The 72,089-nt window shown below is 37.4% G+C and overlaps 1 protein-coding gene across 3 annotated transcripts; it reads right to left on the reverse strand.

Annotated features, from left to right (window-relative positions):
* Positions 1 to 27,236: 27,236 nt before the first annotated feature.
* Positions 27,237 to 58,277, reverse strand: LGSN (lengsin, lens protein with glutamine synthetase domain). 3 transcript variants are annotated; one of them, XM_060615837.3, is made up of 6 exons: positions 58,169 to 58,255; positions 54,335 to 54,401; positions 43,580 to 43,709; positions 42,646 to 42,843; positions 34,316 to 34,482; positions 27,237 to 30,760 (listed from the first exon to the last, which is right to left on the reverse strand). In XM_060615837.3, exons 1-6 carry the CDS (start codon positions 58,192 to 58,194, stop codon positions 29,561 to 29,563), a joined length of 1,788 nt encoding a protein of 595 aa, XP_060471820.1. In that variant the 5' UTR covers positions 58,195 to 58,255; the 3' UTR covers positions 27,237 to 29,560. The 3 variants fall into 3 exon arrangements, with proteins under 3 accessions (XP_060471820.1, XP_060471821.1, XP_060471823.1); XM_060615838.3 differs by lacking the exon at positions 54,335 to 54,401 and having other exon boundaries at positions 58,169 to 58,277; XM_060615840.3 differs by lacking the exon at positions 42,646 to 42,843 and having other exon boundaries at positions 58,169 to 58,256.
* Between the last annotated feature and the right edge of the window lie 13,812 nt (positions 58,278 to 72,089).

A 72,089-nucleotide genomic window follows, 5' to 3' on the forward strand; every position in this document is an offset into this window, starting at 1 on the left:
AAAGAAACCTCTTAGTTAATTAAATTATTCATTACCATGATTGTGGTAATAGTTTAACAGGTATATGCATATACAGAAACTTAGTACATTTTTAAAATATGCAGTTTATTGTATGTCAATTTTACCTACACCACACACACACACACACACACACACACACACACTCACACACTCACACAAATTACAGGAAAGGCAGATCAAGAGATCCCCTGTCAGCTGGAATTCCAAGTATTCTGTACTATCCTACCCACAAGGAGACGACAAAATAAGTAATTACATCTAGGAATTGGTACTAGTGATGGGAAGACTTTTTTTTTCATATCAGAAACTTCTGCTTTAGTTGAGTTTTTTTGTCATCTGGAGGTATTTGTCTTATTTCAAAAATCATTTCTGAAGATATTTGTAAATGCTTAGAAAATTTACAGAAAAAAATTCAACAAAAATGTTTACAGTAAATGTCACTGGTGTGAAGAATCATGGGTAACTGTTTTCATTTTTCTGTATTTATACATTTTCTTACAAACTTTAATAATTTTTAAATCATTTTTTAAATACTGATTCTCAAGATATTAAAAGTAGTGGTGGCACACTGTCCAAATAAAACCTTTCAAGATTCCCAATCTTTAAAACAGTTAACAGTTACCTCTTTCAGGCCCTTGTCACTTTTGTGGCCTCAAGTCTCAGTTTCTTGCTTGTAATCTACCCTTGATCCTAATGCCAAAGGATATTTCTAAATGTATCCCCCTACATAAAATCTTATAGTACAGTAGTCCCGAGTTTTATCAAACTCAACGTCCTGTTTTTATAAGTATTCTGAAACTCCTTTTACCTTCTGAAATGAAACTAATGTATATTGCCTGTGTGCACATACATATGTGTGTATGTATTGGGATATAAATGTATAAATATATGATATATATGTTTGATATATGTCTAAAATATATATATATTTCTAAATAAATTTCACAATGATCTTGTCTAATAGTTTGGTGGGGCCACTAAAATATTGGCACCAGAAGCAATGAGTAATTTAAAATGGAAGAAAATATTTTGTCTTTATTATGCTCAAAGCATGGGAATAGTTGGTCAAGCATGGCTTCAGATGCACAACTTCATAATGTCTCTTGGTTTCTCAAACTTTTTTTCTCTCATCCATTTACTGATCAAAGCACAGTCTTTGGATGAAGAAATTTAAAGTCTTGGACTCTAGTGTAATGAAGAGATTGTTATGTCCTAGAGGCAGCTTCCATGACCTTCATAGCATTTTAACAGGGCCTTGAGGAGGAATAGTATTTGAATAGGATATTAACAGAGAAGGGATATGGTTAGGTCAACTTTTATGTCCCTTCTTGAATTACAAGTTAGTAAACCATTAGGATGAGAATAAAATGGGATTGTTTTTTGGCTATTTGCAAATAAGTTAGTTAAACTGATACTGAGAATCCTACACAATCTGTACCTATTTTTCCAACTTAATTTTTGAATGGTTGACAAAAGCCCTACTGTCCAGCTAAACTGATCAATGTCCAGAAATGTCTTTCACATGTTTTGGAAAGAAGTTTGAAAACTGTAATATAAGTTACATATTGGCTCAATCTAAACATGATTCTTATCTGCATTAAATAATCCAGAGTTTAAAGCAACATAAAACCTAGGAGCACCTGGGTGGCACAGTTGATCAAGCATCGTTGATCATGACTTCGGCTCAGAGCATGATCTCATGGTTCATGAGCTCGAGCCTTGCTTTGGGCTCTACCCTCTGTTTTCCTCTCTCTCTGCCCCTCACTCACTTGCACTCTCTCTCTCAAAAAACAATTATAAAAACATTAAAAAAAAACATAAAATCGGATTGGTTTTTCAACCTAGACCTCCTATTGTAGGTAAGATTTCTGAAGGGGAGCAACAGAATCACATTGATACAACAGAAATACAGAACCATAGATGAGAAAGGAATAGGACAGGGGCCTTTTGGTGTTCAGTTGCAATGTACCATTAGTCTAATCAATTGTTACAAAGGTTTCAGTTAATAAGAGTTTCATATCTTTATTCCATGTGTCATGAACATTTTGCTGCAGTAATATTATTTACTCACAATTATTTATTCTCTTGCCAATTTAGCCATGCTGAGTTTAGTTTCCCTGCCTACATATTCGGGACTTGTCACATAATAGGCTTTGGCCATTGAGACATAAATGGAACATAATATTTGTCGTATCTGAGAAGTTCCAAATACAATTGCATTGTTTGGTTTGGCCTTTCTTGCTCCTGTGCCCACTGACAGGAAAAAGACCTGTCTCAGAAGCTGCTCCTTCCAGCTTCCGCTCTTTTCTTTTCTTTTCTTTTCTTTCCTTTTCTTTCCTTGTCTTTTCTTTACTTCCTTTTCTTTTTTTAAATTCAGTAATATTTATTTTAGATAAAATAATTTTAAAAGAATACATTTAAAAACCATCTAGATATTAATTTTACGGCATTACAAGAAACCCAAAGACACAATTGAAGTATTCAAATAAATGGTGAGGAATAGGGGTGAAAGTCTAAGATGAGGGCCATCTTAGATCCAAAATGCATAGGATTTGGGAGAATATCTAAACTTGACAAATAGCCTCACACCTAACCTAATGCAGTACAACCCTACAGCCAAACCCTAAACTTTCATGTAATGTGAACAAGAGAAACAACCATTGTTATTTTAAAGTATAGAAGTATTGGGATTCTATTATTACAGAAGAAGCTGACAGTTAAAATTACATTTTGTATTATTTTTTACTAAAAAAAAAAAACTGGGGATGATGAGTTTGTTTCTAAACACAATAGCAATATAGTTAGATACATGTCACCTTTGTTCATATTGAAAAATATTGAAGCATCACTTGTTTACATTGAACATTAAAATGATTGGCTGAGGGGCACCTGGGTGGCTCAGTTAGTTAAGTGTCTGACTTCAGCTCAGGTCATGATCTCACGGTTCATGAGTTCCAGCCTTGCATAGGGCTCTGTGCTGACAGCTGGGAGCCTGGAGCCTGCTTCAGGTTCTGTGTCTCCCACTCTCTGTCCCTCCCTCACTTGCACTCTGTCTCTGTCTCTCTCACAAATAAATAATTTTTTAAAAAATGATTAGTTGAAATTTTCAGCTTCTTTCAGTTATTTTTATACCATAGCACCAGAATTTCTGTCAGCTGTCAGTTACTATCTTTTGATATATATGTACATCAAAATAATATACATGTAGGTATGTATACACATGTGTGTAAATGTACACATACATACTAGTTTGGAAAATTCTGATGTGCCAAATTAATTTGTAGGAGTCTAAATATTTATTAATTTTTTCTTCATCTATAAATATCTAATCCATGATATCCTAAATGAATTTTTTTATGCTTTGGTTCATTATCCAAAGAACATTAAGTTAATTGCCCTGATTAAGTATGACCTATTGCTTAGCCAAGCAGTTTTAAGTGAGAATAATCTCAAAACTGTGGAACACAGATTTTTATTAATAAATTCCTTATAAATGCAATCAAATGGATCTCAAAATACTAGCTCAATTTAAAAACCTGGATATAAGGGAATCGTTTTTTAATTATTTTAATAGAACATTCACAGTATCAAAAACAAAAGAACATTCACACTATCGTAGGCTTAAAAATAAAAACCTTGACTGAGGTATTTTAAAGCATATTTAGAAAATATAATAAAATGATATTGACCTGCTTAATGAGTAAGTATTTCATTAACCATTATTTAAAATTAAATAGTGTACTTATCAAGAATAATAAAGTATCTGAAATTATTCCCTATTTACAAACCAACAAATTAGCTCACCACAGTTTCATGGATGTTATATATGTTAGAGATAAAGGACTTTATTACAGCTCAGCAAGCCTTCTAGCCTAAGCATACTTGCATTGGTGTTCCTTGCCCACAAGTGCCACAGAGGAAGCACAAATGGGCCCAGATTGATGCTTGCCATAGAGGAGAGGAACTCTGAGTTTAGGGAACCTTAATATTTTATAATGTTCAGTAAGTATGCCTGCCCTTTGCTCTGGAGGGAGACACTACGTCTGTCTTCTAAGGCTGTTTGCTATACAAACATCCTTAAAAAAAACAGTGTGAAGCAAAAGGTAGTTAGTGCCTCTCATGCAACATGTGCAGAATCATAAAAGGTTCACAAAAGATTGTCTCTCAACACACTTTCAAATAAATTCTAAGTGGATTTAATATAAAATAAATCAATAAAACAAATAATTTAAAATCTAAATTTTCAAGCTATAAGAAAATATTAAAGGGGGCACCTGGGTGACTCAGTTGGTTGAGCATCCAACTTTGGCTAAGGTCATGATCTCACAGTTCATGAGTTTGAGCCTCACATCAGGCTCTGTGCTGACAGCTTAGAGCCTGGAGCCTGCTTCAGATTCTGTGTCTTCCTCTCTCTCTGCCCTTCCCCCACTCAAGCTCGCTCTCTTTCTCTCTCTCAAAAAGTGAATAAACATGAAAAAAAGAAAATATAAATGAATATTTATCTAATATTTTGAGGGAAGAACTTTCTAAGATTAAAAATAATAAAAGAAATTATAGCAGAAAAGGTTGATGGATTAAACTACATACAATTTGAACTGCAACACAGGAAAACCACACAGATAGAAATAAAAGGCAAATGAAAGATTGGGAAAATATTTGCAATAAATATGATAGGTCAGTGCTTAGTATCCTTACTATATAAAGAGATCAAAAATAAAAAGGTATTAATCTCCCCTATTGCTAATAATGAACAAATAAATCATAAAAAAGTTCAAACAAGCTACTAAAATAATTAATTCTCAGCAATAATCAAAGATACAATTTTATTAATCAACAGTGGGCCACCATTCTTTTTCTATCAAATTAACAAAGTGTTTTTAAGTACTACTTTGATTTCTTTAGTTGTATAATGAAATAAAAACATTTATACCCTGCTGATGAGAGATTCAAATGTTACAACTTTTCTATAAAGAAAATAAGCATTATGTATCATTTTTAAAATTTTAATAACCTATGATTTATAAATCCCTCCTAAAGAAAAAACTACAAATGTAAATGAAATTTCATTCATCAAGAATTCACTGAAGCATTATTTATAGGAGTGAAAAATATAGGAATAGGAATCAAACTAAATGTCTACACTAAATTATGACAAATCTATTAAGAATGGATATATATTATTTGTATACATCCAAAGTCTTTAATTCAGTGTTTATCAAAATTAAAGTGTGTTCTTTTTACAGAAAATATGAGAGAATGAGAGATTGCTGACATCAGGACTTTTGAGACTATAAAGCAAAATACCACACATCAGTATTCACTGGGGAAAATAAGAAAGAGAAAATATATATCTCTGGGGCACCTGGGTGTTTCAGTCAGTTAAGCCTGTGACTCTTGATTTCAGCTCAGGTTGTGATCTCAGGGTTCATGGGATCTAGACCCTCCTCAGGTTCTGTACTGACAGTGCAGAGTCTGCTTAGGATTCTCTCTCTCCCTCTCTCTCTCACCCCTCCCCTGCTCTCTCTCTCTCTCTCAAAATAATTGAATAAACTTAAATTTAAAAAAAAGAAAATATATACCTCACATATACAACAAAATCTAAAATAAACTCTCCTTACTGTCTATCTCTTCTTAATCTGTTTATTTATTTAGAAGGTCAAAACATGGGGCGCCTGGGTGGCTCAGTCGGCTGGGCGGCCGACTTCGGCTCAGGTCATGATCTCATGGCTTGTGGGTTCGAGCCCTGCGTGGGGCTCTGTGCTGACAGCTCAGAGCCTGGAGTCTGCTTCAGATTCTGTGTCCCTCTCTCACCTTATCCCTTAACCGCTCATGCTCTGTCTCTCTCTCTCTCTCTCTCTCTCTCTCTCTCATAAGAATAAATAAAACATTAAAAAATAATAATAAAAGGTCAAAACATTCTGGGAAGCCTGGGTGGCTCAGTCAGTTAAGCATCTGACTTTGGCTCATGTCATGATCTTGTGGTTCACAAGTTCAAGTCCTGCCTCAGGCTCTGTGCTGATGGCTCAGAGCCTGGAGACTGCTTTGGATTCCCTCTCTCTCTGCCCCTCCCCCATTCATGCTCTCTCTCTCTCTCTCTCTCTCTCTCTCTCTCTCAAAAACAAACATTAAAAAAATGTTTTAAGGTCAAAACATTCTAATATTCTAATATGTTTTAATGTATTCATGAGCTCTTGGCATTTTTCAACACTACAAATGCTAACAAACATTCTACCTGTTAAAATTTTTGTCTGAGAAAATGGTGTTTATTGACTTAAAGTTGTAAACTTTATAATTTATTTTATTTACTGATGTAGTGATCATTAATATGATCACACTAATCTACTTAGGCTTAACCTAACCAATATGAAAGGATTTGCAGATCTTAGAAATAAGAATATATCTAAAGATTTTCCTCTTTATAAAACTAATTAAATGTGAGTCTGAGTTAAGAAAACAATGAAGAATTTTACTTTTTCTTCATAGCAACATACTTGAGAGTTCTCAATGACATGCAAAAAATATTCACGATACAATGCTAAGTGAAAAAAGCACTGAAAATATAAAGAGTAGCATCAGATGTATTAAAATCTATATCTAAAATAATATCAGAATCCACCACTGTTACTAGCAGTTGTTAATATTATTTCTCATTATAGGAATATTCATTTTATATACTTATCTATATTTTAAATTTTTGGCTATATTGAACAAAAACTTATGATTGAAAGTTTTAAAAACTCAAAATATATCAGCATCTGATTTCTATTCTATGCAAAGTATGGTAACACACCATCACATCTTTCAGTGTGAGAACTTCTCTTCATTCCCCAGTCCTACTCAATTTCTCTTCAAGAAAGATGTCATGGTGCTTAAAATTCTCCCATGAGTGTTTTCTTCCCTTGGGTTTCTTCAAAATATATAAATATCTCTGAGGAGTTTAGGACACAGAACAGATGAACACAAGATAAGGGAAGCAAAAATAATATAAAAACAGGGAGGGGGACAAAACATAAGAGACTCTTAAATATGGAGAAAAACAGAGGATTACTGGAGGGGTTGTGGGAGGGGGGATGGGCTAAATGAGTAAGGGGCATTAAGGAATCTACTCTTGAAATTATTGTTGCACTATATGCTAACTAACTTGGATGTAAATTATGTGTGTGTGTGTGTATATATGTATGTATGTGTGTGTATATATATATATATATATATATACATACAAAAGGATAACTATCTCTGATTATATTCAACAAATTAAACTGGACAATAATAATGCAGTATAAACTTAGCAGATGTTTTACTTTTGATGAGTGTAACAGAACACAGAAGGCAGAATCAGATGGAGGAAGCTACGCAAATGATAAAAGACTCTGGAAGGGTATAATAACAGACACCAATGATGAGTTTTCCTTCTTCCTAGTTGTAACTACAACTGTCTCTGACATCTCGTGCAAGCAAGTTAACCTCCAGGATAAGTTAATAGACTGCTTAACTCTTGGCTATCCCTACAGTTGTGTAGTCAAAAAAGTTTTTGGAATAGTCCTCTACTTCTGCATCTATGTTAATTACATGAAAACAGTAGTGGATGGTATTTCTTGCTCTAGTTTTGTGGGTGTGTGTGTGTGTGCTATCAAATATTGAACACATAAATTGGTGTGTTATCAACTTTTAAAAATGTACATTTGATTTAATTATATGTTTCCTATTGCTATGCAACAAATTACTATTAATTTGGTAGCTTAAAACAACACAAATTTATTACCTTACAGGTCTGGGGATCAGAAGTCCAAAATCAGTCTCACTGGGCTAACTTCAAGGAGTCTCCAAGGATGGTTCCTTCTAGATGCTCCTTGTCTCTTACAGCTTTCTGGAGGCTGCTGACTTTCTTAAGGATGGTTCCTTCTAGATGCTCCTTGTCTCTTACAGCTTTCTGGAGGCTGCTGACTTTCTTTGGCTTGCGACCACATCACTTCAACCTCTGCTCTTATCACCTTTTGTAACTTTGATCCTCTTGCTTCCCTTTTATAAGGATCTTTGTAATTACATTTTGTCCACACAGATAATCCAGGATAATCTTATCATCTCCAGATCCACAACTTAATCATATATGCTAAGCCCCTTTTGCAATGTAAGGTAACCTTTGCAATGTAAGGTAACAGGTTCCAAACAGTAGGATGTGGGATCTCTGGAGGACCATTAGTCTGTCTACCACAGTGTAGCATAAATATTACCAAATAATGTACTAGTGTATTATTTCTTTGAAACTAAATTCAGAGATATATATAAGATTATAACTCTATTTACAACTGAGTAAAACCTAATATTCTTTTCACCGAACCAAATACATCCTCAATATTTTTAAATGGCATAAAATAAGTTTCAGAGAATGTTCTCATCTGATGCACCTAAGATGTGCTAATAAAGTGCATTAGATGATTTTAAAGATAAAAGTATTCAAACCTCTCTTCTGTGAGCATATGCTAAATTTGTAAAGGGCTTTTTCCTTTTGAGTTTTTAAAGACAATTTGAAAACTATATGTCTGTGGATGTCAGTAATTTATTCCCAAAGAATATCATTTAATTAGGTTGTACCTAGTATAGTTGTTGCAACTGTACCCTCAGGACCCTTTGAAAATAAGAAAGGAACGATTCAAAGTGTTTCTTCTGATTAGGAGTAAGCAAGTTGCTGGGAGACAGGAGTGGCACTAGTAGAGAAGAAAATTAAAACCTCTGTGAAAGTTCTAATGCCGAATCTGATTTTTTTAATTCTGACAATGCCAAGTAGTATGAGGAACAGAGAGGCCTGGATTCATGGTTTGAGCTAAAGGAGAAAGCAGTGCAGTGGAACCCCAAACAATACAATAAGCACCATGAGCTCACTTCTGTGACTAGAGAATGAAAGTCTGTCCTGTCATTTCCACCAGATATAGGTTAGGAAATGCCTCCTCATAGAAAAAGAGTATTATTTTTAAGAAATATAAAGTGCTTTAAATTCTCCAAAAATTTCCCATAAGTTTCCAAGGTACTTAATATGAGGCGAAATTTTATACTGACTTTTATAAAAGCCAGAATTTGTTGACTTTCTAAGAAAGAACTCTTTGGAAAACACAGATCGAACATTTCATTAATAATATTTAGTCAACCTAGAAGACTGGCAATAAGCTGACAGAAATATCCTTGTATTTTTGTTTTATTTTGTTAATCACTTCTGCATGCTACAGATGCAACCCAAATTTTATTCTGATTAAAGAAAATCATAAATAATCATTTAAAAATATAAATCTCAATTCATAAGCATCATCAGATGCGCATTCGTTGTCCACTGTGCTCAGGGCACTAACTGAATATAATGGATGCCAGACCATGTCATCTTTGCTCAGACTCCACAATGGCACCCAGTCTGACCCAGAGAAAAGGTGAAGTATCTTCAGGAGCCTACAAGGCCCCGAACATTCTGCTGCCAACAGCCCCCCTTCTCTGACTTTATCTGCTGCTCCTCTCCTCTCTTTCTCTCATGACTACAACCTCACCAGAGAACCCCCATGCCAGCTCCTGCTTGAGGATATTGGACAACCCCAGAGTCCTCTTCCTCAGGTATCTATTTTGCTAACTCCCTCACCTTGTTTCAATCTTTGCTTACATCTCACCCTCACCGCGAGGCCCTCACTCGCTACCCTTATCAAACGCTTATGTAGCTCCTGCACCAACACCACCAGGCTCCAATCCCCTCCCCTCTGTTCTTTTCTTCTTTCCATGGCACTCTCCAACATCCTATGCAACTGACTTATAGGCTTTGTTATTTTTTCTCTCTCTGCACTAGAATACAAGTTCTATAATTGGAGCTTTTGTCTGTTCTATTGATTGATGTATCCCAAGATCATAGAACTGAAACAGAGCAAGCATCATTAACTGTATGTTGAATAAATGAACACAAACTGAGGACAGGAATTTTTTTAATTACACTTTAATCCTTGCAATAAACTGTAAATTTGATACCATTATAACTTATTTTTACAGATGCCTAAACTAAGAGCCTGCAAAGTTAAATAATTTACCTGTATCATGCAGCTAGTAAATAACCAAACTGAAACTCAACTCAAAATTTTAAACCTTTTCCAACATACCTCACAAGAATACCAGTTTTCATTCTTTAATTCAGTAATTATTTCCTGAGTGCCTAGGCCATACAAAGCATCATGGTACAGAAATTATAAACAAGAATAAAATATGGTACTTGTTCTCAAAGAGATGACTCTCTGATAGATTTTCAAATGAGAACACACAGATTGGGATGGAATCCATCTGGTCAGCCAGCTAAACATGCAGGGTTCTTAAGCTTCTCCCTGACCAACCTATCTCAGCAAACTTTGTCTCTCCTGGTTGGAAGGTTTCAGCATAAACAACAGCTTCTCTAACATCCTACATTTAATCATATGAGAAAATGGAAGGCCCTCTGAATTCTATTCAGTCTTGAAATGTTTTACAGCCTATAATTAGAGTATAGTTACTCAGTACTTCCATTACCCTTATCCTGTTTGTTCTGCAGAGTTTCCAAAAGATGGGTTCTCATTTTCTAATGATTTATGGATTGTGGACATGGAGAGGATAAATAATCACCTAAGTAGAGTACTCCAGGCCAAGGCTTCAGATATTCTCCAAAACACCTAGAACTTTTACTGGAAAGGTAGCAGGAGCAATATATCAAGATAGTGTTATGGACTGAATCATGATATCACTTCAAAATTCATATGTTGAAGCAATAATCTTCAGAGTCTTTGGGAAGTGAGAATAGAACCTTCATGATGAGATTAGAGCCCTCAAAAGGAAAGGAAGACAGCACACTCTCTCTCCACTGGCACACGCCAAGGAGAGGTCGTGTGTGCACACAATGAGATGACAACAATCTGCAAGGCAGGGAGACAGCCCTCACCAAGGGCCAAATCTTCTGGTGCCTTGATGCCAGATTTCGCAACCTCCAGAACTGTGCAAAATAAATGAAAGTCTGTTATTTGAGCCACCCAGTCTGTGGTATTTTGTTATAGCAGCCTGAACTAAGACATTAAGATATCACAAAATAAGAGTGCTGGGTGAAATAACTAAAGAGAACTATCAAAAGCTTTCTCCATCTGCAGCCCCTCTCGACTGTCTTAATAATGGACCTCGTCAAAACAACGATTCAAGTTTTCCTGCTATGGGAAAGGAAGTGAACCAAATAAGCCTTTTAAAAAAGGCACTGTACCATTAACATGGGAATTGTTCACATTAGATGTGAGAAAATGTTTACTCCTTTGAGTCTAGGTGTTACATTGATTACTCACAAGATCCTGATTGGTTTTGTGAGGTCTATAAAATCTCCAACTAATGTGCAAGCTAGTCTAGGAGATTTTAAAAAAATGTATTTTTAATTTAGTGTGTGGCTTAAAGAAAATAAAAGATGGAGTGGAAAAGAATATTCTAGCTAGCTTTTGAAGGATACAAGACCTGGGCAAACAGAGATGAGGATAAATGGACGTTCAAATGAAAGGAGCACCTGGAGCGAAAGTAGGCACAATGTTGCAAACTTCCCAATGGAAAATAAAATTTACCACTAGTTCAGTTTCGCTGGGCTATGGGATCTTTGAAGGCCAGTGCAGACCGTAAAGACTAAGGAATATAAATATTGTTCTATAGACAGCTGTGAGTCACTAATGTTTTTTGCTCAGGGGGTGACAATATCTGAACTGTATTTCAAAACGATTCATCCATGTGTAAGACAGATTAAATATCCATATTATTAGAGGAAAAATAAATAATAAGGAAAAGATATTCTGCGTAAAGATGTCAACACATAAACACACGAAACTTTTTGTAAGATGACATATGCTTATTTTGTCATCCAAGAACCAAAATAGGAGACATAGGACTGGACTTGTGCATAGGTTACCTAAATTACTCCCTCTTATCATGAATGACCAGGTGTGTGCCACCCCGAAAACTCAAAAGTTAATAGGTTTTTGGATTATTCATTATTCTGTCTGAAAAGTTCTCTGGAGAACCCACCCACTGAGAAGACCTGAATCCTCTAGCCTGGAAGAATCTGTCTTTTTGTTAATTATAAGAATCCAATCCTCAGAGATACTACTGTTTGGCATGAATAATGAAAAGCACATTAAGCTCCCATGAACAACTGCTATTCAGATATTGAGAAGAATACCTGGCACTCTTAGCATACCCTAATGCATAGCTGCTCTGATCCAGCCCACTCTGGTGTTCTCTCAGAAATGGAGCCACTGGACAATAAACCACACATTTAAGCTAATTATGCTGTGGTTCCCATCAAATACAAATTACTTTTAATAAGCATCCCCCATCAACATTATGATATTATGCAATATTATGAATTTCCTTTGTTCTGTAGCAAAGTCTATTTGAAGTCTTCCTTTCTTTCCTTGTCTTTGAAACTATTTCTTAAGTTTCCTTTTTGCAGTGTCTCTTGAAACTTGAAGCTCTCACCCCATAACCTTAAGCTATTGTGTGAATTTCACATTCTCCATCCTTTCTTCCACTGGAGTTAACTCGCCTCAAGAACCTACATCTATGGTTCTCACATCCCTATACCATTGGGCCTTGGAAGTCTTCTTTTTCTGTTCATTTGTTCATGCATTTCTGGGCCTGTGGTTGTTACCAATGATACTTTTAAAGTAGATCACCAGTTCTATATTTTTTATAAAGGGATAATGATATTATGATGATTCACTTGTAGGTCTTCCCCATTGTGTGTGGGGTTCATACTAAGAAGAAACAGAACTTCTGCAATAATAAAATACCTTCCTTGTTCTCTCTCTCTCTCTCTCTTTCTCTTCCTGAAACTAAGCTATGAGGACAGTACATGCGATGATTTTCTATTGCCAGATCAGGAGATATTTTAAGTCTTCTTGTCATTTATAATCATAGGCTTTGCCAATGAAGCCAAAGAAATGTAGCCAGCCTGCTGTTCATATTTGCATAGTCTATATTTTCTATAAATATGGACTATTGAGAAGCTTGGATATATTAAAATTGATACACCCTATCAAACAGACATCCTATTTAATAAATATCAGACTCGAATTCACTTGTTACGTTTTCCTATAATTTAAGAAACTTATTGGGTTTTGGAAAAGGAAAAAACCTCACTATAATGAAGCCAAAATGGATCTTTAGGTTATTTTTGTATATCTAGGGTAGAAAAATAATAATTCTGTGCATGATGATTATAATGCTGGTGATAACTGCAAATTGGATAGATATGTTTTTGATTAGACACAAGTCACTAATGAGCTTAAAATGAAATGTTTCAAAATACAGTTGCATTTTTGAGACCACCTACATTTTTAAAAACAACATAATAATTAAGACTAAAATAAAAAAAAACAACCTTGACATTTTTGTTTTTCTTAATAGATGGCAATTAAGTCTTATGATTGTTCCAGGCTTGATATGCTCCTGCTTGATTATCCTTCTCTCCTCATCGTCCTCTCTACATGTATTATCGCTCAGAAAAAATTTATGGATATGCAATAAAAATAATGGCTGCCTCTTACCACCTTCCACACAACGATTGTCCCAGATACATTACAGATTTTGCTTCCCAATAACCCCACAAAAGTATGAGGTCTTCTTCTATCCATTTCATGGCTGAACACAGATGTCTTGAGTTTACACAATGGAAAGTGCCAGCTGCAGGGCGCAAGTCCAGGTCTTTCGCAACATCAAAGAATCACTGGATTGATATATACTTACCTCAAGATAAGTTTATCAACAAACCATGTTAAAATTGCACAAAAAATTTCTCCTCCTTTTCCATATTTCTTCCTATTCTTCTTCCCACTTGGGAAGCGTTTCCAGCATAACTTTCACTTCTCTGTAAACTCTGTAAACCCTCCCCTTCCTCAGCTATGAATAGTGCCGTCAGCCGAGGTTCCTATGAACTTTAGGGACATAAGCCATGATAAATTATCCAGTAATTATCAGAACACAGGGCATCTGGGTGGCTCAGTTGATTAAGCCTCTGACTTCGGCTCAGGTCATGATCTCATGGTCTGTTAGTTTGAGCCCCTTGTTGAGTTCTGTGTTGACAGCTCAGAGGCTGGAGCCTGTTCCAGATTCTATGTCTCCCTCTCTCTCTGCCCCTCCCCTGCTCATGCTCTGTCTCTCTCTCTCTCTCTCTCTCAAAAATAAATAAACATTTAAAAATTTTGTAAAAAGAAGAACAGATAAACAGTTCTCTTTCTCAAGTAGCTGACTGCATAAAATATCACTGAGGAGGTATTTTCTTCTTTTTTAATGTTTACTTTTGAGAAAGAGAGAGGAGAGAGAGAAAGAATGCAGGTAGGGGAGGGGCAGAGAGAGGGAGACCGAGGATCAGAAGTGGGCTCTGTGCTGACAGCAGTGAGCCTGATGTGGGGCTCGAACTCATGAACCTTGAGGTCATGACCTGAGATGAAGTTGGATGCTCAACCAACTGAGCCACCCAGGTGCCCCGAGGGGGTATTTTCTTAAAAGCATATTTTTGGGGACCCACCCAGAAGTCATTCTGTTTGAGCAAGATGAGGCCTAGGAATCTGTGTCTTCAGCAGCCTCCCAAGGCAATTCTCATTCACAAGCAGGTTTGAGAATTATTGGTTAAATCAAAAGCAGAATTGATAGTCAATAATTCCTTAAGGCCAAGATTAAGAACAACTCAGCTGCACATTAGAATCACCTTGGGAGGTTTTTTATTTAAATCCTGAAGCTTAGGCCCCAGCCCCCAGACCAATCTCATCAGGATGTTTGGGGGTGGGACCCAAGCGTCAGTGTTTGTCAAAGCTCCCAGGTAACTGCAATGTGCAGCCAAGGAGAGAACCATTGCTTTAAGGGGTGGAAATAATCAGGCAGAGTGGTTTGGTTTTGTTTCCCCCCAGCTCCCTTCTCTCTGTGCCTTCTTCCTCTCTCTGGGCTACAGTCACAGAGCTGTCACCCTGAATGTGACGACACATCAACATCTGTCCGCAGCTTGGGGGTAGCTCCAACAGGGAGCCAAGAAATGGGTCTGCAGCTTCTAGTTAGCCTGCCTTCCACTGGAGCAGAATACTTAAGTATCCAAAACTGAAATCTGAAAGAGAAATGTATCATAATTTCACTCATTTACCCAACAGCTATTTAAGCTAAGTGTAAGCATTACCTTGCACTCATGTAAAAGAAAATGTGGATGGTTCTCTATTTCTGACTTGTTTACCTGCATCCATTCACAGACTCTGAACACACACTCACAGTTTATGCATGTAATCTCCATTGCAAACTCTTGCTTAAAACTTTGTCCCCTTGTGTATTTCAGGACTTATATGGGAAGAAAGGAAGGTAGGAATGTTAGGAACTCTGGGCCGAACTGGACACAGAAAAGATAGAATTAAAATCACAAAGATCTCAGTCGGTTAAGCGTCCGACTTCAGCTCAGGTCATGATCTCACAGTCCGTGAGTTCGAGCCCCGCGTCAGGCTCTGGGCTGATGGCTCAGAGCTTGGAGCCTGCTTCCGATTCTGTGTCTCCCTCTCTCTCTGCCCCTCCCCAGTTCATGCTCTGTCTCTCTCTGTCCCAAAAATAAATAAACGTTAAAAAAAATTAAAAAAATAAAATAAAATCTCAAAGATTATTGAAGGTTAGAGGTAAAGGTGCCCCGAGCAGAACATATGTTTACATAGTATTTCTCTGTTACTCCAATTCCCAAAGGATATTGTCAGTAAAAGCTTTCTTTAAGTTGGGTGGGGGGAATAATTCATATTCCTGAGAGAAAATAGGAAGCCAGAAGCCTGACACTGACATAGCCATGAGCATCCTGGGTCAGGCAGTCAAAAGTTAATGAGGTGATAAAGGACTGGAGGACTAGGAGTCATTGACACCTGCTGGCATTTTTTCTGGAACAGGTTTGAATACACTTGGTATCTAAAATCTACCGCTACTCTTTTTTTTTTCCTTAATGTGTTTGAATCTGGTCCAGGGTTCTCTAAATCACCTCAAGGGTTGGGATATTTTCCTCAGTTTCTGTCATAAGAACGTAAAACAGAATAGCAAAAGTCTGACTGGTGATTGGGAAGTAGACAAAAATTGGAAATTATCTCCAGTTTATGTCTAAGTCAATTTAAATCAGGGGCTGGGCCCAAACTCAAGCAGGACAAGCTCACAGTTTTATGAGCCAATTCAAAATGAGTTTTAAAACAAATTTAGAACCCAAAAGGCAATTTAATTCAAAATTCCTCTAGGCAGAAAACCAATGGGGCTTTAAAACATGGCAAAACGCAAATAAAAGGGCAGATTCAAGGGTAAAAATATTTTACAAGTTCCAGTGACAGCACAAAAATTCTATTTAAATATGGGATAATAGGAAGATGACATTGTACAGCATAAAAAAAAAAAAAAAGCACTAGGCTGGAAATTAGAAGATCCTGATATTATTTTGGCTTTGCCAGTGACTAACAGCCCTTGGGCAAATTATATAAAATTTTCTGGGCCTTAGCTTCCTCATCCTTAAAAGAAAGGTGAGGGACAATTGGTATCTTTCACATTCCTAAAATGTTTAGTTCTGTATCTACTTGAAAACCTCACACTTTGGGTTGTTTCAAAGGTTTACATCATTTGATTGTCTCATAAGTGAAAATCACTTTAAAATCAAATTTGATACTTACAATTATTTCCCCCTACAACAGACTAAAACCCAATCTGAACTCACCCTACTTAAATTTAATCTTTAGAAAATTAATAGCACTGTACTAAAAAGGCAAGAAGCTTTCAGAATTGAGAAAATATTTCCAGGTTGGTAAAATATTTTCTCTAGAAATTGTTTGTCCTCAGTCCCTAAAACGTTACCATTAAAAGAGACCACGGAATCAAGTAACTATATCTCACTGGCAAAAAAAGGATAAAATTTTTAGTAATTGCTGGATGGGATATTTCAGTCAATGCTTGACAAGCATCTTGCTCTCTTCCCTCTTACAACCTCCTCATTCTCTCTGAATCCTTTTTGCTATCATCATCCTACTTCTCACCAACAGAAAAATTTCTTAGCCCTCGGTTTCTTCATGAGTTTGTGGTTCTGAAAATTGTCTTGCCCCTTCCAGTAAGTTTTTCTTTTTTTGTCCAAGTGCCTCCAGTATTTGACATCATAGAAGCTATCACCTTTATTCATGAGAAATTCATTAAGTATCTGGAGGCAAGTTTTGGAAATAAGACTTCTTTCTTAGAAACGTTATGCCTGTAGGTTTATTGCCTAATGTAATGGCAACTATCCAGTTTTAAAATAAATAAAGACACTTGATTTACCATGCAATTCATAGAAGCTAAAAGGTGAATCCTATTGTGAATCTCCATTGATTTAGAGTAAAGCACAGGGAAGCTTACCATATAATTCTGTTGTAAAATGCTATTGATTTACTGTACGGTATATAGAAGCTCATGGTGTGGCTTTATTGAGAGACTCTTATTCACTGTGCAGTAGCATGAAACCGACTGAGTCACTTGGTAGTGAAACCCTCTGGTTTGATATGGATCTCAGAGGATTTCATTGTGTCACTCTCTGGTAACAGAACTTGAAATTTCATTAATTCATTGTGAATTTCTCAGTAGAAGCCCTTCGTAGGCTGCAATGTGGCTCTAACCAACCATGAACAGTAGCAAGCACAGTGTTCTGTGTGGAAGTCATGAAAAAACAACCTCAGGAGAACAGTCTCTGGCATAAGATGAGTGTCGCTAATCTTCCTTTTAGTAAGAAGGATGAAAGATTTTTATCCTCACCAAAAAATTGTTAATACCAAAGTTCATAGTCTAAATTTGAAAGGAGAAAGAACAATGTGATAATTCATCATAAGATTAGTTATATTTTATAAATACTATATGAAATAGCCTGTGATTATCTTCACTTGCTCATATTTTATTTCCTATTTAGAAAAGTGTATTAATCACTATTTGAACTATGTAGAACTAGATGAGGTAGCACAAATAAAGTAGATTATTATCTGGGGATAATTTTTTAAAGTCTTCAGGAAAAAAATCTTACAAGATTTTCAAGTTTGAAAATAATGTAAAAAAATTAAAGTGTGCAAAATTGTGTGTTTCTTGGTCTAAATACTGTTATCAATTCGTAATATTTAATTTCTAAGTTTAATGTCTTCATTGAGGACAATTTTTTGTTTAAAAGGTTATAAATCTGTTACTCTTTAGAATAAGTTTACTTTCCTTGAAATTTAATAAAGTGAGCTCTTTTCAGAAGAAATCCCAGTGTCAAACATTATTTTTTGTATATGTGAAGTTTTTGTCCTTTACATAAATTATTCAAATTTATCTTTCTCTTAACCCTGCATATTTCTTTTTTGACTTAACATGAAAATTGTACTTGGTAGTAAGCAAATGAATGAACAGGCTTGCATTTCAGTCCTTTGTATTGTTCAAGAAACACACTGTGATTTAGTACGTTAGAAAGATTCCTTTCAACTTCACAGGCAGTTGAAAATCTATGCTACGTGGGATTTCTTCTAGAAAGTTCCATCTGCAAAAGTCATCTTCTTCTTACATGTGTATAAAATATAACTGTGAAGAATAATGTTCGAAGGACTGCTTGAATTTGATATACTATTATATTTTCTGTCAAAGACTACCTCTGAAGTGTATTACAAGTAAAAAAGTAATTTTTTTAAATTATACATATTGAAAGAAAGAGAAAGAGAAAGAGAGAAAGAAAGAAGGAAGGGAGGAAGGGAGGGAGAGAGATGAAAGAAAGAAAGAAAAAGAAAGAAAGAGAAAGAAGAAAGAAAGAAAGGGAGGAAGGAAGAGAAAAGCAGGGCAATTGGGTTGGTCAGTTGGTTAAGCATCTGACTAGATTTCAGCTCAGGTCATGATCTCAGTTTGTGAGTTTGAGCCCCATGTCAAGCTCTGCACTGACATGATAAAGTAGTGCTTATCTCGTCTAGGAATTACTTGGATTGGGAAGGAGGAAAACAAACATTGAGGCCTGAAGACATCAAGGTTAAGTCTAAAACTGGTCCCTATCCTTGCTTCCTTTATACAACTCCACCATAAATACCTCCAAGAGAACTCCTTTTTTAAACTACAGCCCCCAGCTGGGAAGGTCTCAAACCATATGGACAGGGTAAAAGGAAATTCATGTTTTCTCTTCTCACAAAAAATAAACAATACTATAATTTTTTTGCAAATATTTACTGCGTGTTTAACAGATGTCATGCACTAATTCAGGGGCTCTCCATGCATTAACTAATTTAATACTCACATTGACTTTTGAAGTTTTATTTTGAGCCTCCTTTTCCAGATCAGAAACTGAGCATGGAAAGTTCACAAAACCTTCACAAGGATACAGAGATAGTGAGAGATAGAGCTGGGACTCAAACCCAGAGTCTAATTCCAGAACCTTCACCATTGAAAATTCTACACTAGACATCCCCAATAGGCTTAATGGCTGTCCTTCAAATCACACATTTGTGTGTGTCTTTATGTAGGGGTTTAAATCTATTGTGGATAAATACACTTCTTTCTCTTTCATTCCTGTGTATGCATGTGTGTTTGTGTATGTATGTGTATGTGTGTGTGTGTGTGAATCTGATGTGCATAATGCATTTTAGAAATATCAGAATCTTTTACAGGAATGTGGACAAATGCAGTGTGTACAATGTGTTTCCTATTGTGAGTGTATATCCTAAAAACTGCTTCTGCCTTATGAAAAAAAATGGGCTTATTATTAGAATTAAGAGGCATTAAGAGAATTAAGAGGCATTGCATAACCCCAACTAGTACCAAATAAATACCATGTGACTTCTTGATCATGCAGGAATTTTGCCTCCACAGAGTACAGATAGCTCAATAAGGTTAAATGTCCTGCCAAAATCGCATTCTTAAAAATATCCCACACCCAATAAGTTAGAAGTCATTCAATGAAAGACTATTCTTTATAGAGCCTCTCTCCTTCCTTAAAGGAGTAAGTGATGAACTGAAGTGAGATCATTCACATGTCAAGAAGCTTTTAACTGCCTTAGCTGCAAACTTGATTAATAGTCATCACATTGGCCCTAATAGCACAGCAGATAACATACTTTTTTTGAAGCACGCAAAAGCCTTTCTTGAGTACTAGGCAGATATCCTAGGTGTGAGAACAGCTGTTTGGCTCTGTGGCAGTTTAGAATAGCAAATGTTAGCCCCAGGGGCACGAGAAACTAGAAGCATGGAAGTAGCTTCTAGAAGGCAGTGGAGGCTTTGTGTGTTTTCCCCTTAGATTCGAGGCTTATGGAAATCTCTGTGAACTACTGGACAGGTCTTGATCTTGAAGGTCAGTGCTTCTCAACCCTAAGCATGCAGAGGAATCGCCTAGAGCACTTGTGAAAACACATATTCCTGGGCTTGAGAGTTTGCATTTCTAAAAATCTCAGAGGTGATGCTTCTGCTGTTGCAAGGTTCCCTTTGAGCAGCGCTGAGCAGCACTGTTTTAGGGCATCCTTGTAACCACTGTGATTCTCAAAGCTGCCTCAGTTTCTCACTATTTTTTTTTTTCTCTTCCTTCATATCAGTGAGATGGAGAAACAGCTCTGGGAAACCAGGACATGCAAAAACAATTACTGTGCCCTCACCAAAATACCAAAACAACCTGCAAGGCCACCATACAGCATGAGGCTTCTTTGACTGGGTACATGAGTATGAAAAATGAGTGTCCCTGAAGAGAATCATTCTATTGTACCATGAGCTCCAAGGGTGGCAAGTGACCGACCTTAGGGTGCTGTTTCATACTATAAAGAGAAGCCAAGAAGATTTGAAAGTGAGTGCATGTGGGGTCCAATTCAGATGCTTTCTGCAGATCTCAGTCAAGACATTTCTTTATTTGCCACTCAGTTTTAGGTTTCTGTTCATCTAACTCATAACAAAGTTTTCAGTAACTGTTGGATGGTTAAGTCAAATGATCACTCATTTAATGTCACATTTTTAAAGGAATATCCAAAGAAGCTTAGCACAATACATTTTGAGCTAAAAAGGGGGAGTTATTGCAACAGGCCTGCTGCTGTGGATAAGCAGGATATCTTTATTTATCAATGATACAAACGTGGCTTAAAGAAATTAGCTTACTTGCCCAAAATCACATGCCAAAAGCATAGAGGGAAATAGTTGACCTGAGGCAAACTGGTGTGCAGGATGAGGTAAAGCCATAACTGAAGCTGCCTGGTGGACTGTGTAGATCCTTCAGTGGGTAGAGGATATGACTGAGACTCAGTGAGCCCTTCAAACAGGAAAAAGCTGAAGACAGACTAAAGTGGGTAGGTGAGAGGGATCAGGGGGGAAGTCCCAACCATGTGAAGAGAAGAGAACACACGTCTCACCAGACCTCCAGTGCTTAAACAAAGAATGGCAGCAGATTATCAGTAACCTGGTGAAGGGACTTCTCCTAGTAGGACACCAGTCAAGACTGAAAGAATAGCAGAGGACAGATATGGAGATTTTTAGGCCAAAGGTCATGAGTTAAACACTGGACACTTAATTTGAGATGCCTGGGGGATATGCAAGTGGAAGTGTATTTTGAGCCATTAATTTGGAAGTCATCTACTTGTAGATGGAAACTGAAGGGATGGAATTTGCCATGAACACTCACTGGGTTTTCATGTCATCCCACACAGGTCCCCCCTTCTCTGTCCTACCCACATTGTGATAGAGGAAACAGCCACGGTTGTACACTATGTCTTGCCCTTGCAGGCCACAGTTAACTGTATGAAGAGTGGGTACATTGCCCAAACTGAACCAGGCAATTTAGAATGGGAAGTAGAAAGTCCAGCTTCAGGCGGGTGCTTGTTGAACATAAAAGATATAAATCTGGTCCGTTGTATCAGCAGCCATTTTCCATTGTATAGGGAAAGATATAGAGAAATCCAGGCGATGGCAAGAGAGAAAGCATAATGCTAGCATAAAGAGAGACCCAGAGATGAGAACAGAGATGTTCTGGTTCATCTACCGTGCCTTGGTCCCTGATTAGATCCATTTCTGGGACCTACCCACATGCAGGTTCTTATGGCCCATGAGCCACACCTTCTACCTCTACCAGAGAAAAACTCCAAGACTTCCCTTTTGTTTAATCAAGTTCAATTTGATTTCCATTACTTCAAACCAAGAGTTTTAATCAATAAAAAGTAATGCTAATAATAGATAAGAGGTTATGGGGACACTTTTTAGAATGAGGAGAGGACTTTTTGGAGAGATGACAAGGATCGTAAATAATAACCAACAAAAGTATCAGACAGAAGAGAGAAGTTCACAGGAGATTGAGAAGTGGCCATAAAGAAGAAAACCTAGAACCTGTGTTGTCTTACAAGTCAAGAGGAGACCATTTCAACAAAAAGGCAGAGTCCAGCTGTGTCAAATTCTACCTGTCTAGCAGTCCTGAAACATAAAGAAGGAGACATGGCCAGTGTATTTAACAAGAGGGGAGGACATGGCTGTCAACCTTGATGAGAGAAGTATGGAGTAGATTGCTATGGAGCTGTCAGGAGTAAATAGTAACAGGAGGTAGAAAGAGCAAGGATATGTAACATAATCAATAAATTTGATTTAAAAGAGAGTATGAAGGGTATTTGAGATGGATACAGTTTTTTTTCCCCTTCCTGGGATGTGTGTACATGTATTATACACATTGGAAACATGTCAACATGTTTAAATTCTGACAGAAAGAAACATCAGGAATGGTCCGCACAGGAGATAAGTAGATAGTAGCATAATGGTAGAATTAGGGCTGGGAAGGCCAGAAGATTGGGGTCCTGAGAACACCTGAGAGACGCCTCTTGCATTAGATGAGAAGCTCAAGTAAGATGCCTGTTCACTGTCGGGGAATGAAGGCAGGGGTACAGCCTGACCCAGCCTGTTTCTTCTCTCCTTCCTAGCCACACCTCTTTTCCTTCTTCAAGTCCTGGAGACAGGGATCCTGATAACCCCTGCCCCTGCGGGGAATGAGTTCGGAGTCAAGGACATATAGACAAGATACAGACTTTAGTATTACTCGATCAATGACATTCTCCACTCTGCTGTTTTGTTGTCTTCTCCAACATGTATCTGTCCTCAATCCGTAGACAGTAATAAATATGTCTTACTGTCTCAATTAAGTTAAAAATTCTTTGTGAGAGACAAACATGTATTGTCCACTTTTGCAGCTTCCTCTTCAGAATTTACATGCAAAATTCTCTCAAAAACAATTATTTAATAAGATGATTAGAAATGTTGCTTAGTATCTAAGTCAATAACCACCTAAAATCTCACCATATTTTTTCACTCCTGACGCTAAAGTATCCTAATTTCTGATTACCTTGTGAAAGCTGATTTAGCCTATGTGTTTTCTAGTGATGTGAGAAAGAAAACTATCATTTGGAGGAATTTTTTTAATTTGTAGAGGTTTGAGAGGTTTTATAATCTGATTTATTTAAATGGACCTCCGAATAAGTAACAAATTATAGCCAGGTTTTTTATCATTCTTTTTATAGCTTATTAAATATTAAACATTTCTTCTTTAGTCCTTTTCAGAACTATTTATTCCAAATCCATTGCAGAGTCATCCAGAATTTTAAACACCTGGATTAATTTCAGGCATCACATAATGAAGCTAATGTTTCCATGGTTTCATATTTCTAACGGCTCCTGAATGTACCCTTCAGTGTCAGTAATATTATAACCTTCCTCTCTCCTTTCCCCCTAGCCTGATACTGAGCCTCTACTTAATATCTGTTAACCTAGAGATACTCAAATGAGAGTCATGTGATTGGAGATGCATTTATGCTGTTAGTATTTCTAATACTTTTTTTTCCAATTTCTATTCATTTAAGATCTGGTTACTTTCATGTTTAATATCAGGTTTTGTGATGAATTCCAAGCCACAAGTTCTGTGTTTGATGGTCCGCTGCTGCCCTCTAGCTTACATTTGCAAACTTCCTGCAATGTAACAATTTATTCAGCAAATCCCTTGTATGAGTCCAGTAAACAGGTACCCATTCGTTTTCAATGAATCATACATTGGAGGCTCTTTATTTGTACAGCTATTAATTAAAGTTATACATTTCTTTCCTTTCCAGATAAGATTTACGCGGATTTATAAGTTGATTAACTGATCATATTACAATAGAAGAAAAATCTTAAAAAGGAAAAAATTTAAAGCTCCCTCATTGTGTGCCAGATTCCCAGCTGATTCTCTTTTCACCTTAATTTACACCTTCTCCTTTCAGGTAAGCTGGCTGTTTTAAAAATCAATGTGCTTTCTTATCTTTTATTCCTTAAGCAGCCAGAGAGAAGTATCAAATCTTTTATGCTCTCAGTGAATGCTGAACACTTGTCAAAGGATATTTCTGAAGAAGGAACAAAATAATTTCAGTTCACATTCCGAGGACTGTCAGTAACTTCAAAACAGCTGTTTTTATATTCAAAAAAATTATAACACTCTTTAAGGCTTGGGTTGCTATTCTTCTCTGAGAAAAGTTCTGAAATAAATGCTGTTCTGACATGAAACTCCTTTGTGATGAGATTTTCTTGCCTTGGACAGAGTTATCAGCTATTTGTTACCTGAACAATTCCATATCTGCTTGGCTGAGGTTTATTTGTATTCAAACATATTGGCTAAAACCCAGTGAAACGACATTAAATTGAACATGTCGACACATTAACAGAAAAGGAAGATATGTTTATTTAGGTATCTACTTGCATTTTGGTACCCAAAAGCCTTAAAATTGAAATATAACGTGCAGCTTAAGTTTCAGTGTTGTTCTCAGCTGGAACTGTGTAGGGAATGACATTTGCATATAGCACAGAGACCATGATGCCCCAAGGGTGGATACCTGGATTTGATTCTCAGTTCTGTCAGCACTTAAGTACTGAGTCTTACCTCTCTTACATTTAAAATAACGAGTATACCATGCTCATGCAATTGTAGAAACCATCAAACGAGGCAATGAATGAGAAAGCACGAGCATGATGTATGCTCCAAACAAGGAGTTTAATAAGCCTTTGTTTAATATAAACATTAAGTTGTTCCTATTCTTCTGATAAAGGGGCACTCTCTATCTTGTATCTTCTTTTCCCCTTATCAAAATTTCGTGCTCTTTGTGTATCCTTACGTACTGTTTTTCGATCTTTGCAAATTCGAGCTTGTTTAAGCAGAAGTGAATTTATTAAGAGCTATTAAGTAATTCACAGAATCAGGGATGGTCAGAAAACCAGGTTTGGAAGCTACACTGACTGTTACACACACACCATAAGCCACTCCCACTGAGCAACAAGTACTACCAATGCCAACCCAGGATGCTACCCTTGGGACTCTTGTCACTGCTGCCTCCTCAGGTTTACCCAGAGTGAAGTCCACAAGGGTTGAATTATTGCATCTGATCGGCAGAGCCTGCACCAAGGCTGCAAGAAAAACTGGAAAGGTGAGATTCTAACTTCTACTTTGGACAACAGGAGACAAAAAGTGAGGAATTCTACAAACATAAGAAAGTTACTTAAGGGTTCAATGTGGCCAAAAAGCATGATCACTCCACCTTGCTCTCTGTTTTTTGTTTTTCGTTTGTTTGTTGTTTTCTTCTAAGATCCCCATCAAGCTGATCAAATTGTTTACCCAAGAGTTCCTAGAAACAGAGAAACTGAAGAAGTACATCTAACGGCAGAACGTTTAGGGCTAATAACAAAGCACAAATCATGGATTCTCTCAGCTGTCCCCATTTCTACTTTTCACTCTCTCTGGGTATATGAATATGTGTAAGAGTATGATACTGGACAAGCATAGAACTCCATTATGCTTACACTATATACATTGATTGACTGACTGATTGATGGATTGATTAAGCATTTATTGAATTCCTTGTAGAACATCTACAAGGAATAGGAAATATAAACAAAAATATGAATAAGATCTGTGTCCTTCATTCTTGAAACTCACATCCATAGGAAATCCGCCGTATGAACTGCTAACTAAAGGTAACATGTGGAGCATGTTAACAGAGAAGATGTAGGGCACTCTGCATATATGTAGTGTTTAGAGACACTGGTTCTAACTCTTGTAGTGGGAAACCCAAGATGAAAGGTATTGCCCCGTAAGACTTATATCACAAACATATTGGTAAGTCTATATTGTTAAACAGAGACCGGAGATATGTCAATAGACTGTTGCACATTGCTGATAAGTTCAGGTCTTACTGTGTGTGCACTTTCAATTTTTATTCATATTAAAGTTTTTGGGTCTTTTATTGCCTTCAAATCATCATTTCAAGCTTCGTTATGATTCAGACACTGTAAAATGAAATTTTAGATCATAAAATGTCCTTGAAAATAGAAACTTCTTACTATGATACTAATGTTTTAGTTTCTGGTCTTAAAACATTATAGTTTTTAATTTACATTTCTTATGTATACTCATTTAATAACCAACTTTAAATTCAGGAATCACATTTTCCCCTAAGCTTTGATTAGAACAATTATAGTTAATGAAAATAAGAAAGTAATTTCTGTAAAGAGATTCATAAAGCATCCTTTTCAAGCCATAAAGCAGCCTTCCAAATAGTTTCTTCAGCATTAGGTCTATCAAAAAAAATTATTCTGTTCTGCTCAAGATACACAGATCCAAAACACTTTCACTGTCTTCTCATCTTTTTTTCTGGGTCTACTCTGGTACTGTGGCTCCCAGCAGAAGAGTTAGCACACAAAATGTGCCCAATAAATGCTACTGAGTGAGTATCTGGCCCTTTTGCCTAGACCTAAAAGCTAGAAGCATTAGCAGAAAGTCCCCTCAAAAATAGAAAGCATGTAAACAGGTAAAGAAATAGAAAAGAAACAGATCATTCCATTTTTACATCTATCACAATTTTTCTTTAACCCTCAACTTTACTCTTGGCCAATGTTACTTTGGTTTTACCTTTAAAAACAAGAATATACATCAGCCCACACCTAAAGGAAATCTCTGTGAAGATTACCACACCAAATTATGTTGTAAGATCAGCTGAACATTTTTTGTCAACTCACTATGGTACAATTAACATCAAAGGTATTATTCCTGGTTACATAATTTCCTCACATTGCCATCCTGAATTTTGTAGTTTTTTTTAGGTTATGCTGATGTAACATATATATATACATATATATATGTATATATATACATATATATATATGTGTATATATATATATACACACACAAACACACACACTGATATAACAACTTGATTAGCAGAATTTTTATAGCACCTTCTATCTGTTGTGGAAAAAACAAGCCAAAACACTAGCCATGTTTCATGAAGGCCCATGGATGACAGAAGTTTCTATACAGCTCTGTTAGGGTGGGAGATAGTACAGTTTTTTTTACACGCGTGGATCCTTCTGATTCAGATTCTCAAGAAGTGGAAAGATTGAGGAAGTAGTCTTTCACTGTTTCTTATATATTTATTCTTTCATTCTCAAATTCCCCAAATGTCCCCCACACACGTATATATACACATACAACTCAGGCACATGCACTCGTGCACACACACACACACACACACACACACACAAGTAGGAAGATAAGTTTTGTCACATAAACAAAGACCCAAAATCACTGCACCTTAGAGGAGAGTTTCCTTCTCTCCCAGGTAAAAATCTCAATGTAGGCCACTGAGCAGAGTTTCCACCTTGTAACTCCATCTCGTGTGGGTTCCATTCCCGAGGGCATTACTTTAGCTGCAAGACCTGCAGGTTAACCAACAGGAATGGCAAAGGCAGAAGGATAGAGAAAGGGTGGGAAACAGAGTCTGCCCTTTAAAGAAGTTTCCCAGAGTTTCCATGCAGCACTTGTACTTACATCTCTTTGGCCTGAATCTAATCACATGACCACACTCAGCCACAGTGGAACTCAGAAACGTCATTTTTATTTTCCATCATGCGTTCCAACTGACACATTTAGGTGGTACTATGGGGAACAGAGAGAGAATGAATATTGGGAAATAACTAGCGAGCTGCCATGGGGTTCCTCCCTGCCATCCTTCCCATGATGTAATGTGTGGGATTCCATTCTCAGAAGTTTCTGGGCTGATTCCTTTCCTTCTCCACTCACCCAGCACCACCTTGCCCTCTACCTCTTAATCCACCAAGAACGTTATTCTCCTGCTCAACAGAGAAAAGAGGGCAGCAATTAGTGATGGACAGGCGACTTTGACTGTTTAAGCTACTGGGTGCTATGAATTTGAATAGGAGGATCTGAGCCAAGTCTAATCCTCTGCTCTTGTGTTTGCTATCTAAACTGAGGCCACTGTCAGTTTTAATTGAACATAAAATCTCTTGTTTGATCCTAAGCAGTAGAATAGGGTTTTCACTTGCTAGTCAGTGGATTTTGGATTTCCTCCCAATGAAGCTACACTTTAGGGATAGTTAGCAATATTATCTCATTCAAATGAAGATCTGGAACATTTAATATTCTCTGGGACATACCAACCTCTGTGGGCAGTAGAATCAGTCATCTAAAGATAAACTTAAGCTGCAAGCATACCCTTCTTATATAGGCAGTTGCTCTGACACTTCACAAAGCACTACAGACATCTTCAAAGAACAGAACGAAGCATGAAGAGCCCAACCATCCCGCCCCCCACCCGCCCTGCCACACATACCCATTCCACCTGTGTTTTATGCATGGGATTCTATATGAGATATTGCTTAAAGAAAAATTTTCATGACTTTCAAATATTTGACCTCATTGTTCCCAGCCAAATTTTATTTCTTATGGATTTGTTCCTCATGGACATTATACCCCTGAACTTCCCAGGCCTTTCAGAAACTAGTAAAAAAACAGTGAAAAGAAGGGATATAGGTAAAAACTTCTGCTAACTTGTCATCATGACATATTTTTGAAAACTCATTTAACTTATTTAGAAAGATCACAATGATGCTTGCAAAATTTGCTTCACAAAACAGCTTCCATGTTGTTACTCCATCTTGTGCGGGCTCCATTCCCAGGAATGTCACCCTCGTCACATCACCTGCAGGTTGGCCAACAGGAAGGGTAATGGCAGAAGGGTGGGGAAAGGGCAGGAAACAGAGCACCTGTCCTCCAGAGGTCTTGATTAGTGAGATTGTATTAGTAAGCATTTTTGTCTTTCTGGCAGTCACAACCTATGTGTATAATTGAAATTAATTGAAATCCTTTGGGTTTTTTAGTCATTTAAATTCTGTTTTGTAATTCTTAAGACTTCTTTTATTGTGTGAATGTATCTGTTGCCCAAAATAACCGCATATTTCTATGTAGGTCAACATACACGGAGGAAATGATGACTGACTGACAAGACCTGGTAAATTTGCATAATACAGCCGCACCACAACTTTATTGTTTGTTTCTACTGTCAGAATCTCTCAGCAGTCCCACTTCATATCTGTCAAATACTCCATGGGGACAAAAAAGAGCGAAAGCATTTGTAGTCTTTTTGTTGTTAATTATAAAAATCCAATCTTTTCTTTCTGGGAGATCAACTACTTAAGTAAAAATCACATCTCTGAAAGAATAGTTAAGGGTGCTATTCTAAATAAAATATTCTAAGAATTTGTTTCTCTCTGCATCTGTTTCTTCATTTTCCAACTCATATTTTTTCATGGCAACAAAATAGCGAATAAAAGTTTCCCCGAGAGCCTGTCTCAGGCATTGATCTTCCTCCAGTGCCACAAGAGCATCTTCCAGTTTCAAAGGAATCTCGGAAGGTTTTGACTGATAGAGGTCCGTGCTGTCATCTGGACCAACAAGGACACCATCGCTGCTTTGAAGTCCATCCAAGCCTGCAGCAACAGTAGCAGCCAACACCAGGTAAGGATTCGCAGTGGCTGAGCCCAGTTTGTTCTCTATCCGGGTGCCTTTCTCACCATGACACTTGATATTAAAAGCACAGCTGTTATCATTGTATCCCCACGTTGTAGGCACACTGTCCTTGAGGTCTTTACTCTCCTTAGAATAACGCTTTCGGCAGCTAACAGCGGGAGCCATCAAGCAGCTGAGAGCAGCGGAATGCTTCAAGAGTCCTGCCAACCATTTTTTCCCAGTGATCGTGAGCTCCTCAATCCCAGAACTGCTGCAGAACATGTTTTCCTTCCCATCGACATCCCAGAGACTGTGAGACAAAATTCCTGAATTGCAGAATCCAGTCTCAATGAAAAAGCTGGCGATGTAGTTATATTTCCTTGCCACTTCTTTGACACCTGTTCTGAGGGTAAATGCATTATCAGCTGCACTGATGCCAAATTCGGGCAAAAAACAGATTTCCATCTGACCAGGCCTGGTAGAGGAGGAAAAGCTCTCAACATTGGCTCCTGTGTGATACAAACCATCAACGAGTTCCTGGATGAAAGGCTGGTCATGATTATTTAGCAACGTTGAAGCAGGAAAAGATATGGTCTTTGAATTGATAATTTCAGGCACGGCAAAAATGCAAAAATCATAGATGAAGGCAGAGAGCAAGGAAAAGCCAGAATCTTGTAGCTGGCTCAGTTGCCTCTTGGCAATGTACCTTGGGGAAGTCAGAAGAGGTTCACCGGTCACAGTGAATGTGTCACATATCACTCTTGCCGTTCTCTCAGCCCATGGCAACACTCGAAAGGTTGAGAGCTCTGGCATCAGGACTATGTCACTATTAAAACATGTTGCTCTTATGTGATCCACTTCGTCGTCCTTAGGATTCGGTATCAATTCAAGATAACCTCGAGGCATGCAAACGCCATGGATCACTTTTTCCTAAAGAAAGTAGACACAGCAATCAGGCTTTGAAACTTGAAAACAAACAAAAGGGTGGAGGTGGGGGTGAGACACTGCTGATGAGGAAAAAAAAAACTGTGTCTAATGTCTGCTGGGTAACATTAGCTTAGTATCAAGTAAATTTCAAATATTTTAAAAATAAACCCCCAACGTTACTTTTATAAGCAACTGTTAACCTTTTTAGCCTTCAAGGCTTTATATGTTCTTGGATCTGAAAGTAACAATCCTAAATAAAAGGTACAATGATAAAATGTCTTTATCACAAACAACAAAGGTAAAGCCATATGAAATTATTCGAAATGATTATAACCTAGCCCTTTTCAAAGCACTTTTTATTTTATGGCATAGTTGCTAATACTTCAGATAAGATTTTATTTTGGCTTATTCTATTGTAATCCACACAGTTAACTGAGAATCCTCAGTTCTTCCCAGAGAGACTAGTATGGGTCAATCCTGGGACACACATGACAATTATCCTATTCTAGGACACACATGACAGACATCCTAACACCAGAGGAACCGGGTCTACTGAAAGCTGCACTTCTGTCTTCAGTCATTTTTATAGCCCACTAAGAATGACTGCCTCGCAGCCTCACAGTCCCAGAAACTTTGCCCGTGAGCTAGAGTTCCAAAATGTTATAGCCTTCAAGTCAGCCATGAACTGGATGTTACCAAATCTGACTTCTAGCCCTAGGTGTTTCACCAATTACCTATGCGAAGGTAGGCAAATCACTGGACTATGTGCCATTGGCTTCCGTGTCTGTGAAACAAAAGTGTTAGACTAGATGATTGCTAAGACACTTTCTAGCTATATACCTCTTGGGGTCAATAGATTTGGTCATTTATTTAACTTTTGCTATGTGCCAGACAACAGGGACATGATGAGGTTATAAAGTTGAGCAGACACATAAAACAATTTCTAGAAATAGTGTCATAGCAGTATAACAAGGCTTCATGTGTTGAAGGTTACACTGATGGTAGAGAAAGCTAAATATAAAGTCTGGTTCCCATAATGTCAGTGTGCATCATGAGGTTAATAAAACATACTAACATTCTGTGAGCCAAATTGTTTCTTATATTACCTCCAATCCCAAAGAGCATGGGTACCAAAAAGGGGCCAAAGCTAGTAGAGGCAATCTACTGGTCCCTCTTCTGCCTTTGACCTTAAGTCACTGTCTCCTTCACTTTCCACCATCTATACACGTTTTCAAATGCCATTTGGCTTAGCTGATCCAAATCTGCTTTTGCCAGTAATAGAGTAGAGAAAGTCAAGCACTATTCAGTTATTCAGCGCCTGCTTAATTTTTCAACTCCCTCAAGGACCTGTATACACACATACATATTGTGGAATTTTAGAGTACTTTAATATAAAATCCTTTCATTTGAATTTTTACTGTAAGAAATAATATTATTTCCCTACTTTTCAATTTCTTCATTTGAAAATCTGTCATTTCGTATGTATCTAACATGAGGAGTAATATTATTTTACTCATGAGACTTCCAAGAGTTCCTGCAATTTAAATCTGTTTGTACTCACTTGATTGTGAACAATAAAGAACGGCTTGTTACCATTTCATTCCACTAGGCCTTCACAAATTTAAAGAATAGTAAAAAGTCACACTGTATTCTTCAAACGATTTAATCTGTATTTTTCCGAGCAGTCTTTGTTAACACTATCATTTTCTTTTTTCGTTTGTGGACATTCTGATTCAAACTACTCTATTAGTAGGGGGAAATATATAAATATATACAAACATGTCATGTTCATGACCACAAATTAAGTTACCTTGTATATATATAAAGCACTAGAACAACTTCACACCCCAATATAGATCACCAGGAATTCAATACTAATTCTTGCAAAATAGCTTAAATCTCTATAATAACTGAAATTTGGATCACAACAAAGTCCACCAAAGTCCACCGTCTGTCACCATACAACGTTATCACAATATTATTGACTATATTCCCTTTGCTGCATTTTTCATCCACATGGCGTATTTATAACTGGAAGTTTTGTACTTTGTCATTGCCTTCACCTATTTCACCCATCCCCTACCCCATACTCCCTGGCAACTATCAGTTTGTTCTCAATGAATCCGTTTCAGCTTGTTTGTTTGCTCCTTTGTTTTCTTTTTTTGAGATTCCACATGTAGATGGAATCATATGGTATTTCTTTCTTTATCTGACTTATTTCACTTAGCATAATACCCTCTAGATCCATCTATGTTGTCACAAGTGGCAAGATCTCATCCTTTTTGTGGCTGAGAAATATTCCACTGTATATGTGTTCCACATCTTTATTCATTTATCAATGGACACTTAGATTGTTTCCGTATCTTAGCTATTGTAAATAATGCTACAATAAACGTAGGGGTAATATGTCTTTCCAAATTTGTATTTTCATTTTTGGAGGGTAAATAGCCAGTAGTGGAATTACTGAATGGTATGGCATTTCTACTTTTAATATTTTAAGGAATCTCTATACTGTGGTTTTCCACAGTGGTTGCACCAATTTACATTCCCGTCAACTGTGCACAAGGGCTCCCTTTTCTCCACACCTTTGCCAACACTTGTTATTTCTTTTTTTTTTTTTTAACACTTGTTATTTCTTGTCTTTTGGGTACCAGCCATTCTGACAGGTGTGAGATTATATCTTATTGTGGTTTTGACTTGCATTTCCCTGATGATGAGTGATGTTGAAAATTTTTAAGAAACAAATTTGAACCTGTTGGAATTCTTGTAAAAAAAAAAAGTGTTTTTGGGATGCTCAGTTTTTCCCAAAATAAAACAAATGATAAAATTACAATTTAATATTAAAGTGATAAAAGTAAGATATCTCTTAAAAATAAACTTCAAGGATACTTAACTTTTACACTTTCATATGTAATACTAACATCCCTTCCAAGAAATGTTTCAGTGATGCAATAAATCAGTCATTAAAAAAATACACGACATAAACTGGAAAAAAAATCTCAAAAAGTCTCAAAACATATCCAAAACTACAATATTTCTTAATATCACTATTTTCAACAATTTAATCATATTCATTAAGTCATCCAACAACAATAAGGTATTTTCTTATCAGAATTAGAAGCTGAAAGGGATGTTCTTTTTATCTAGCAAATTCTTACCATTTAATCTTTTTTTTTCATTTGATATTTGCTCTTGGGTCTTCTGTTGCAATTTTCTCATGTCAAACAAAATATAATCTTCATAATTGCAGCAAGAGAGAAAAGATAATTCTATAGAGGGAAACTATTCAAGGCAGAAAAACTAAAATTACCGGTCTTAATTAGTTTTGTATTTCTATCGGGTAAAGGAATTGCTGCTTGGGCCTTGAAAGTATATGTTCAGCTCCTTAGGGAGCAATAATGTGTTTGGGGAGGGACAAGCAAGAAAGAAAATAAATTATTGGTTTTCAGCTTTAATTACTGTATAGATTACAAGAAAATAAGAAAGATTAGTTAGGACCATTTGCTTGCTCATGGTCGTGAAATTACATTTAATCTTAACTTCACCTGTAAAACTCACTTGGAAAAAGTGTGCAGGGATACTCTTAGATCTGGACACACCATGGAGGTCTGTTGCTTCAAATCGCACAAACTGTAGGTGATTTTTGACCATCTCTTGCTTAATGTGCTTCATTCTAGAGGAGATATGGGGTGTGGTCGGAAGCTGAGTGCCATCTCTGGTGTCATCTGTAAAATAGAGAATGGCCCTAAGTAGTTAGATCACGATGAACTGAAAAGCAAAAGGAAGCTACACAGTAGTGGCTTCGTCACCATGATTGTTAACAAAAGCATCATATACTCATGTTATTGGCTTAGAATTGGGGATCTTACCTTTCTTTCCCTGCCTTTACCATATTCCCAAGAACATGGTCTCTAAACAGCCTTAGAGACTGTTTAGCACTTGGGGGTAGGTGAAAGATAACCTTATGTGAATAAGGCACCACACAAGTCTGCATACAGATGACTATCATTGAAAAGACTGAGCTTCTTGAACTAACTAGTAATGCCTTCATTAGAAGTTCCTGTATGATTAAAGGCAAAAGTGTTTGGTTTTTGTGTATTTTCTGCGGGTTTCCATTTTGTGTTTTTTGTTTTGTTTGCCAAAAGGATTTTATAATGGCATCTAAATCTAAGACATCTACATGTCTCTGTCAGATTTAAACTTTAAAATCAGTGTGAGTGAGCAAACAAAAGGGTTCTTCAAGGATGAGAGTGTAAGAGAGGAAAAATCTAGAGTGAGTATTCAATTTTAAAACCAGAAACCTAACCCCAAATGTGCGTGTGTGTGTGTGTCTATGTGTGTGTGCGTGTGTAGGTAGGTATGTATATATTTTCAAGGCATTTAAGGTAGACTGCAAATTCTAAAACTTCAGAGCTAGAAGAGAGTTTGGAGATAAATCACCTAATTCAACTAACTGTCTAGCTTGAGTCCCAGAGAGGTACAGTAAGGTAGTCCAAATCATGTTCTCAGTCCAGTGCTGAAACTGAAACTAGAAACCAGACCTCTTAACTCCCAGTTGGTGACTGGTTACCATAAAGTGAATGAATATATATAAAGCACATAGATCTAAAGGATCTGGCACATAATACACATCATACATGTTAGCTACTGTCCAAACTTTGAGGAGAGGTAGCGGACCGTGATGATTCAACACACACACTGAAGCCTGTCTGCCTCCCTCGGAATCCTGCCTGTGTCCTAGACACTTTTTTCATCCTCTCTGTGCCTGGGCTCTCTCACTGATACAATATTACCCTCTTCATAGGCTTGCTGTGATGATTAAACAAGTTATTTAACAATCCCTGGCAGACATTAAGCATCATATAAGTGCTTCTGAAACGCATAAAGTGAACACAATTACTCTAACCCTAGTAATGGTACCATGATCATGTCTGAATCTGAATACTCATCAATCTGTCACATCACTGATGTTGAGCAGCTATAATTTTAACGTGATACCTGAATATCCTTTTTTGATATATAATTGGCTTTAAAAATAGGCATAAAGATTGACAGTTTAAAAACACAGATTAAGCAGATTTTAAGTATGTGAAGCATGAGGAAAACAAATTACTGGTTCCACCTCTACAAATATATTAGAGATAATGTCCTGTCACTGATACATTTGGCTACTCTGAGACTCCTGAGGCTTTATAACTACCTTCCATTTAACACAAACAATTAAGCTGTAGCAATTACAATGTTTCATGCTAAATTAGCAGTTGCTGTCTTCCCAACCTATCCTGAAGTATTGGGTGTTCTGTCCAGGTTGAACAATTCTCTTTACAGAAATAAAAGTGACAAGCATTTTAAAATATGGAAAACTTCTGGGGCCAGTTAAGGGCTGACCTCAGCTTAGGTCATGATCTCATGGTTTGTGAGTTGGAGGCCTGCATTGGGCTCTGTGCTGACACCTGGAGCCTGCTTCAGATTCTGTCTCCCTCTCCCTCTGCCCCTCCCCTGCTCTCTCTCTGTCTCTCTGAAAAATGAATAAACATTAAAAAATTATAAAATATGGAAAATTTCAGACAAGCAGTATTCTAAAAATAATAAGCAATTAATATATAAGCTATAAATATTTTAACAACATAAAAAAATCAGTATTCATCTCCTATCAAAGGAGGAAGGTCATTTTATTAGTTCATCCGTAATATAATCACAGACAATCTTATTAGTTCTTTGCCTTACATGTAGCTTCTAACATTTCTACAATAAATATGCATTCTTTTAAAATAAGAAAAGTATGTATCCACTCAAAATATGTTGTTTAGTTACCATGTATTATTTATTTATTATTATTATTTATTGGACATACACCTAGGAAGAAGCCAGAAAAAGCCCTGCCCTCATACAGCTTTATATTATTGAATGGGGGAGTGATAGACAATACATATGCCATTGAGTGCAAAGGTGGTATACTTTACCATGGTTAAAAGTGCTGAAAATAAATAAAATATAATCACCTGGAGTAATAATTCTATGAGATCTGATCACAGTACAGACAGGTCTAACCCCTGATTCATTCCAAGATTGCCAAGTTGCCCTGTGGCTGGACAATAAGTAGATGTATTCATTTGCTAGGGGTGCCAAGACAAATTCCACAGACCAGGCGACTTATGTACAAATTTATTTTCTTACACTTCCAGAGGGTAGAAGTCTAAGTTCGAAGTGTCAACCAGAGTTGGTCTGTTCTGAGAGCCCTCCCTCATTGGCTCGTAAATGGCTGTCTTCACATGATCTTCCCTCTTTGGGTGTCCTAATCTTCTCTTCTCATAAGAAGAGTAACATTCATTACTCCTTTTAAAACCCTATCTCCAAATACAGTTAAAATGTGAGGTATGAGGGGATAGGATTCCAACCACCCACGAATTTGGGGCAGACATAATTCAACCCCTAACAATATATCATCTCATTTCCATTTTCTTGAGTCCCTATCACTACCCACCATATTGTATAATCACATGTTTACTTTCTGTCTTTCCCCACTTGCATGTCAGTTCCAGGAGAACACTTTACTTGCTGCTGTATCCCGGGTACCTGCAGCAGTACGAGCATATCAGAGATGCTCAATGACCACTCCTTTAATCCTTTCATAAAGGGGTGTGTGAATAAATTAATTAATTAATAAACCCTGCATGATTTGACCTCATCTAATTAAGAAGTAGAAATTGGCATCACATGTTTTGTTAATTTGATATCTTTTTTTTTTAATTTAAAAGTTTAATTCTTCCATCAAATATGAGAATTCTATGCAATCTAAATTCATTTTCAAGGAATCAACTAATCTTACTGTATCATTGTCTGAATTTCTCTTCTTCAAATAAATCATACTTGTTAGTTACAATTAAACCTTTTGGTCAGGACTTCCCAGATGTACATGATGAATAGCAGGCAGATAATTGCTAGTTCGGGGACTCATTTGTTTTTCTTACAGTATGGTTCCTGGGAGATGTTCTCCTTTCCTATCCCCTCAGAGGACTAATAAATTAAATCAATCTGCTTTTACAGAGGAAGTTTTCCTGCTGTGAGTGTTTGGGGGGGGGGGGGGAGATAAGACAACACTACAAAAAAAATTAAAATTAAAATAAAACTTCAAAGCTCTATAGCAACTAAAATGCCTTGGAGAAATGTTGTCTGTGTTCAGTGACGATGAGGACATATTTCAGCTATAGAGAACAAGCTGTGGTCACTTATAAAAGGCAGATTGAATAGGTGTTTGAGCTTTCAGAAATGTCAATTTAAAAAGGGAAAAGTGCACCAAAGAGTACTGTGCAACACATTTAGCTTATGGAATATGCCTTGGATGATGTGCCACACTCCGTTCCCAGGGCCTGCCCTCCTTCCTCCACATGGCTTCTCTGACAGACACCCTCTTAGAGCAAATGTGACCCCACTCTCCAGAAGTATCATGTCAGCCCAGGTGGCAGAATAACCAAGTACAAAGCAGCAACAAAAACAAAAACAATAAAAAAAAGTCCGGAGGGGGGGGCCTTCTTTGAAAAAAATATTTTTTTTAAGTCAGAGTGGTGGGGCACATGGGTGACTCAGTTGGTTAAGCAGTTAAGTGTTGGCCTCTTGATCTCGGCTCAGGTTATGATCTCATAGGCTCATGAGTTCGAGCCCCAGGCATCAGGCTATATGCACTGTCAGTACAGAGTCTGTTTGGGATTTCTCTCTCTCCCTCTCTCTCTCTCTCTCTCTCTGCCCCTCCCACTGCTTGTGTGTGCCCTCTCTCTCTCTCAGAATAAATAAATAAACTTAAAAAAAAAAAAACTTTTTTTAGAGTCAGGGTGGTATCACAGAGAAGAAAACACCATGTTAAAATTTCTAGCATTTATTGGGGGATGGATTTTTCATACATATCTTTAAATTCTGTAGTGGTGGTTTGTTGCAAGCTATAAACTTTTTGGTGCTCTGGGCCTATAAAAAAATTAATCTAGCCTGGGGCCAAAGAGGGAACTTCTGAATGAACCAAACTGAGTTAATAATGATACCCATAATCCTAGTCATAGTCGGTTGGTGCAAAGAGAGCTCATGGCACAAATTCCTTCCACAGATTTTTTTTGATGTAAGACTAAGAAATGGTAAATTTCATCTCAATTTTATGTCTGAGACTATATAAAACAAGGGTCACAAACTGTTCATGGAAGAGCCAATGTGGCTAGCAGATGTTTTCTCACTGGTTGTCTCACAGTGTTTGGAAACATTTAAAATAGTTGACACTTGAAAATCTGAAAATTGCATAGAAAAATCTTCAGTTCAAGCTTCTCTTGAAGAAATTAAATTTGGTACCACTGGGTAATTATTTCTCCATAGCAACCACTGGCTGGAGCTCTGAGGTGGCCTGAAATGGGGCACACATCCTCTAATCCATGGGTTGGCAAATGCTTTCTGTAAAGGGCCAAAGAGTAAATATTTGCAGCTTGGCAGACCGTATGGTATCTGCTCTCGCAACCACTCAACTATGCTGCCGTAACACAAAAGCAGCCATAGACAATACATAAACCTTACTTACAAAACATGGCCAGCAGGCTGAATTTGTCCTGTGGGCCACAGTGTGTCAACCTCTGCTCTAGTTCCTCACAGCCAGCATCACTGTTTCTTTATACAAGCCCACCTTACTCATTTGTATTATTTACCTGGCCCCTGTGGCATTAGCATCAATAGTTCCTGAGGCTTGACTGTCAGCCCTCACCTGCATCTTATGGAGAAACTCACAAAGCCAACGCACAAAGAAATGCAGAGATGAGAAATGCCACGGTGGGCAGAGCTGCCTCACAAATATGTTCACATCCTAAGTCCTGAAACCTGAAGAATATGTTAAACTGCAGGCAATTAAGGCTATAAACCTTAAAATTGGGATATTGTCTTGGATTATCCAAGTGAGTTCTTAAAAGCAGAGAACTTTCTCCAGCTGTAAGGAGAAAAGAGATGTAGAAGAAGGAGAATTTGGAGAGGTTCCAAATGTGAGAAGGATTTGACTGATTGTCTTGGTCCCGAGACACAGGACCACACAAAGGCTTCTAGAAGGCAAGGGCCACTCCAGGTGACAGCCAGCAAGGAAACATAAACCTCAATCCTACAACCCCAAGGAAATGGATTCTCCCAACCATCTGAGTGAACTCCTTAGAATCACTGGATAAGAATCCAGATGGACAACACCTTGACTTCAACCTTGCAAAATCTGAATCAGAGAAACCAGCTGAGACAACCCTGACTTCTGGCATACAGAACTATAAGGTAATGAATTGTATTCTTTTAAGTTACTAAATTTGTGGTAATCCGTTATGGTGGCAATGGAAAACTAATACATATGGAGTCCTGATAGCATTCACTTCTCAGGCTCTAGTTCCTCCTTAGGACCTGTGTGTAGCAAAGAATTTAACCTTGCCAAAGGAGACCTCCTTACCCTTGGCTCCTGGAAGATAATCTCTAAGACTTTGGAACATCCTGACTAATGAGAGTGTCTTTGTTTGTGATCTCTGGGCCACACTAGAAAATCTAATAATGTCATTTTTCATGGGAGCTTTGAGTCATGTTGTATCAGCTTGACCCCCCAGAGAAGCTGGAGACTGAGGTCTGCCACATGGAACCCCGCTATGGAGCTCCAGTAAAGACTCTGGAGACCAAGACTCAGGTAAGCTTCCCTGGTTGGCAATACTCCATGCATATTGTCACACATCATTGTCAGAAGAGTGGTTCTGTCCATGACTCCACTGGGAGAAGACAAGTGGAGGCACCATGCTTCGAACTTTCCTGGACTCCCCCTGCTGGGGTCTCTTCCCTTGGCTGATTTTAATCTGTATTTTTTCACTGTATTCTTGAGTATAATAGTTTTCTTTTTTTTTTTTTTTTTTTTTTTTTTTTTTTTTATTTTTTAATATATGAAATTTACTGTCAAATTGGTTTCCATACAACACCCAGTGCTCATCCCAAAAAGTGCCCTCCTCAATACCCATCACCCACCCTGCCCTCCCTCCCACCCTGCCCTCCCTCCCACCCCCCATCAACCCTCAGTTTGTTCTCAGTTTTTAACAGTCTCTAATGCTTTGGCTCTCTCCCACTCTAACCTCTTTTTTTTTTTTTTTTCCTTCCCCTCCCCCATGGGTTTCTGTTATGTTTCTCAGGATCCACATAAGAGTGAAACCATATGGTATCTGTCTTTCTCTGTATGGCTTATTTCACTTAGCATCACACTCTCCAGTTCCATCCATGTTGCTACAAAAGGCCATATTTCATTTTTTCTCATTGCCACAATGGAGTATAATAGTTTTCAATGAGTTCTGTGAGTCCTTATAGCAAATTATCAAAACTAGGATTAGTCTTGGGGAATTCTCAAACTTGCAATTGGTGTCAATAACGACGGTGGACACCTAACTTCACACCCTGTCATATTTCTGTCTTTTCAAACCTTATTTGTTCAACCCTCTTATCAGGGATTCCCTTATGGAATACATATTTCACTTTTTTAAATTTGTTTAAGGATTATTCATTTTTCAGAGACAGAGAGAGACAGAGCATGAGGTAGGGGGAGGGACAGAGAGAGAAGGAGACACAGAATCTGAAGCAGGCTCCAGGCTCTAAGCTGTCAGCACAGAGTCCAACGTGGGCTCGAACTCACAGACTGTCAGATCATGACCTGAGCCAAAGTCGGACACTCAACCGACTGAGCCACCCAGGTGCCCCAATATTTCATTTTAACTGTTTTCTGTCACTTGGATCCCAGAGATTTTTAACCCATACACAGATAGACCAAAATACTTATATAGCTATTAATAAGCCAGAAACTTAAAAGAATTTCACTTTAAAAAAAAGACTAGAAAGATCATCCATTGCAACCCCGCCATTTTCTTGATGAGCAGCCTAGTGGTTAAAGAAAACTATGAGGTCTTTTATAAATGATAGGTATATAAATTCTTCGATGACTCCGAGACTAGCGTTCCTCAATCAAGGCCACATTATTTCTTTTTTTTTTTTCAGTATATGAAATTTATTGTAAAATTGGTTTCCATACAACACCCAGTGCTCATCCCAAAAGGTGCCCTCCTCAATACCCATCACCCACCCTCCCCTCCCTCCCACCCCCCATCAACCCTCAGTTTGTTCTCAGTTTTTAACAGTCTCTTATGCTTTGGCTCTCTCCCACTCTAACCTCTTTTTTTTTTTTTTCCTTCCCCTCCCCCATGGGTTTCTGTTAAGTTTCTCAGGATCCACATAAGAGTGAAACCATATGGTATCTCTCTTTCTCTGTATGGCTTATTTCACTTAGCATCACACTCTCCAGTTCCATCCACGTTGCTACAAAGGGCCATATTTAATTCTTTCTCTTTGCCACGTGGTACTCCATTATGTATATAAAACACAATTTCTTTATCCATTCAGCAGTTGATGGACATTTAGGCTCTTTCCATAATTTGGCTATTGTTGAGAGTGCTGCTATAAACATTGGGGTACAAGTGTCCCTATGCATCAGTACTCCTGTATCCCTTGGGTAAATTCCTAGCAGTGCTATTGCTGGGTCATAGGGTAGGTCTATTTTTAATTTTTTGAGGAACCTCCACACTGTTTTCCAGGGTGGCTGCACCAATTTGCATTCCCACCAACAGTGCAAGAGGGTTCCCGTTTCTCCACATCCTCTCCAGCATCTATAGTCTCCTGATTTGTTCATTTTGGCCACTCTGACTGGCGTGAGGTGATATCTGAGTGTGGTTTTGATTTGTATTTCCCTGATGAGGAGCGACGTTGAGCATCTTTTCATGTGCCTGTTGAAGGCCACATTATTTCTATTTCAAATACAAATTTGGGGGCAGTGGCTAGAATGACACGTGAGTTTGTTTCCCAGTCCTTACCAGAATGGCTGGAGTTTGTGTTAAATTCGCTACAAGGAGCACTGGCTGATGTTTTGAGGCGGGAGGGTTTCATCACTGTTGTCTGATTCTCAGAGTCCTTGTCATCTTGTGGCAAATGAGAGTCTGCAGAGCCAGGTCCCACAACTGGTTTGCTGATATCCCCCAACTTGTGGCACACCATTTGGTATCTGATCCTTTCTTTAATAATAAAGAAAAATGTTAAAACACACACTGCCTTGGTTTTCAACCGTCTTTTAACATGATACGGAGAGGAATCTTTGAGAAAATAATTTATTCCTGGGCAGTGACATACCGAATGAGGAGCAATGGGAAAGGTCTGCACCCGTTGCAGGCCATAAGGGGGTACATGGTCTGCAGAAAATTTTAAAGCAACAATAAAATCGATGAGCACCCTGCTTGCTTTTTATTGTTACCATGTACCAGCCATCCCTGTGCCCCTGCCTTGGAACACCACTGTTCCTGGATTGCATCTCTTGTTCAGATTAACTCCTAGCTTCAGCACTGTTTCAGATCTATTGAGTTTGGTTGAAATTCCAGCATGTGGTATGAAAACTTGTTCCACATCTTTATTGTGGCCTCCCAAATCCTTGGCAATGATCTTTGCAATCAATCTCAGAGCAGAAATGTGCTTCCCTGCTTATGCATATGTTCTCTCTGTTGTCTTCTCTCTTTTTGCCCCACTATCAACCTAGTTCTGCTCCCTTTACATTCTAAATATTTTGATTGGTTATTTTTATATATTTACGTTATACCCTTATATTTGCTATCTTTTGTGTTGCCTATGTAGAACTAAATTTCATTTCTTTGTTTTTGTTTCTCCCTTCGATGAAAAGAAAAGGTTTTGTAAAAAGGAGAACTAAATAGAGATTGCAATTGACATCATATTCCTGAGGGATAAGAGTAACTAAGTTACCTTTTGAGTTGGATATATCCATTTCTCCTACTTCAGTTGAAAATAGATGTTGTTTAGTAACTTTCTTTCTTGTTCTTCTTAATTTACTCATCCTGTTGGCTTCAGTCTCATTACCTTCATCTCTCGTGTCCTGTAATAATTAATAAACAAAAACCAGATAACAGATCGTGCACACAACTAAATCTGGATGTCAGGAAAGCATGGTGACTGGATACTTAAGTTTTAAAGTGAATGTAAGAGACTTTTATAATGAGGTAAATTTTGTCACTTCTGTCACTTGAATAGTTCAAAATTAACAAGCCCAATATTCTGTTTACAGGCTGGATATTCTGTACTCCTTTTATACCTGGTACAGAAATATAATTAAATAAATTGGGATTTTGTCCAACTAGGCAAGATTTTAAATCTTTATTTTTTACTCTGGGATATTTTATATTATCCATGCCTAAACCCATTTAAGCGTAAAATCCTCTTTTTATGATTTCTATCTTTTTTTGGATCTCTAACCTTTTGACCAAAAGCACAAGTACCCGAGGAATTTGATTCTATTCTTTCTTTTCTCTTACCCTCAGCCTTACTGCATCAATATTTACTTTACTTCAAAAGTAAATTAAAATATAAAAAATAAAATAAAAAATGCAGTTGCATTTGTACATATTAGTTTCTATGGGTAAAACAAATGTTATACTCAAAACAGTTTTATAGCTTGGGAAAATGTAAAGAAAAATATTTTAAAACAAAATAACTTCACTTTTACAATCAAGTTCTAATCCTTGACAGAATTCTTCAATAAACCTCTCAAGGGCTATTCCTAGCAAGGAGCTGGGCAGTGAAGCAGGGGCTGAAGGGGGAAGAGCTCGGGCATCTCTGCGCCAACAGTGGGCAGAATCACCCCTGCAGTCCCAGGACATGAAAGCTAACATTAAAAAAAAATAAGAAAAAAAAGCAGACATTAGTATTTTTTATGTTTTTTTTTTACAAACTCCTCATTGTAGTGTGAAGGGAGAAATAAGTGGCAGGGTCAGGGTCAAAAACTATAGTCTAAAATGTTTTGAGCTATTGTCTTTTTGAAGAGCAGACTCTGAAAGATTCTATATCTGGGAGCAAGTTATCTGGGAAACAGCTGTACACATTTGTCAATAAGACCAGTTCAGCCTCCAAAAGCTAAAACAAGAAAACAGAATTCAACCTGTTGGTGTTTATATGTAATCAGGACACATTGTTATTATTGTTACTACGTTTTAAAAGGTATATTTCATAGGATGCAATCTTTTTTTTGTCATTTTAAAATTTCACATCTTAGGGGCGCCTGGGTGGATCAGTTGGTTGAGCATCATCTGACTTCAGCTCATGTCCTGATCTCTAGGTTCATAAGTTCCCCCCCATGGGGCTCCCTGCTGTCAGCAGGGAGCCTGCTTCGGATCCTCTGTCCCTCCTCCACTTGCACTCTCTCAAAAATAAATAAACATTTTTAAAAAAATAAATAAAATAAAATAAAAGTAAAATTTCACATCTTAGAAAATTGTGGTCCCCTCTACTCCAGACAATTTTATATTTGAATGATGTGATACTTATTGTGAGATATACGAGTTTAATTTTTCCTAGCAGTTTATCATTTTATTTACATATTTTCCAATACACTTGTGAAAGAATTCTGACAGTGATATCCTGATTTTATTGTACGTATTCAACATTTCTAAAATTGCATTGCCAGAAATATACATCATATAATTGTACTTTTGGTAAATGTTTCTATAAATACATGACTAGCTTTATTAAGAAGTCTTGTTTAGACAAGGAAATACTTGGTCAGGTATGTAAATATGAAAGAAAATTGAGCAGACTAACATTTGTGTTAGTTGACCCATTAGGTATCCCTCATATACAGATAGAAGGAATCAAATGAGATAGACTTTAAGATTTCCTTCAGCTTTAAACTGTAACCTGCAATTGAATAGCAGTGTGCTAAAATCGAGCCCTTTGTCAGGCACATTTCTCAGCATAAGCCTCACAGTAATAGAATCTCCATTTTACAAATGAGAAAAGTGAGACCCAGAATAATTTGCCAAGGCCTCAAGAGGGAGTGAGAGATGTAGTTTACAAACACGTCTTCCGATTGCCAAAATGCCATTCTGCTTCCCAAATGCCAGAGACGCCCGTTTAGAGAAAGTCCATTTTAATAAGAGTCACCTGTGAAATTTTATGCTTTTTAAATGTTGGCAATTAATTTAAAGTATAAGGTAGGAAGTAAAGAAGAAAAGAAAGTTTCTCAACTACTACACAGCCAGGTCTAAAAAGACTGGAATGCTGCTCAGAATATGCAGTTCTGGAGGCCCCCAGCACAATGAGAGCAGCGGTGACGGCGTATCTCTTCCCTAACGTTGGTATTTAATGTGGTCCTGAGACATGATGGTCAAAACATCTAACTGTTATTACAGCTAATAAAAAATAAAAAATACTTTTATTGTACCTACTATATGTCACATCTCTTCTAAATGCTTTGCACGTATTAATTCATTTAGTCTCAAAACAACCCCTTGCAATAAATATATTATCAACTGAGTCAAAGGAATACTAATTAACTAGCTCAAAATCACATTTCTCATAATTGGTAAAGCTAAGGTTTGAACCCAGACATTGACTCCAGATTACAAATACTTAATGCATCCATCCTTAATGAACACCACCAGAATACCCCTGCATCATTGCTGGGATGCTGGGAAGCATCATTGCTGGTTCTAGAGGGCCCCTGCAGGGTGAAATGTTAACTCTTTAGCTGATGGATCATGAAAGTTCCAAAAGCCCAAGAGGAATAGTAGGTTAGCTACAGAAGTTTGGAGGGTTGGGGGAACCTTAAGGGACTCTTACCAGCACCTGTTTACCAACTAGTTTAGAAACTTTTCTTGATCTGTCAGACATTCAGCCATATAGTTCCAATTTACAGATCTCCTGGTTGCACCATCATGTTGGACAAGCAGTGCCTGATCTATGTAGTAAGCACTGAAACAGACATTAATCCTTATTATTATTCCCTAGGCACCCTGCATTACTGGGGTTGTCTGTGGGAAAGATACCCCATTCTAGGTTACTTCCTGGGCCCCTGGCTCTTGGGAGATGGTTCTCACTGAGTCAGGCCCTAATCCTTTATCTGAACAGCTCTAGATTCTGAACAATAAACTAGGGGAACTTCTCAGAGAGGTGAGGGTATGCCAAGCAGTCTGAGGATTCTCGGGAAGGGTTCCGAGAATATACTCATGCCTGGACTCTATAGTACTACTATTATTAAATAGGCAGAATATTTTATAAACAGTCTCCACACAGCCAGGGAAACTAGGCTAAGCTTAAAAAGAAGAAGGGATACATACGCTGAAGATAGAGAGAGGTGACGTAAGGCAGGTTGGAAGAACCAGGAACACAAGCACAGATACACAATTTAATTTTGATCACATGACATAAATATGCAAATCCAATTCATGCTTAGCTTAGACAGTCTCAAAATTCCACTACAGTAGGTTGATCCTGACTTGATTTGACATTCCCAACAGAGAGGCTTTGCCCACTTCAGAAATGTTTCTGCTGTCATTCCATTAGAGGACTCCTTTGTCTCATACATGGGACTGGCCTCAAAGAAGGTTTCATATTACAAGAATTTTCATAATTCATGTTTCTCTCATCACATTGTTGCTTTTGAAAGTTGTTTTATGGCTTAATAAAAGTTTGTCATTTTGCATTTCAACCCAGTGGCTTGATCAAATTAACTAAAAGAGGCTTAACATAAAGGGATTGTGCCAAGCATTAAATTTAGACCCTAATTTGACCTAATAAGTTTCCCTTCAATGTATTAACCAGTGTTATTTAGATTCTAAATATCACTGATTTTATTCATTTACTTTCAATTTTCTCTAACAGCTACTTTTTTAATATCAATACTTTAAAAATCATTGTTTTGTCTCCTGTATACTGGCTAGAGTCTGAGGTATAATCACGAATGCATTTACCAAACACTCTGACTTCATTAATGATGGGGTGCAAGAAAAAGAAAGCAAGCCAAAAAAAAATCTCAAGTTTTAACCTCTGTGAGAAATAATGGGAGAGGCACCGGAGTGGCTCAGTCGGTTAAGCGTCTGATTCTTGGTTTCCACTCAGGTTGTGATCTTACAGTTGGTGGGTTCAAGCCCCACGGCCAGCTCTGCACTGACAATGCAGAGCCTGTTTGGGATTCTGTCTCCCTCTTTCTCTCTGCCCCTCCCCTCCTTGCTCTCTCTCTCTCTCTCTCAAAAATAAATAAATAAACTTTTTTTTTTTTTAAGAAATAATGAGGGGTGCCGGGTGGCTCAGTCAGTTAAGCATCTGACTTCAGCTCAGGTCATGATCTCACATTTTGTGAGTTCGAGCCCCACATAGGTCTCTGCACTGACAGCTTTGAAGCCTGGAGTCTGCTTCCGATTCTGTGTGTGTGTGTGTCTCTCTCTACCCCTCCCCCACTCATACTCTTTCTCTCTCTCTCTCTTTCAAAAATAATTAAATGTTAAAATAATTTAGAAGAAAAGAAAAAAGGAGAAAAAAGTATCAAAGATTATCAAATTTAAAAGAATATGTCAGGGAGAAAAGAGTATGCCTTCAGTTTCCTTAAAGTGTGCTCTTCAAAAAAAAAGGGAGGAAAATGTATTCAAAATATTTACAGAAGAGATACTTCGAAGGGCACATCACAAACTTACATCAATGAATCTAAAACCATCCATACCCATTAACTACTAGTTCTACTTCTAACAATTTGTTCTAAGAAAATAATACAAAATATAAAGTCATGCATGTCCAGGGTCACTTTTTTTATAATAGCAAACACTTGAAAGCAGAGCACAGTGAAGTAGGAAGAGTGGAACAGATTGTGGTCATTCTGTTCAGTGAGTTCACCATTTAAAATGAGTGCCTCCATTTCCTATCTTTGTCGCCTGGATTAGCACAACACTTACCAAAATGTCTTCCCTGCACTCTCTATTTCTACCCATCATCCACACTATGGCCCATGGTCCTTCTTTACATCACAATGTTGGTATTACTATTTCTCTGCTTAGGTTGCATCCAGTTTTCCCCCACCTTTAAGAAAAATTCAGACTAGTATTCTCTGACACCCTGCAGAGGCCAGTCTCACCAATGCCTCCAGACTCCATAGCTGGCCATTTTTACACACAAACCTTATCTCCACACATTCAAAACTAATTTTATCATTCCTCTGTCCCACACTGATTTCTTTTTTCCTACGCTCATTGGTTTTCTAGACTGTCCTAAGGAAATGTAATCTACTTTTCTGGTCACAGCTCAAAATTAACTCCCTGGACAATTTGCTGTAGCCACTCCATTCAAAGATGGCTGATTTTTTTTTAAATCCCCGATGAAAGCATCTCCCTTACCAAATTTTGTAATCAATTATTGTCTTCTTCATCACAATTGTTAAAATGTTTAGCCTTCTCTTAAAAATCTCGCTTAGTGCTTTGTACAATAATTCTCAGTATCGTTAAAGTAGCTTCCTTCCATTTGTATACTTTTTTCTCCAAACCACAAGGCAAAAATTAGTTTTTGGGGTTCCTTAAGTGCCAAGGATATATTTAAGCATCCCTCCTAGAATTAAGAACTACTGCCACTATAAACGAAGGAAGTATTTATAACCCCAATATCCACTTGGGCAAACTAGGGTAGAGATTATGTTGATCTGAGTATGGCAATGGCTGTAGGGATGGGGAAAATGAACATACTACAGATATATTTGGGAGGTAGACTTGGCAATTTGGTGATTGACTTGATATAGGAGGTGCAAGAGACAGAGGGTCAAAGGTGATAGGTTTCTGACTAGGGATCCCAGGATGAGGAGGAGACCTGAGACAGGAGTTGCTGGGTTGTTTTGTGAACATATGGACCCTATGATGACTGTGTCTTCTGAAGGCCTCCAGAAAGCAGGGGTCAGAATTCAAGAGATAAAATGGAAGTAAAGAGCATAGCCCTGAAAGTGGCTAAACCATTAAGAGAAAGAGCAGAGACTGAGAATATAAGAGGACTAAGCTAGAACTAAAAAAGGACAATACTTAATAAGTAAACAAAGAAAGGGAATCCCAAAAAGTAATCAGAGAAAAAAAAAAAAAAGACAAGAAAGTGAAAGAAAAAGTTGGGACAGAGTGGTTTCATTGATAGCAAGAAATAAAAGCTGTATTAAAAGAAGGGAGTACCAGTAGGCCTACTACTGAAATGATAAATAAGGTTGATATTAAGACTAGTCCATTGTTGAGAAAGAATAAAATCATGCCATTAGCAACAATGTGGATGGAACTGGAAGGTATTATGCTGAGTGAAATAAGTCAGTCAGAGGACAGATATCATATATTTTTACTCATATGTGGATCTTGAGAAACTTAACAGAAGTCCATGGGGGAAGGGTAGGTGGGGAAAAAAAGTTTCAAACGGAGAGGGAGGCAAACCGCAAGAGACTCTTAAATACAGAGAACAAACTGAGGATGGATGGGGGGATGGGGGAGAGGGGAAAATGTGTGATGGGCATTGAGGAGGGCACTTGTTGGGATGAGCACTGGGTGTTGTACGTAAGCCGATTTAACAATAAATTATATTTTAAAAAACATACGTTGTATAAATATACATCTTCCATATTATCAAAAACAAGAAAAAAGGAAAAAAGGCTAGTCCATTGCATTTTACAACTCGAGTCACTAGAGGCATTGGTAAAGGCAGGTTCAGTGGAAGAAGGTAGACATCAAAGAGTTGAGGAGGGAATGAGAGATGCTTAGTCCAAGGTCCACACACTACAAACACAACAGAAATATTCTCTACTATCAAGTGGAGACAGTCAGAAAATACACCTCAAAAATAACAAGAGAAAGAGGCAGAGACTTTGACCACTGGAGAAGTGCCGAAGGGTCTAAGAAAAGCTTATGTTGTTTTTATGAAGAACGGCTTACACATATTTAAATGCTTAATGAAAGGAGTTAATAAAGAAGATGTTGAAGGGAGAAGAAGAAGGATAAAGCAAGGTCCCTGAAAGGGCAGAAAATATGGAAACTAGAGTTGAAATGAAAGGTTTAACTTTAATATACCTTCCTCTATAAGAGGAAGAAAGGAAGATAGAATGTTAGAAGGAAGAGAGAAGAAAAAAAAAATTAAGGAGGAAAGGGAAATTAAGAGGAGGAGGGGAAGAAGGGAATTGTCAACATCTAATGAGGGCTATTCAGGTGACATAATTGTGCCTCATGACAATTAAGTTCACCCAGGAAGTGGCAGAATCTGGATGCAAAACTGATTTTAAACATTTGTTCTTTCTTGTCTATTCTGGATAAGAAAGGTAGCCAGTTATGAAGCTTCCAATTTTCTTCTCTGGGTGGGAGATGAACAGACAGTATTAGAATGCAAGACTAGAGGTTTAAGAAAAATGGAAATGGTTGACATTGCCATAGCAGAGAATTCAAAAAAGCCAACTCAGGAAACAAAAGTGCCGAGTGCCCCACAGAAATGGGAGATTTTTAAGTTATAGTGGAATCAATCTGTACAGGTAAATTATTTTTCCTCCAGCAAATTCTTCCAGGATTGAGGTTTTGTGAAGATACAAACTTAGGAAGACAATAACAAAAATAAGTTAAGGATACTGGCAAGAAAGACTAAAATAATGAGATATGGAATCCAAGAGAGATGAAATGGGAAATGAAACCAGGAAAGACCGACAAGGGGAACCTAGTCCAAGGACTGGAGAGTCTTAGAAAGTGGCATTTTATATGTATCCTTGTGCCGAATATATTGACTAGAATAAAATAGGAATTGAGTAAATATGTTCTAATCAGTGAATGGCAACCAAGGCCTACTTTGTTGGAATATAAGGCCAGAAGGGAACTTCAACTCAGATCTCTCCTTCATAAGTGATTTAAAATGAAATCTTTGGATATCCAATAGAATGAATGGGTTGATGTAATCAAAACACTTTTCCTAGATAAAATGTTACTGGATTCCCTCAGTTTTCTCAAGGTGAGCTAAGAGAAAAGAATCCCTGCTGGGGAGCTGCTCTGCAGTGACTCTGTCCCTTCACCCCATTAATTCCACCTTTCCTTTAGGGTTTTCCTCACTGTATTTATCCTCAAAGCCACACCTTATCTTCAAGGTTATGATTATGTACTTTAAGACATACACAAAATCTTATTTCCTATTTTTCCTCATAGCATAACTAAAACATGCTGAGATTTCAAAAGAATTTTCTAAACATTAAGGAACAATAAAAAAGAAAAGAAAAAAGAAAGAAAATTATAAAACACATGCTTTCTATTGTCTTGGTCATTAGATATATTTTCTTCAGTTCTGATCTGTTCCCTGTCTTACTCAAGACCTGTCCAAAGTATTTGCCTTTTTAGTTCTCTGACTCACCAACCAGATAAATAAGCATCTTTTGGAAACTTATTTGGAAACGTAGAACACTTCTTTATGGTCTACTAAGTGATTCACTCCTTCAACCAAGCTGTTTCTGCAAAGTCACTGTAGTCTTACCCTAAATTAGAGTCCCTGATATCATTAAGGACAAAGACCCAAATGACCACCATTTCCCAACTTAAAGAAAATGAGACATTCTTAAGGAGACATTACCCACAGATCTACTTATTTCCAATGCTAATTCTTCATCTATATATTTTTTAAATAATTTTAATCCTTAAGCTGTATTGCATTTTAGGAGGTTCCATCTGAATACATGGATCTCTGGAGACTTTTGTTACAATGTTCTTTATTACAAATGCAATAATCCTCATTGCAAAAACTCAAAGGTCAGAAGCTCATGAAATAAAATGGAAAATTTTAAAAACAGTAAGAGTCCTCTGTTCTCCTCTAAACTTTAGATTTTTTGACAAGCAAATATTTTCAGAAAGTCATTTCTTACCACTCCAAATAACTCTTATAATGGCTCATCTTCTAATATAAGTTCTTTAATAATTGTTTCTAGTAATGATTTAATGTGTCAGTACTGATTGGGACTATGCACATTTTGAAATATATCAAAAATAGAAACTGAAAAGAATAGATATAGTACATTTATACACCTTGTTGACAGGAGACTTACTGGAGCCACCCTCTTTGTATGAAATTCATTCATTTACTCAACAAGTACTTAGTGAATATCTAGAAGAAGCCAGTCACTGGTTTGGATGCCATAGGAAAATAAAGATGAGCTACTTGTTCCATGGAACATAAATATAATACGTGATAGAAAGTGGTGTACGTATATTATGTGAATGAGGAAGGTGCCCCTAGAACCATCTTGCTGATGCAACAGCTGAGTCTTTGAAAGTTATAGTAACTAACCCCCCTGACTTCACACCTAGAAAATAGCAGAATCCAAACGTGTGGTTTGAAATTCTTCTTTCATTTTTTCTTCTTATTTACAAACTTTACAGACAACAAAATAATGAGTTGTTGTTGTTGTTGTTGTTGTTGTTGTTGTTTTGAGAGAGCGAGATAGAGAGTAAGCAAGGGGCTGAGAAGTGGGGGTGGTGGGCAAAGATAGAGGGAGACAGAATCCCAAGCAGGCTCTGTGCTATCAACACAGAGCCAATTGTGGGGCTCAAAAACCCACGAACCAGGAGATCATGACCTGAGCTAAATCAAGAGTCAGGGGCTGGATGGGGCACCTGGGTGGCTCAGTTGGTTAAGCATCTGACTTCAGCTCAGGTCATGATCTTACCATTCCTGAGTCTGAGCCCTGCACTGGGCTCTGGGCTGACAGCTTGGAGCCTGGAGCATGCTTCAGATTCTGTATCTCCTGCTCTCTGCCCCTCCCCCCACTCGTTCACTCTCTCTCTCTCTCTCTCTCTCAAAAATAAATAAACATTAAAAAAAAATTTTTTAAAGAGATGCTCAACCAAATGAGCAACCCAGGTGCCCTCAAGCAACAAAATATTGAAAACTAAAAATGTTGCCTTTAAGAATGCTAAACACTGAGCAGTTTTATATAAAAGGCAGCAGGAAATTCAAGTTGATTTTTTTTTAACTTCACATTTTAACACAGAGTTCAGTAGCATCCCTGTCTTTTGAGGTAAACCTAAGGTAAAGGTAACTACAGATACATTCCTTGGAAGTTACAGAGAATCAGAATTTTACTTAACTATAATGGGCTAAAAATAGGATGAGCTATTTGGAAACATGTCAGGTTTGTCATCCTCCAGCACATTTGTGGTGGGGTTGGATAGTCAATTGTCAGGGATGACCCAGATAGTTTCCAGTCCTCACCACTTTTGCAGTAAAATAACCTAGATCCAAGTTGGTAGGTTAGATGGAACCCTGTTCCACCTATATATCCATCTCTGCCCAAAAATTATAGAGAAACTATCATTGTAAAGAGCCTCTATGTGAAAGAAGGGCCACAACGTTAATTATTGGCTGCCCCTACGGCTGTAAATGATGTGAAGTGCTCAGCATCTCACTTCCATTCCCAACAAGATGGCAAAATATGCAACAGCAGAACCAAGCCTACAGCCAATCTCTCCTCTGCAGGTAAAATCTTGAACACAGCATTCAATATGAGAAAAGTGTGAAGAGTCAATAGTTTCAGAGAGGGGAAAAATGATTTTATAAACATCTAACACCATGTTATTTTCACAATATGAAGCTAAAAAACAAATGAAGCTAAAATAATAAAGGACAAAAAGTTTGGTCAATTTCCTGAGCTTGATGCTAGTACTGACCTTCTTTTTTTACTGAAAAATAAATTTCCATATTTACCTGAGAAATGAAGATTTTGTCTCTAAAAATATCCATGTAAATAGGATCAAAGTAATTTTTGCAGACTCTGTGATGGGCATAAAAACAAATATGTTTCAAAGGTGAGAGAAGATTTGTAGAAAAATTTAAATATACATGTAGTATATAATATATATTTATGGTAATGAGTTCTATAATATAGAGTGAAATAAGATCCAAGAACATTATAGAACTGTCAGCAAAGATATCAGCTAATAGGCCATTGCAGATAAAAATATTGGGCCTCATCAAAAAAGAATATTTTCAATGTGACAGGAGGAGTTCCATCTTTTAAAAACTTTTGGGATGAGCACTGGGTGTTGTATGGAAACCAATTTGACAGTAAATTTCATATATTAAAAAATAAAAAAAATAAAAAAGAATGTGAAAAAAAAAATAAGCATACTTTCATAAAAAATAAAAATAAAAATAAAAATAAAAAAAATAAAAACAATGTGATGTGTTTATGGCTAGAATACTAAATATAGTTCTAGTCACTGCCCCTGGAAAAACATTAATGGGCTAGAAGTGGATCAATATGTGTTTATTTATATAAATGTATGCCACATGTAATTGTCATCATTATCACATAGAAAGGCAAATAGGGGCACCTGGGTGGCTCACCAGGTTAAGTGTCCAACTCTTGATTTCAGTTCAGGTCATGGTCTCACGGTTCATGAGATGGAGCCCCAGGTTGGGCTCTGTGCTGATAGTGTGGAGCCTGCTTGGGATTCTCTTTCTCCCTCTTTCTGCCCCTCCCCCACTCTCTCTCATAAACAAACAAACAAACAAACGTTTACCAAAAAAGGTAAATAAAGTTCTACCATGTAAAAGAAAAAGTGCAAAACTCCTCAAGGCTATAAAAATGAAAACTTAGGGGAAACACTGCTGGTCATCTACAACATAGTAAAGTGCATATGAATAACTCCTGTTATTCAGTATTTCTGAGCACTATTCTAAGCCCTGGACTTGTATTAACTCATTTAATCTCTCACAAAATCTCTTCCAGTCAGTACTATTAATGTCCAAATGAAGCACAGAAAAATCCAATACTTTGTCCCAGCTCACCCAGCTAGTAGGTAGTACAGCCAAGATGAAAACACAGGCATTCCGGTTTTGGGGAGTGTATTAGGTATGTGAAACACAAACCTAATTTTTAACATTAAGAGAGGTACTTAAAGGGAGGTAGATTCAAGGTAAATAAAAATAAACATAAAATGAACTAAAAACCTTGAAATCTAAAAACAAAACTGAATGTTTAAGAGACAAAACATATTTAAAATATAAAAATAGAATCAGAAAGTCTATACAGAGTTGCCCAGACAAGCATAAAGCAGGGAAAAGAGGGTAAGTTGGAGTAGGGAAATCTCTAGCCTTGAGTCCTACTTCTAGAAAGTCAGTCATAGCTTCCCACGGAGCTGCACTTAATGCCCCAACACACACACACACACACACACACACACACACACACACACACAATACAGGCTGCAGAGTAGGATGAACCTCTGGTCTCACCCAGATGGGGTCCATTCGTCCCGCAATCTGGAAGCATCACCCCTTTGTGTCTACCTGTGCAGGTGTTTTCCTCTGTGTCTACCTCACAGATGCATAATTTACAGGGCAGAGAACAGATCTTACCCAACTCGCTTGGCGTATCACCCAGCTCAGGACCACACGCAAGGTTTTGATAAATAGCTTTTAATTATTATGATGTCCTGCCATTTCCATCAATTTGCAACTTCACACACCCATAGGGTCTACTTTCAGGAATAAGAATGTGTTTTTGATCTATTGTCTGTTCACTGCTGCTGAGAATTTGGCTGAACACACGACTTTATGACATTGTTTTGAATAGAGAATCTCAGTAAAATATTCTTTAGGGAAATACCAAATCTAAGATTAATAACTGTTCATTTTCACTGAAGATTCTACCAAAGAATTTGTTCGGGCTGGGGAAGTAACCACCTGGGAGAGTTTCTTCACACGCACAATCTGCCCTTTTGATTCATCGAGTCTTTGTTCAGCTGCTGTGTTTTTTGCAGTTAACCTCATGCTGCTGCAGCTCACGTTACCAAAACATCTGGTATGGAACAAAATTATTGTCCTTTTCCAGACATTAGTTAAGTAGAAATGGAATGTCACACACCATCTCCCTCCCACCTTCCATATTCTTTCTCTTCCTGAGAATATGACCCTACACAGGGTAACACAGGGGTTATTCAGAGGAGAGTTGGGTAAATATAATGTTCTATCCCAGTTATCAAAGAACTTTTTCCCAAGACACAGGGTTTTTCTCTTGCCATGAAAATTGTGTACTTCAAAATCATATTGCTAGTTTTTCTATTCTCCTAAGAGTGAATGAATACTCAACATTTGGTCTAGACTGGTCTTGGGAGACTATGACACTTAAAGATTTTCACAAAAGCTGGGCCACCTGGGAATACAGCTGGGGGTGGGAAATACAGTTTTGTCATAGGCTCAGGTGTAATAAAACCTAGAACAAGAAGAAGTTGAATAGTTAGACGCCAATAATTGAAAAGGTGAGTTACCTGTGTGGCTCAGTTGGTTAAGCATCTGACTCCTGATTTCTGCTCAGGTCATGATCTCACGGTTCTTGGGTTTGAGCCCTGAATTGGGCTCCACACTGACAGTGCAGAACCTGTTTGGGATTCTCTCCCTCCTTGTCTCTCTGCCCCTTCCCCTGCTCATGCTCTCTTTCTCTCTCAAAATAAACAAATAAAACTTAAAAGAAATTTTTTAAAAAGGTAATGATGTGCATTCTAATTACTTTCCCGAAGTCATCATTTATTCTCAGCTCCAAATTTACTTTCAGATAAAATCATTCTATTAAATGTGTCCATCATTTGACACCTCTGACAATGACAGGACACTGTGTGATGAGCCACAGCTACTCCTCAGTGAATCCCTTCTTCACATACTGTTACCCAGTTTCCTTGTGGAAAGTGCATTTGTTGTCTCCATCCCAAAGCACACAGCTCACACTCATTCTACGTAGCAGTGACCCCACTCTTCCTTAGCCTTCAAGCTGTCTTCTCCACTAGATGGAGGAGGGGGGATCAGGTCTATTTTCTCTATGTCTCTATTTCAAACACAGTGCATCGTCCTACCACTATGCTTTGCACTTAGTAGATGTGCTTCTTGTATTTTATTTTCTTAAATCCATCTAAAGAAAACCCACATTCTCCAAGATTCGACCACAATGCACCTCCCAGTCTACCTTTCAGTCTTCCAGAATGGTCTGTCAGAAATACAAGAGCAAAAGTTGGGTACATACCATTAAAAACTAGTGAGAAGTGCTACATGTTGACAACTGAGTATTTTAATATATTCTAGAGCAGATGAGAGGCTATCACTATTTAAATGCCATGCATTTCAATTATAATTTGAAAATGGGTTCTCACCTTTAGCCACTTAACCTCAAAGCATTTTTATTATGAGACAAAAGCTTTGAGAAAAACAAAGATTGTGCTCTTAAAAACAACCAAAATATGCATAAAAGAATTCTACACCATCCTTATGCTTCCTAAATGCAGTGCCTAGTGAAGTTATTTTCAATGATTATTCAAACTAAATGAGCTTTTCTAATGCAAATTCTGAATTTAGTTTTGATTATATTTATAAACTCAACGTGTAGTAGAGGAGAGAGTGTCTTCACCAACTTCTCTGAAGCAGACATAAAACAAGTATAATCATGCTGCCCTTATTCATACTGGCACTCAAATAGTTCACATAGAATAATAAAAAGCTTTGCTGTCAGTATTTTGGTAAATAACATTTTAACCATTAACTTCATACCTCCTGTAGAAGGTCCCCTTCATCATCCATCTCACACTTTTTTATTTAAGTCCACTTTGGAAACCACAATCCCCAACAAATGCGTTCAACACGTATTTATATGTATACCTGAAACAAACACGGCAGATGATGAATTCCATTGAGGCTGTTTTCCAGAGGGGTCTGGCAGGTAATAAAAGATAAACACCAGACTCTGATGTGTCATGCCCAAGGCACAGTATGCTGGAAATGCACTAGAAGAGTCGAATGACAAATGCTCATTTATGCCTGACTCCCTACAAACAAAGGACATTGCAGAGCTTAAAACTGTGTTGATTGACTTTTTCTCCAACATACTGAATTTTGTTATATAACAATTGTATTCTAGAATGAACTCTATTGTTAGCCTCAGATGATGAAACATTTATTAGACAACTATGCAATCACAGTCCACAGACAAAACACAAATGGAAAAATACAGTTGTAAGTGACCCAGATTTATACCAATGGCAAAGATCCACTCATTTGTAATTCCCATTTTTTTCTTCTCTTCTCTTCTCTTCTCTTCTCTTCTCTTCTCTTCTCTTCCCTTCCCTTCCCTTCCCTTCCCTTCCCTTTCCTTTCCTTTCCTCTCCTTTTGTTTTCTAGGGTCCTTTCTAGCTTCTAAATTAATTCTGGTCCTTTGCTATATAGCCACAACCATTTTTCTTTATTTAGCCTTTCTAATTTTACAAATGTCACTCTCTGACAAACCCCCGCCCTTCCCAGCTGGCCACAAGGAACATAGAATGATCTACAGGTTGCCCCCACATGGTCCAGAAACAATCCTAACTCAGTCAGAGGAATAGGGAATGCTTTTTCAAAGAGAGTTTGAAATTATGCTTCTGTTGCCTTCAATTGTGACTTCATGTTGGTGGGGGAGAGGAGGGAAGTGTTCTGAACCAAATCAAATCCTCTCTAAGCATTTTCCATGTATGAGTGTACAGTCTCCATAGCTGATCACTTCTGTTCTGGACTCTGGCCTGAGGAAGCCCAAGCCAACACTCCAGCCCATCAGCCAGGCCTGACTCTTTTGTTCTATTTCCATAACTGCATATTGTTTTATGTTTGTTGTAATCAACTCTATTTTTTCCTTTGCTTCTTTGCTCATCTTTCCACCTGTCTCCCTTGTGTTCCTTGTCTACCATATAAACTTCAAGGTCTTCTCAGTTTACCCTCTGTGTCTACTTCTAACCAAACCATAATATAAAATTCAAACACATTGTTTATAATAGTTTCTATATTGCTGACAAATTTTATTCGCTGTTCTTAATTACAAAACTTAATATCTAAGAAGTTTTTCACTTCTCTCTTAAAACTTAAAAAAATCAAACTGGACCTATTTGCCTAATTACTTTTGGTTGATTTTTCATAATTTAATCCAAAGCCAAATGCTGATTTTCTTTGGAAATTTTAATAAATCATGGGGTGCCTGGGTGGCTCAGTCAGTTGAGCATCTAACTCTTGTTTAAGCTCAGGTCATGATCTCACAGTTCTCGAGATCAAGCCCCATGTCAGTCTCCACATTCACAGCACAGAGCCTGCTTGCGATTCTCCCTCTCCTTTCTCTGCCCCATCCCTGCTTGCTCTTTCTCAAAATTAATCAATAAACTTTAAAAAAATTTTTAAAATAAAGGCAGAGTAAAAAAATTATAGCTGAAGTTTTCATCCTCTTTCTTTAACCCTCTTTAACCCTTCATTTAATGGAAATGAGGACAACAGAAAAAAGATTTGGATGGTAGAAAGCATGTTGAAAAATTGTAGCAAACTTTTAACAAACCACAGTAAGCTAATCCTAAGTAATCAGTGAGAAAAGTCAAGAAACAATACAGCGTGCACTGTAGAACTTTCCAGAAATAAGAGAAAAAAGCAAAAAGTAAAAAAAAAATAAGATCAAAGAGACTAAAAAAGAAAAAGATGACCAATCTAGGAGGTTTGATATATGAATAATAAGAGCCTCAGAAAAATATAATAGAGAAAAATAAAGGGGAAGGTATCTTCAAAAATAGTCATTTCCTAGAATTGAAGGCCATGAGTTTTCAGAATGAAAGGTTACACTGAATAAGTAGCTAAATGGAATAAAATTTATACATATCTAGTCTCACTATTATAAAATTTCAGAACACTAACATATACAATGTATGAAGAATCCAAAAGAACCCAGACTTCTTAATAGAAAACAATGGAGAAAAGGTTTCAAAGTTCTGTGGAAAAATACCTAACCCATTATTCTATACTGAGTCAAAACTAACAATCAAATGAACAAACTAATGACATGTTTCACATACCACTCATGTACCCTTTCTCAGAAAACTAATGAAGGATATGGTTTTCCAATGTAGGAAACCAAAATAGAAGAAAACCACAGGCCCAAGTAACAGGAGATCCACATGGGGGAGAGTAAAGAGAAGCACCAGGAAACTGATAAGGTGAAATCTCAGAATGACGGCTGAATAACAAAAGTAAAGTATTGTCAGATATTTTCAGAGAAAAGTCTCAAGAAATAACTTTCAAAAAGAATAAATTAATAAAACATCTCTTGTGTCTAAATTTTGGGGGAATAATTGAGACTGAATTTCTTTTTTTTTTTTTTTTAATTTTTTTTTTTTAACGTTTATTTATTTTTGAGACAGAGAGAGACAGAGCATGAACGGGGGAGGGGCAGAGAGAGAGAGGGAGACACAGAATCGGAAGCAGGCTCCAGGCTCTGAGCCATCAGCCCAGAGCCCGACGCGGGGCTCGAACTCACGGACCGCGAGATCGTGACCTGAGCTGAAGTCGGCCGCTTAACCGACTGAGCCACCCAGGCGCCCCGAGACTGAATTTCTAATTTTACATAGGATACTTATACATAAGCAACTGGAAAAAAAAGACAATTGCTAACATCATGGAAAAGAAAAAAATGATGTGGGTCAGGAAAAAGAATCATGTAATAATACTACACGGCTCAACTGTGAATAGCTTTACATAATAATGTAAATACTAAGTTTTGATCCTAATAACATTATAATGCTTTATTAGAACAACTGTGGGAATTGAAAGTGTACATGTATATTCAGCAAGGAAAGACAGCTAAATCCTCATTTATCCAATGTGAGAAGTCAATAGTTAATGCCAAAAACTTAAAGATGAATAAATAATAATGTAAGTACAATTTTTAGAGATAACTGAGTCAAAACAAAAAGATCCAGCTAAAGAAATTGAGACTAGATGTCTTGGGAGAGGAAACAGAAGTGGAGTGAGGAACTGTTTGCCTCTTTAAACCATGGGCATATATATCTTTAATAAACACAAAAGTTAGTGGGGGTGGGGATGGTTGAAATGTTGAATTCTCTCTTCAAAAAACAGTTCATTCAATTGTGTTTACTTGATCTCTGTTTCTTTCTTTTTTTGGTAAGTGGTCTTATGTAATTTCTTTATGTACAGTTAGCCACTTAATCCTTTTACATAACTTAATATGGTGTTTGCCATAACATAGAGTATTTTATCTGTCTCTATATCTCCCACCAAAGTTGTGAATTCCTAGAGAGTTTGGACTCTATTTTGTAACCCAAGTACCTGGAATACTGCCTATCTCATAAGAGATCAATATACTTTTGTTAAATGAATGAATGATGTATGAGAAAAACTGAATTTATTATCTAGGAAAAATATGGCACACTTCTATTATGAGAATTAAGTATATATTGCCAAAAAAAAAAATAGTCTCTTATGCCATTCTAAATCAAATTTTTATGATGACTTAGTTTCAAGTGATATAGTGTCTATGCTGCAGTCACTCCCCATAGCCACTGAAGTTATCATGAGTGCTTTCTTTCTATTAGACAAAGGACTGAAAACATCTACTGTCAGACATCTTCACCCAGAAGTGACAATTTGTATTCATGATTACTTTTTAGGTAAAGTCAGAGCCCTTCATATAATTTATATACCAAACATTTGAGTGTTCTCTGACCAGGTTGCTGCTTTAGAAAATACTGTATATTATTTACTACTATTTCAGGTTTCTTGAAAATCTTTCTAAGATTGTTCAATTAAGAATGATTCTTGGGGCACTTGGTTCACTCAGTCAGTTAAGCCTCCAACTCCGGCTCAGGTCATGATCTCACAGTTCGTGAGTTCGAGCCCTGCATCCGTGTGGAGCCTACTTGGGATTCTTTGTCTCTCCCTCTCTCTCTGCCCCTCCCACATCTCTCTCTCTCTCAAACTAAATAAATAAACTTTAAGGAATAAATCTGGGTATTTAACCATGAATGGGGATCAACAAACTTTTTTTCCATAATCCAAATAATAAATATTTTAAGCTTTGTAGGTCATTGTTGTGCCTCTGTAGGATGACAACAGCCATAGACAATATATGGCCAGTTTGCCAACCCCTGACAGAGAATTTGATCGACAAATGTACACATTTATACTTTGTGATCTCTCAAGAGACTTTCTGTTTTCATTCTTTTAAATAAAAATATGTAATAATATATTCTATATATCACATATCATTTTGAAAGTAAACTTAGAACATTTAATAAGACACAGGAACAAACATTTTTGCTTTTAAAAACTCCTTTCACCAATGTCTGATTTTCTGGAAGAATTCTTATTCAGCACATTGCCTCATATTCTGTTTAGGGTCAGCAGAAGTAAATATAAGCACTATTTGCTTACTATAATTTCCTTTCTTCTTATATGCTTTGTGTCTTTTTATGAGGTATATACATTTTTTTCCTCAGTGTGATTTTTTTTTTTTTAGTGCTTATTTTTTATTTTTGAGAGAGAGAGAGTGAGCAGGGAAAGGGCAGAGAAAGAAGGGGACAGAGGATCCAAAGAGGTCTCTACACTGACAGCAGTGAGCCCAATGCAGGGCTCAAACTTATGAACCACAAGATCATGACCTGAGCCAAAGTTGGATGCTCAACTGACTAAGCCACCTAGGCACCCCTCCTTAGTATGATTTATGATTTGTTCCTTAAAATGTTGATTGAAAAATATGTTATTTAAAGTCCAAGACATCAAGTCAATTTTCAAGACCAGTTGTAATTTTACCCAGGGAATTTTATTATACGAAGAATTTATAGGGGTGCCTGGGTGGCTCAGTCAGTTAAGTGACCAATTTTTAATTCAGCTCAGGTCACAATCACAGGGTTTATGAGACTGAGCCCTGCATTGGGCTCAATCAGCACAGTGCCTGCTTGGGATTCTCTCTCTCCTCTGCTCTCTCTCTGCCCCTCCTCTCTTGTGCATTCACACTCTTTCTCAAAATAAATAAACATTAAAAAAAAACAAAAAGAATTTATAGGGGCATCTGGGTGGCTTAGTTGGTTGAGCATCTGACTCTTGATTTTGACTCAGGTCACAATCCCAGAGTCCTGAGATCAAGCCCCACCTCAGACTCCTTGCTGAGCATGGAGCCTGCTTAAGATTCTCTCTCCCTCTGCTCCTCTCCCCTGCTTATGCTCACTCTCTCTCTCTAAAATTAAAATAAAATAAAATAAAATAAAATAAAATAAAATAAAATAAAATAAAATCTATGAAGAAAAGAATTTATAAAATGTTAAACTTCACTCTTGAACTAAAAACTATTAAAGGAAAAACAAATTGGATGAATGATAAAGTCAATTATTTCACTTATACATATTTATGTGTATATATTTAACGTCCTTTTGGAAAATTCTTGGTTATTTGCTATTCCACTTATTCATCTTTTCGTTGATACTGCTGCAGTCCAGCAATGGATGGCAAATAGGCTAACCATGCATGCAGCTACCATAATCATTTGTGTGCGTGGATACATGGAAATAACCAAATCTGTGATAGTAGCACAAGATACATTAAAAGTCTTACTGTTATAAAATCAGTTTTCAGGAAACCAAATGTTAGTAAAATGTTTAAGGGATAGATGGGAAAAAACAGTGAATGGTCATAAGTCCATAGTCAATATTGCTCATTCACAAGCATTTGTTCAATACCTACTATATTCAGGGACTACATCAGCCAAATGATTAGAGTCATTGAGCCATGAACGTAAGATTCAAGTCTTTCCCCTACCACTCTTCTGAGACAACATATGGGAAGACTGTTCAACTCGAGTACTTCTCTTGCCAAAAAGATGTACTCTAATTGAGTGGATCCAGAGAGGAGTGACTAAAATGATTAACGGAATGATGGGATTCATTCTCTGAGAACAGATTGCAGGAGCTAAAGTTTACTAAGTACCAACCAGGGGAAACAGTGTGTTGTTTACCACTAAGTTACTGCCTTCTGTTGAATTATTTAACAGGACTAGAGGAGCAAAGGATGCAAATTAAGTACAAGATTAAACCTATTCTTTCATTGTACAAGAAACAGTGGAAGAAAATGAAACCACAGTAATTCTGGTTTTACTTCACACTTAATGTATGCATGTTACAAAACAATGTATAAGACACAAAGTTCTTGCCTTCCCAACACTAACTGCTGAAGAAATAGGATAGAACATGCCCGATGGAGCTAAGGGCCTAACTGCTTTGTGAGAATAATAGATAAATGCAAAGGAGAGAATAGTCTTTCTTACCACTTCCATCAATCACAAAACCATAGTTTAGGATCAGTGCGAGGCCATGACCACAGTGACAGAAGGATACTTGCACTTTCTCTTTCTCCAGATTTGTGTTCTAGAAGCTGCATGGGTTTGCTCCTCTTTCATATGTGTCTAGTTGTGACAGACTACCAGAAAACTGCCATCGACACCCTTAACTGAAGAGAATATGGCCAAGCCTTGTGAAGAGTAATATTTGGGCTCTCTCAGGAGTTCTGGAACTCCTGATTACAACAGCTTCCAGTAGTCCCCTCCACCTACCCAGCCCCCGCCTCTCCCCAGTTCTGCCTAGAAACATTTCATTTCCTAAGGAAACAGTAGATCTGTTTACAGGATTGAGATTTTAAACGCATCACTAAAAAAAGTAGTTTGGGTGGGGCTGTGTAGAGGCTTAGTGATTTCATGAATGAGAAGAAACACACATTGGCAGGGAATGTGAGGATTTTGCTGTTGTTGTTGCCCTCTTCACTTGCTCTGGAAAGGGAATTTCTCCTGTCATCTTCCCCTTCTGTAAATGCAATGAGGCGAGAAGTACAAAATAATGCAACTCCCTGAAAAAAGTAGGTGACAATTATGCAGATTTGATAAAATGAAAAACTAGTTCAAAACCATTTTAATACAATATTTTCAATCATTATTCATATATTTGGCCAAACTCCATAAAGTTAAATAAAGTCAATAATGAATGTTGGAGCATGAAATCTTAGTTCCAAGGAGCTTGCTATCACATATAATGAGTAAAAAAATTACTCCCAAACAGCCAGAGCCCTATTTAGAGAAAGAAGGGGAGTGTCACAGAAAACATTTTTATAGCACCATTAATTTAACAAATTTGATAGTGAATGTTGTCGAGTCCATGTTTTCTTCTCTTACTAAGGACATCCTTCCAAACACTGGGACAGTGCTTAAAAATTATTGAGAATTCCAAAACCTTTCATTTATGTAGATTATGTCAATCGATATTTACCATATTTCAAAACAAAATAGTAATGAACAGAGTACATGTTAACACAAATAATATATTTCAAAGAAAAATAACCATATTCTCCAAAACGCAAAAAAGTAATAGAGGCTTGACACCATTTCATATTTTTGCAACTCTTGTTAGTATCTAGAAATTGAAAATCGCTAGAATCTCACATCTGCTTCTGCATTCTATTGCATCACCACATGCCAGGCAGCCCCTGGACAATTCCACTGTACGCTCGTGAGAGAATAAGCGTGAAAAAGGCAAATAACATCTTATTATGGAAATAATTTTGATGTCATAATCACCTCACAAGGTGTGGGGATCCCTAGGGGTCCCTGGACCACACCGAGAACTGCTACTGCAGTGGGGAAGAGCCAGCAGATTAAAGACCCGAGTTCCAGATGAAGCCTTGAAGGCACATCACTTAATTTTCTAGATCTTGGTTCCTTTGCAAAATGAGGATTGGGGTAAGATGATCTCTCAGGTTCTTCCCAACTCTAATATTCTGTAATTCTGTAAAATATTAAAGAACCAGAGACCCACTCATGGTCCCCTACACTTATTTATGCTCCTTGTGGCGTATTCCAAGTTTAATGTAACCTCTTCACGTCCATGCTGTAATTGTCATAATAGGAAACAGATCTTAGAAATTAACTCCAACTGGGAGTTGAAGCCTGCGTGGCTCAGTCAGTTAAGCATCCCAGTTTGGCTCAGGTCACGATCTCGCGGATCATAGGTTCAAGCCCAGTGTCAGCCTCTGTACTGACGGCTCAGGGCCTGAAGCCTGCTTCAGATTCTGTGTCCCCCTGTCTCTGTCCCTTCCCCACTCACACTCTGTCTCTCTCAAAATTAAATAAACGTTAAAAAAATTAAAATAAAACAAGGAAATTAATTCCAACTAAGCACCTAGCATGACTAGGCCAGGGAAGAACTGTAAAATTTCTATGTGTAGAGTTATCTGACATAATAAATTAAATAAAATAAAAATAAAGCTATGGCGTTTCTAAGGGCAAAAGGGGATTTGAAATAAATAAAGGACATTTTTGGAAAAACTGGTGAAATACAAATACATTCTCTAATTAGTAGTACTGTGCCAAGATTAATTTCTTAGTTTTCTTGGTTTTGGTAAATGTTCTGTGGTTATGTAAGATGCAAACATAAGAGGAAGCTTGAAAAAGAGCATACTAGAACTCTGTACTATTTTTGGAACTCTTCTGTAAGTTTAAATCATCTCAAAACATAAGGTGGCATTGAGGGCACTGTTATATCACTGTGACAGAGCTGATGGGGAGAGGGGCAGAGCCGCCCTTCAGATCCCTCCATAGCAACTCTGCTCCTCAGGCTCTTGCTGTCTCCTAATCATTTTTTTAAGAACCCAAAAGATTTTGAAGGGAAGTAGCCCAGATATCTCAGAACATGATTCAAGATCCCATATAGGAATTTAATTTTTAGAAAACTGATTAAAACTGGGAAATTTATTTTTATAATGTTTATTTATTTTGAGAGGGGGGAGGGGTAGAGGGAGAGGGAGAAAGAGAATCCACACTCAGTGTGGAGCCTGCCGAGGGGCTGATTTCGGGACCCTGAGGTCATGACCTGAGCTGAAATCAAGAGTCAGACACTTAACACACTGAGCCACAGAGGCACCTGAAAACTGGGACATTTAAATGTTATTATCAGTGAATGTTAAAAGTGCAGCTATTCAATTTGCTACTTGCTTTATCAATTCAATTAGATTAATAGTGAACATTGTTTACTCATAGCCCTTATGGATACTGGTGCTATTTTGTGTTGTTTACTGCCTAAAATCTAAAACCCTTCCTGCGTTTGGGGGAAAAAAGTACTTATGTTGAGAGTCTTGGTGGAAGCAATAGTCAGCTCTCACTACAGAGGGTGGAAATATCAGATTCTCACATTTCTACCCCTACAATTAACATGTATGCACCTCATCTAGGAAAAGATATTTGTCCTCTGCCCAGCCAGTCAGGCAGAGCTACCAGGATTCTCAATCCAAAGCTCAGAGTCCAAGGCTCTAAGGGAAACTCTTCCGAATGGAAGCACATCTGAAGAGCCATAAGAATACCTGGTGGGTCTGAATGTATTAAGAAGAGGTTTAGACTATTGATTGAGAGTTTAGGGTCAAACTGATAGTTCATAGAGACATAAGCAAATGAAGAAAATAAACTGTAATTAATCCCTAGGAAAACAAAGAGTTGAAGTAAAGGAAAAATGATCATAGTATAATATTTGGCTGAGCCATCCACAACATTTATATTCATGATAATATAAACACACAAAATACTGTAAACTTAACAATGTGATTATATTAGAAAGACAGAAGACTGGAAATACGTACTAATATCAATATTGATTCAAGTCCCTGTGTCTTTATCAGAACCCGCTATTGTCCTCTGTGGCACTGGTTCATAGGGAACCCAACCATCATCCATAACTTTACTTCTATGAGAAAATATATTCCAAATCCTAATCAAGAAACTTACAAATGAACTTTTGGAACAGACACCATTATCCCACAAAAATAAAGACACCCCTTTAAAGAATCATTACATTAGCAGTAGAGAGATAAAACCTAGGCTCAGAAATATATGCCTTGGGCTTGAGGATTCTTTCTTTTCTCTTTAACATGTTTTAGTAAGGTGGTTTCTTTTTTATTTCTTCTTTTTTTCCACTTTTTTGTAAACTTTAAATTTATTTCTTAAATGTGTAATCAATAGTCTTATATCTGTGACAGATAGAATAGGGTTCATCTAGAGATAACAGGAAACCCAAAATAAGAGAGGCACAAACAAAATAGAATTGTATATTCCTCCAAAAATAAGATTTAAAGATAGGCGAGCCAGCACTTGTAGTGTCATGGATCCCTGTTCCCTCTATCTTATTTCTCTGCCAACTACAGGCATGGCTTTTTCCACATGGGCCAAGACTGTTTTAAGATAGCAGATAGGTGAGCCTGAGTGGCTCAGTCCATTAAGGGTCTGACTTCAGCTCAGGTCATGATCTCAGGGTTGGCTAGTTCGAGCCCGGCGCCGGGCTCTGTACTGACAGCTCAGAGCCTGGAGCCTACTTCGGATTCTGTCTCTCTCTCTCTCTGCCCCTCCCCTGCTCGCTCTCTCTCTCTCTCTCTCTCAAAAATAAATAACCATAAAAAAAAGATATCAGATATTGTGCTTGTTTCAACCAGCAGGAAGGGTGAAAGGCAAAGGTGCCTATGCCTTTTACTTTGAGATCACAGTACAACCTTCATGCTTCCAGCCCATTGCCCATCAATCTGGAATTAATCACATAGCCACCCTACAGGAAGGGAGGCCAGAAAGTATGGTCTTTACTGTGGGCAGCCATATTCTGAGCTGGAAATCATGGGTTCTATAACGAAAGTAGCAGAGAAGAATGGACCAACTAGCAATCTCTGGCCCCACTTCAATTTCCAGAACTAAATGGTATGTTTCTGAATTCCATATTACAGTATGTGACCTATTTGTTGATTCTTACACTAATTCTGCACTGTTTTACTTACAACAAATTTAAAGTATACTTTAGATATGCAGTGGGGCTAGAGAGAGGGAGGGAGGCAAACCATAAGAGACTCTTAAATACAGAGAACAAACTAAGGGTGGATGGGGGCATGGGAGAAAGGGAAAATGGGTGATGGGCTTTGAGGAGGGCACTTATTGGGATGAGAACTGGGTGTTGCATGGAAGTCAATGTGACGATAAATTTTATTAAATAAAACATATGCAGCAGGGCAAATCTTCCTTCATTGTTCCCTTTTCAAAATTTTAATAGTTGTGTGCATTTTCCATTACAGATGAATTACAAGACCAAAACAAACAAGAAAAAAAATCCATTTGATACTTTGGATTCACATCAATTGTAGAATATTTGGGGAAAATTGACATATTTATTAACAGTGTTGTTATTACAATGACATGATTATTTATTTAGGTCTTTTTTGTGTTCTTTAGTTAAGTTGTAAGGTTTTGATTATTTTCTCAAATGTGCAACTTAAAGTCCATTTTTCTCTGCTTCCAATTATTTTGTAATCTGTCATTTTTCCATAAGTTCATTCACTTTATCCATTCATAAGTTAATTCATTTTTTTTTCCAAAATCACTTATTTCAGTATGTTCTAAAAGGGATCTCTAAGGCAAGGTACTATTTTTCACAGCTGGTGATTACATACATGCTTTATGAAATAAAATTAAATAATTAATGCCAAAGTCCTTTGAAAATTCAGAAAAGTTACCAAGTAAATATCTGTTCTGTTCTTATTTTTAATTAATCATAACTGGAACTGTGCAAGCTGAATCACAGAATGACTAATCATGTTTGTGAAGCCTGCTTAAATAAATGGTAACTCATTTAAAATCCAAAATAATCGCTGAGTCATGCATGACTCATATAACAGAGTCCACTAGTCAAGGAATGACTTGTAAAGAAATATTACTAATATTAAAAAACAATAAATTCTGTGAATGAGATAATAAGGTAGAAGACTAAGTCTCTCTCTAGCTCTTGAAAGTTTTCTTAAATTTCAACAGAAAAACATTTTTATCCAGTATATCAAAAACATTTATTTATAATAATTGAAAACACAAATGAGTTGACCATTCAATATTAGGTAGGCATTTGAAGAATATAGTCTAACTGAGAAACCACAGCTCTGGAGTCAATGACGTTGAAAAATAGTTGCCACAAAAGAACAGACTATCAGCCTGAACTGCCAAAGATGTGGAAATGTAATTAAGCATTCACAATGAAGATCTATGAATTCTCTTTTTTTTTTTTTAAGTTTATTTTTATTTATTTTGAGAGAGAGCACAATCAGGGGTGGGGTAAAGAGAGAAGGAGACAGAATCCCAAGCAGGCTCCATGCTGTTAGTGCAGAGCCTGATGTGGAGCTGGAACTCAAGAACTATGAGATCATGATCTGTGCCGGAAGTCAAGAATCCGACACTTAACCGACTGAGCCACCCAGGCATCCCAGAAGATCTATGAATTCTTGACCCACTCTGGTTTCTATTTTTATTTTGAGTTAATGGCTCAACAACCATTAGGCAACATAAAATCTCTACAAGGTACTACCAGGTGTTTTAGAGAGACAAAGATGAACCAAATCCAGATCTGGCCTGGAAGAATTCTCCATTCAGTAGGAGCAATTATTCCTTACAGTTTGTTACTTACCCTAACCCAAGGTGGAGCCCTCGCTACACTAGAGATATAAACTTCAAAAAAATAAAACAAAAGCATTCAAAGGAGAAAAGGTTAATGCAAAGCTCTTTGAAGGAGTTAGCATTGGAATGTTGCCTTGAAACAACATTTAAGATTTGTAAAGATGAGGGCAAGGAAAAGAGGGAGAAGTCAAAGCACTGAGCTTGCCATATACTGGACACACAGGGTGAATTCTCGATTTAATGATGCGTGAAGGAAAGTAGAGAGAAACAGGTGACACAGATCTTGATTTTCAGTGCCCTTACTTACAATGAGGGACCTTCAAAGTGAGGGTTGTTTTATTATCAATTTAAGCAAGATTCATTGAGGGTCCTATTTTGTAATGTGAATTTATGGGAGTATTAAGTCAGGGGCTGAAGATTAAAAGCCAAATTAGAAAATGTTTGTAGCTGCACAGATGACAAGCATGGTCAGTAAAATTCTAAAAAGACCCTCAAAATTCGCAGCCCTTGGTTATATGCACACCTTCTCCCAGTTATTCAGCAAAATATTAATCGAGGTGTTGCTGTGAATGGATTTGGGGATGTAATTAAGGTCCCAAATCAGCTGACCTTAACAAAGAAATCGGGGGTGCCTGGGTGGCTCAGTCAGTTGAGGGACCGACTTTGGCTCAGGTCATGATCTCACGGTTTGTGGTTTCAGGCCCCGTGTCAGGCTCTGTGCTGAGAGCTCGGAGCCTGGAGCCTGCTTCCGATTCTGTGTCTCCCTCTCTCTATGCTCCTCCCCTGCTCACACTCTGTCTCCCTCTCAAGAATAAATAAAGATTAAAAAAATTAAAAATTTTAAAAATTTAAAAAGACAAATCATCCAGGAATGCCTGACCTAATCACAAGTCCCTTCATTATATGTGTGTCTCTAGGCCACAGACAGGGAAGTTAGAAAGAGCCAAAGCATGAGAGGAGCTCAACAAGGGAAAATGTTTCCATTACTGGCTTTGAAGACAAAGGAGGCTCTTTATGGCAAGGAAGGTCAGTGACCTCTGGGAGCGAAAACTGGCTCCTGGTCAACAGTCAGCAAGAAAATGGGGACTTCAGTCTCACAACAAAAGGAACTGAATTCTGTCCACAATTTGAATAAGTTTGGAAGTGGCTCATTCCCTAGAGTCTCCACAC

This window comes from Panthera onca, chromosome B2, assembly GCF_046562875.1.
Source record: "Panthera onca isolate mPanOnc1 chromosome B2, mPanOnc1 haplotype 2, whole genome shotgun sequence".
Lineage (NCBI taxonomy): Eukaryota > Metazoa > Chordata > Mammalia > Carnivora > Felidae > Panthera > Panthera onca.

Excerpts from the sequence above, each read along its gene's own strand:
- LGSN (XM_060615837.3), bottom strand. The coding sequence starts at position 58,194 with ATGATGAAGGGGACCTTCTACAGGAG. Across the intron at positions 34,483-42,645 it reads CACAAACTCCAGCCATTCTG|ATGACACCAGAGATGGCACT; the intron begins GTAAGGACTGGG and ends TCTATTTTACAG. Across the intron at positions 30,761-34,315 it reads TCCCTGCACACTTTTTCCAA|GAAAAAGTGATCCATGGCGT; the intron begins GTGAGTTTTACA and ends TACTTTCTTTAG.